This window comes from Mus pahari, chromosome 4, assembly GCF_900095145.1.
Source record: "Mus pahari chromosome 4, PAHARI_EIJ_v1.1, whole genome shotgun sequence".
Classification (NCBI taxonomy): Eukaryota; Metazoa; Chordata; class Mammalia; order Rodentia; family Muridae; genus Mus; species Mus pahari.
The window spans coordinates 10,379,952-10,448,300 of record NC_034593.1 but is presented as its reverse complement, the minus strand read 5'-3'; the positions used below and the strand labels follow the sequence as shown (position 1 = coordinate 10,448,300).

Genomic DNA, 68,349 nt, shown 5'->3' with positions numbered 1-68,349 from the left:
TGTGTGTGTGTGTGTGTGTGTGTGTGTAAATGGCAATAATAATTAAAGAGATTATTAATTTTGGAGAGTGGACAGTAGTTAATGAAAGAAGAGAAGAAGAGTGATGAACAAGAGTGATGTAGATGTAAAGCTCTTATATGAAGTACACAAAAAGAAATTATTAAACAAAAAAGGAAGTAAAGAAAAGGTTAGGAGTAAGAATTAAAATATGATTCCTACCCTTTTAGAAGCTATACACCTATCCTATAATGAGGACATACTTTCTCACTAACTCAACACATGTAAAATCATAGGTTNAAAAGATCAGAAGCAGTAGTACAAAGAGTGGAGGAGGATGTGGGAGGGATTGGTCGCAAGTGTAGTCAGCTGATGAGAAAGTAAGGATGATGTTGAGTCCTGCAATTGCTGTTGTCTGGGAGAAGAACGGGACAAGGGCAGAGGAGTGTGTTCAGTATCCATTGAAGATGACCTGCCATGTGGCATCCATATCACGGGGAGCTCAGCATGCCAGGCCTGAGAAGCCACTTGGCAGTGGTTGGTTTTTATTAAGGACATTTTATTCCTGAGCCAACTAGCAAGGTAGATGGGAAAACAAAAACATATCCTACTTGTTTAGGTTCACAAAACTGTCAGCAAACACTGAAGAGAAATGTACCCTTTGCTTCAATGAAGGGCTCTATGCCCCTCATAGTTTGCATGTACTTTTCCAAAGGACTCTAAAATCCATTCTGGAAGTTAATAAAGTATGTAATCCAGACTATCATTTGATAAGTCTATTTAGAGTTCACCCTCCCCACCATGCTTCCTGTCTTCTTTTCTTCTCTGTGCAAATTAGCCATTGCAATGAGCTGGAGAACAACCTTAAAGATGAGAGAAAGGCAAGGTGTGTCTGGTAGATCAGCTTCAGGAAACATATGTGCATAAGTCAGGGTACTGTAGGTAAACAAGGAAGTGGGGCTGGTTAGCCACAAGGTTCTAAAATTGTCACGGGAAAACAAGAGAAAATGAGAGATAAGAATGAACCTTGAATAGAGATACATATAAAGAAAGCACATCTGTATATGTGTTTTTGAAAAGATAAGTTGATGAAAAAATCACTCACAAATAAAGAGAAATAACAGCAAATGAAACATCATAAAACATTATATACAACCACATTGCCACTTTTTCTACCTATTCTTTGAGTTGATGTCTTTTCCCAAAGCATTTCAGAATCAAACAGGCATCATGATATTCAATATAATCTCCATATTCTTTCCTGTACATTACTAAATTTCACACTTCATAGATAGATAGATAGATAGATAGATAGATAGATAGATAGATAGATAGATATAGATAGAGCAGAAAAAGATAGTTTGGATGGCTGATTCAGATTCAATAGAACAAATGTCATGCATTCTCTCTCATGTAAGTCCTAGCTTCCACTATTTTGTTTTGTTTGTTTAACAGAATGAAGCACCTATGGGTTATCTATGGATGTTAGGAAACAGGAATTGGGGGTGAGTAATGTCTTAAAGAAGGAGAAGTAGGTGAACATACATAATAAGAGAATAGAGATGGCACTGCTGGGGGCAGACAGGTAGGTTCAGGCAGGGAAATGGGCAAGGGAAGGCCAATTAAGCAACAAAAATTGTATGTAAAAAAGACATGGAAATTTACCATTATTTAACCCAATTAAAAACTTCAAAAGAGAGATTGAAGGGAGCTACCCTGTATGGTTCCATAATGGTGCTCCTAGAAGTCATGCATTACTAAACAAAGTTCCCAGTGCCAGGCATGGGCTACCTTTGTAAGCATTGTTGGTCAGGGAAGCCTGAGATGCCCCCCCAAAATATAGGCAAGAGTCAGTCCTTAGATACCTAACAGCCCCAGATGTTGTCAATCTGTTGCTGAAGGCAGCACATACCTTGTGCCAGATGTAGAGAAATTAAGCTAGAATGACTTGAACATGTCTTGCTTGCTAGCCTTAAAATTTTCAGAAGGTTGTCTCAGTGGCCTTAGCCAGCTATGAGGTCTCCAAACTACTTCTATCTTTTAGACAATCAAAGTCAGCCAAAGCCATTCTGGATGGATTTTATTTGTTTTTTAGTGAAGAGGAGGGCTAGAATGTGTCACAAGAAGTGTTGGGGAAAGGTCCCAACACACAGGGAGAGCAGTCTACTTTTCATGTGGGAAAAATGAAGAGAAAAGTTGCAGGAGCCATCTTTTGGCTATGCGTGAGATTTATGTCTAAATCGAAAGAAAGAAAACACTGGTAATTTTTGAAATGGTGACAGAGAAAGTATTCAAAATAGAAGCCAATCCAGGGAAGCAGACATAATCGTGTGGAAGGACTGAAATGAACAAGCTGAGTCTCTTTGGGGGAAATGCTCGCTCCAGGCTCACCTCTGGTCCCAATAAATGGAAGACTCTAGTTCTGCCAAGTGGCCTTCATTCTCTCACTGAAGCAGAAAGTGAGGTTGTTTGATAAGAGGTGTTGCCTCCCCCAGCCTTGAAGCAGACTGATTCAGACCTCTCTTCAAAACAATAGCCTTTCAAAGCAGTCGCCACGGCCTGCTGAGAAGACTTTTAGATGTTCTAGAGACAACGTTCTCAAGGTCCACCTACAGGCTCTCACCTGTAGACAGGCCCCAAGAACTGGGTGGTGGGGGATGGACTTTCCCCTCTTTATAAACTCTGAACTTTATTAAACTTGTGGGCTTTGATCAGAACACTTTGTCTTAGCCTTCCTCTATTCTCTTTCAGCTCCAACTCGCCTTTCAGGAGGACCCCGGTTCGGGTGGGGCCGCAGGCGGTCCCACTCAAAGAGGGAAGGGTAAGGTCATGGTTGGGATTTCAGAGGTAAATATTTAAAGGTAATTGTAGATGTGAACAAGACAGCCTATCAACCACAGATAAATAGTGCTTACTTACAGAATCAGGGACCTTGAATCAATAAATGCATTGTAGTCTTGATGGTACTCTGTTTCCAAGGAAAGGGGAATTTAGACTTGTGAAAAACCACATACAAATCAATAAAATAATTTGATTTCCATGTGTTTAGTACTTAGACATGTTTTTGGTTTTGCTGATGTATGTTTGTAACTGAGATGAGAAGGCAGGAAAAGAAAAACTGAGTTTTGCTAATAGAAGACAGTGGAAACATGGGTATTATATGCTTGGTAGGTGTATGTAGTTTTTCATGATGAAAACCTTCAAATAATTGTACATGAAGGCTAGATTACCAGTGGCAAAACTGAAAAACAAGTCTACTGTGCCCCAAATCATCAAGTTTTTCTGTCATACACTCATAATAACAACAAAAGTACTAAGAGAAAGTTGGGAAAAGAAGAAAAAAAAAAGTATGAAAAAGAACTTTAATAACCCCACCACTGTGAATTTCCATTCTCATTTTTAAATGGACTTTCATTTGAAAGGTAAGGTGATACTCAAAAACCACTAATATCTTCTGCCACAGCTTTAAAATCTCGTTCTAAAGGGGTTCGTGTTTTTATGTGCAATACATGAAAAAGTTTATGTCACCATGCCCCCTTCACTGCTAAAAAAAGGCCTTTATTAATGGATACTGAGTGGCTAACTTTCTACATCAAAATTTGTGTCTTTATAATTATGATAGCTGACATTTATGGAGTACCTGTCTTTAAGTACAAATATGTATTATAGAAAGGATCTTTAAGTACAAATATGTATTATAAGTCAGGACTGGAACTCAAGCAGGTCAGGAAGCAGGAGCTGATGCAGAGGCCATGGAGGGATGTTCTTTACTGGCTTGCTTCCCCTGGCTTGCTCAGCTTGCTCTCTTATAGAACCTAGGACTCCCAGCCTAGGGATGGCACCAACCAAAAGTGGCCCTTCCCCCTTGATTGATTGAGAAAATGCCTTGCAGCTGGATCTCATGGAGGCATTTCCTCAAAGAAGGCTCCTTTCTCTATGATAACTCCAGTTTGTGTCAATTTGACACACAAAACCAGACAGTACAAACCCCATGAATAAAGTATATAAATAGATAAGTAAATAAAGTCATTCCTAATAATGGTGTTTTGCCCAAAATACAACAGAAGTTCCACAGGAAAAGTGATAGGCTGTGGTGGGAGATTGGTTTTGAACTTGTGAGTTCTGGGCTTTAGTTTGTTTGGTTTGGGTTTTCTGTTTCGTTTTGGTTTTAAGATAGGGTTTCACTCTGTAACCCTGCTAATGTACAGCTCATTTTAATCCAGCTGGCCCCATACTTGCCTTCCCAGTGCTGGCGTTAGAGAGGTTTGCAGTGACAGACCTCGTGCAGTCTGCAAGCAGAGTGGTTTATGACAGTGTTAACTCCTCTTTTTGCCATTTTTCCAGCTGAGACAAGCAGTGACAGGGATGGACAGCCCAGAGAAGAGCACAAAAGTACAAAACTGTGGTGTAGGCGACTACTGAAAAATCAGGAAATGGAGAAGAGCAACAACTCTGAACAGGAAGCCAGAGTACAAAGCCTTGAGGGTAAGAATTGAGTTTCCTTGACACGGAGGGAAGCAGGTGATGTTATTTATTTGACGGCTGAATGCAGCTCCAGTATAGAAATTTCACTACAAAATAGAGGCAGAGAGACATGTTGAAATGATTTGCTTCTGTTCCTGAAAACAAAAGGGTTTGCATAAGGCTTGAATGAAGAGTGTTAAGGAAAAATAATAGTCTGATGTGATTTCTAAATTTTTTCACTAAGCCTAGTATTGAAAGTAGTGCCCTTTGATGGCACAGGGAGAGTTAAGGGAGATTACAGGGATGACCTCAATGATCTATCTGGTTATATAAAAGTTTAAATGCCTTTTAGACATCCAGAAGGTAAATGGAGAGTTGCATAAGAGAATAGCAATCAGGAGGAACGATAAGAGTTTGGAGCCCTGAACTGGGTTGCCTCTCATGCTACTTGGTGGTCAAGAGCTTGTCCGGTATGCATAAAGCCCTAGATTTCACACATATTAGGAACTTTTTATTTTAATTATTTTTATGTAAAATTCATTTATTGTTATGTAGTATATTCTGATCACAGTTTTGCTTCTCTCAACTCCTCCCAGATCCTCCCACTTCCTCACCCACCAAATCCCCACCCTTTCTTTATCATCCTCATTAGAATACAAGGCACCTAAAAAAATTTAAAAAATTTAAAAAAAAATTAAAATTAACAAACCAGAAAAGAATGAAACAAACTAACAGAAGAAAAAGAGCCATAGAGAAAGCACAGAAGATATATGTTCACATGCATAGAAATCCCATAAAACCACAACACCAGAAACCACAATATACATGCAAAGACCTATGGGGGTGCGGGGAGAGAAAGAGAAAGACAGAGGGGGAGGGAAGGAGAAGGAAGACAGGGAGAGATGAAAAGTTACTCAGACAAAGCATTGTGAAACAATCAACTTTCAAAAAACACAATTTAGTGTATTTTGTGTTGAGCTTCTACCGCTGAGCATGAGACCTGTCCTTATTTGTGGATGTTACCTTTTAAGTCTCCAATAAGCACGCTCTACAATCCATATATCCACAGGTATTATATATAATATAAGTGGCTAAAGGAGGGAAATACCTTCCTAGGAAAGGGAAATAAGTATGTATGGGGGATAGAATAGAAGATGAGAATCACATGGGAAGAGAAAGGGAGAAAGATGGTAAGAGAGGGAGTAGAGGGAGGGACAGTTAAAACTAAAGCCATTGGTGAGTTCTTATGGAAACCTAATGCAGTAAAAGCTTCTTCAGATATATACAAAAAAATAAAATAAAATAAATAAAATCATCAAATAATGGGTGACCAAAATAAAAACAAAATATATCTCATCACCAAATAAAACCTCCAGTTCCAAATATGAGTTTGCATCTATCTAATGGAGTTGCTGGCCAAAGGAGCACAATGGAACCTCTCCCCCCAAACAGCCCCAGCTATTGCCAAGGCTGTTGGTTGCTCTCTACAAACTGATGTTAAAGATACCACCTACGCTCTGAACAAAAAGAAGTCAAGTTGGCGCCTACCTAGAGCTTTCACTCCTACTGGCTACTGTCCATAGTCCTAGAAAGAATGTTTTAAAGGTGCTTGATAAAAGTCTTGATCACCTAGCTAAGAAATGTGACTGGAGAAGAAACAAAGGTCCATGAAGAACTCCATCAATAAGAGCCTCAACAAAGAAAGAAGTATATTGGTTAGTTTTAACTGACAACTTGAAACAGTCTAGAATCTCATGGGAAGAGAGTCTTGTTGGAGTCAGATTGGTTCATGGGTATGTCTGGTAAATTGTCTTGTTATTGATGTAGGGTGACCTAGTCTGTTTTGGGTGGTACCTAGTGCCTAGGAAAATGGCCCTGAGCAGTATAAGTGAGGAGAAAGATAGCTGAGAGTAATCAAGCGAGGATGCATTTACTTTGTCTTTCCTCTTGACTGTAGACACAAGGTGACAAACTGTTGGTGTCTTGAATTGATTTCTCCAAAATGGTGGGCTATAACTCGGAACTGTAAGTCAAGTAAATCTTTCTCTTGCTTACATTGTTTTTTTGGTTGGGTATTTAATCACAGCAAAACAAAACAAAAATCTCAAAACAAACAAAGCAAAACTAGAACTGGGGCTAGCCATGGAGGCTAATGTGAAGCTGACAGCCAATTACTCTTTAGTCCCCAAAGGACATGGTAACTTTTCAGCAAAAAGGGAAGGTTGGTCCCTATATCAGATGCATGCCATGACAAGAAGAGGATAGAGAAAGAAGAACTGGCTTCTTTTATGTGTCTGCGATTAGGGTCTTTGCAGCTCTAATGGTAACTAGCACCATTTAACTGATCCTATGCTGCAGAATGCTGACTCAATTGAGTACAGGAGGATGGGAATGAGGAAATGGAGACAAATCTGTACAGCACTACTATGGTTTGTCTGTAAGACATGGATTTATGAGTTCACCTGGACATCCTGGGCTAAGAGCTCAGGGTAATGGGTCAGACCTTCAACCTTCAAGTAGAAGTTAGGCTACTAAACAACTGAACTATATTTTGATTGGTATCTAGAGTGTTTTCTAAGTGTTTAGTTAGCCTCACACTATTAATCTTTGTAAAGCACTAATACTGCAGTTTACACAGTTTTGAGTATTGGGAAAGTGTCAGAATCAATTGTTGGAGAAGCAACTTGGGAGCTGGAATGGGTCCAGAGATGACTGTAGAAGTATAATACAGGATTGGGATGAAAGCCTCAGCTCTCATAAGAAACAGAACTACATGATGTATAATCAGGGACATTTCTGGAAAAAAAAATTCGCTTTTCCTAACCATATACCTTATTATAAAGGAACCCAAGGTAAAAGTGATTCCAGTAAACTTCATCTGAAAACTCATGTCTGACACACACCTTGGAAGTGCTTTCTGCATGGCTTCTGTTTAAGGTCAGTATATATACCATTTATGAAATAAATGTCATACCAAGTAGAATTTTTTTGGAATAGTAAGTTATGTTGTCATTGAAGTTTGAGATAGTGGTTCTTAAATGTAACGCTGAAAGTAGACTTGAAAAGCAAATGTGAATTTATTAATACCAAGAACAGAAAGAACAAAGGGGAGGGAAGGAGAGAGCATGAAAATGATTGCTCAATGTGTGCCAGCACAGAGCGAAGTGCTTTAAAATGCATGGTCTTTCAGTTCTCAGAAAAGGTCCTTCAAAGCTATTTTTTTTAACAGCATGGCAAAAGTCAGGCTCAGACAAGTCATTTCCTTAAAATAGTACATGATATACATGTTTAGTATAAGTGTGGCCTAACCAAATTCTAACTACAGCAATAAATTATACCCTGATCACAAAACTAGCAAAGTGTTTTCATTAGATTCTGGCATACTCCTTCCTGTTGACTTTGGTGGTGGTGGTAAGCTTGTTTGCTATGATAAGACATCAATTTTGTAGATATTCTTAGAGTTCTGCTAAACTGTGTCCACGTAGGCCTAGGTGAGAGTGCTTGTCACAAGCCACTCACGGGAGCATGGCATATGATGAAAAAAACAGGTCCACTCCTGACTCAGTCTGAAACTCATACAAACCATCAGGAACACGAGAATAGAAAGCAAATATCACATCTGTACTCTATTCGTGGACTAGAATACCTGGTTTTATAGCTAGAAGACTGACCATCTCAGTTCAGAGCACATGAAAGGCCTGTCCATGGTCAGAGAACACTATCTTGTATGAGTAGACACTTTTCATGGAATACTGACAATTCAGGCCATCTTAATTCACAAAGAAAAATGTGAGGAGTAAGAGTCAGACAATTCTAAGGACGAGCTTCTTCTCCCTGCATTCCTGTGTGGTTCTGCCCTTGTACTATAGGCACAGCAAGGTGATTTGTTCTCTCTCTATTAGTCTCTGTGTAGCCCCAGCCTAGCACATACAAGAAGTCTGCCTAGCATGCCCATGGTCACTTGTTTATGGAAAGTTCTGTGGAGTATAACTCTTTATTTCAAGATGCTTCTTGTTTAAAATCTAAGCTAAGATTTGCATGGTGCACTATGTGCCCCTTAGGTGTTCAAAGAATGAGAGGAATCAGCTTTTGTAAACTGTAAATTGTGAAATACAAGATCAACTGGAAAAATCTGATGCAGGGGCCATGACTAAACCATGATAAGATTTAGTTTCGTCAACTCTTTGCATGTGCTTCCAGTACAAGCTTGAAATTTTTATTCATTGTTCTTACAAAGCAAAGGTAAACTATGTAAACCATTTATTCAGTATTTTTATGAAATAAGCCTAATGTTTGAAGTCCAGATGTGCCAACATATTGGAGTTTTAATGAAGTTCAAAAGAGTGGTTTTCATAGACTGAGTTGGTACAAGTTGACTTTCATGTTTAAACAGGAAATGTTTTTGTCAACTAACATAAACTGTCATAAACTGGCATCAAGATCATTTGCTCATATCATAAAAATAGCTTTTTCCTCATTAGGAATCAACCTATCTTCTAGCCATACAATCTAGGAAAACTGACAGGTTGGTGAGGCTTAAGATATAGGCAAGAGTTATATGCTTTATACAAAATGAAAATGTGTAGCAAAATACATTTAAAGACATCGGGGATACGAATATAGCTAAATAACTTTGTTATTTCTTGCTGAACACCTACACAAAAATTCTGTTGAAAAATTCTGTCTACTATAAAAGACTTGAGTTTATACAATTGTAAGTGTACATCATGCATTTCCACTTTAAACGTTATATTGGATTTTTATTACCATGACTAAAAGTTATCTTACATAATCCACAACATCTGTTCTCAAGAAGTAACACTTGTTACTTCAAAATTAGTGGAGAATATAATTTATAACTTCACTTTTATGTAAAATACCTCTTACAAGAAGAGTTACTTTGAACAATGTTAGGAATTGACCTGTATCCTATCTTTTTTTTTTTTTTTTTTTCAAGACAGGGTTTCTCTGTATAGCCCTGGATGTCCTGGAACTCACTTTGTAGACCAGGCTGGCCTCGAACTCAGAAAATCCACCATCCTTTGTCTCCCAAGTGCTGGGATTAAAGGCGTATGCCACCAGTGCCCGGCACTGTATTCTATCATTAAAAGGTAAAGATGTGTTGGAGCTGGAGTCCTAACTGCCAGTTTTTCCCAGTTTCCCCTTATTTACTGAAAGCTTCTATAATGCAAAGGACATAGTTGATAAGACAAATCTTCACTAACCCCACATTCAATAGAGGGCTAATATCCAAAATATATTAAAAAATACCTCAAGAAGCTAATCACCAAAAGCCAAACAACCCAATCAAAAAATGGGGTAGAGAACTAAACAGAGAACTCACAACAGAGGAATCTCAAATGGCTGAGAAGCACCTAAAGAAATGTTCAAAGTCTTTAGCGATCAGAGAAATGCAAATCAAAACGACTGAGATTCCACCTTACACCAATCAGAATGGCTAAGATCAAAACCTAAGGTGACAACAAGTGTTGGAGAGGATGTAGAGAAAGAGGAACACTCCTCCATTGCTGGTGGGATTGCAAACTGGTGCAACCACTCTGGTAATCAATCTGGAGGTTCCTCAGAAAATTGGAAATAGAACTACCTGAAGACCCAGCTATACTACTCTTGGGAATATACCCAAAAGATGTCCCGACATGCCACAGGGGCAAGTGTTCCACTATGTTCATAACAGCGTCATTTGTGATAGCCAGAAGCTGGAAACAACCCAGAGTTCCACAACACAAGAATGGATATAGAAAATGTGGTTCATTTACACAATGGAATACTACTCAGCTATTAAGAACTAAGACATTCTGAGTTTTGCAGGCAAATTGATGGAACTAGAAAATATCATCCTGAGTGAGGTAACTCAGACCCAAAAGGACATGCATGGTATGTACTCATTCCTATGTGGATACTTATAACAACAACAACAACAACAAAAATCAAAACACACATACACACACGAAAAAGTACAGAATACCCAAGATACAATCCACAGAACTCAAAAAGCTCAACAACCTGAAGTGCCCAAGTGAGAACACCTCAATCCCACTTGGGAGAGAGAAGAAAGCAACCATAAGTGGGGAGGGAGGAGGGACCTGGGAGGAAAAGTGGACACCATTGGGGCAAATGGGGGGGGGGGACCTGATCAGTTATTGGGTGAGGGAAAAGAACTGAAGGAAGCCCTGAGGGCCAGCAGAAAGAATGTAAACAGGCAACTGCAGCCTCCTGAGGTCAAATGAACTGGGTCCCTGAGTGGGAGGCCAGAGCTGTAAGAGAGAGAATGGAGAGAAAAGAAAGGAGACCAAATCAGATTTCTGATCAAGGCCCAATGTTTACTGAAATTCTGTCCTTATAAAAGGGAAAGCCCATCTCCTGCAGACCCACTCTTGATGCCTGCCGCCAGCCTGTAAGCAATTAGGCTGACAGCACTAGGTTGGCAGGTGTCAATTACTGGGTTGCCTGCTGTCTCAGGAATCTCTCAGCCTCTCAGCAGGTAGCAGTCAGTGTCTTAGAGAACAATAGAACCATCTAGGTGGGAAGGCTCCACCCCAGGTGGTCTCACTCTCAGTGGCAACAAGGTCTGAGCCAGCCTGCTCAAGGCTGGGGGAGGCTACAGGCAACCACAGAAAATAGGATGTTGGGGGAACCCCAGAATGTACCAGAGACCTGGGAAGTGAGGTACTCCCAGGACCTTAGATGAAATGCCTGACGGTAGGGAGAGGGATGGGGTTGCCAGACCAGTCACATCTCTGACCCATAATTGTTCCTGTCTGAAAGAATTACAGGGATAGAAATGGAGAGAAGCCTGTGGAAAAGAAGGTCCAGTGACAGGCCCAAAGTGGGATCCAGCTCAAGGGGAGGTCCCAAGGCCTGACACTATTACTGAGGCTATGGAGCACTCACAAAAACTGTTCTATCATGACTGCCCTCTGGAAGACTCAACAAGTAGCTGAAAAAGTCAGATGCAGATATTTGCACCCAACCAATGGACAGATGCAGATGACCCCTGTTGTTGAATTAGGGAAGGTTGAAAGAAGCTGAGGAGAAGGGCGACCCTGTAGGAGGACCAGCAGTCTCAATTAATCTGGATCCGTGAGATCTCCCTGAGATCTCTCAAGCATCAAACAGGCAGCATACACCAGCTGATATGAGGCCCCCAACACACATACAGCAGAGGACTTCTGTGTTCATTCAGAGATGATGCACCTAACCCTCAATCAAGAGACTGGAGGCCCCAGGGAGTTTAGAGGTGAGGTGGGGTGGGAGGTGGGGGATCCACGTGGAGATGAAGAGGGGTGGGGAGGAGGTGTGGGATGTGGAGCAGACAGAGGGTGGATGGGAAGGGAAGGGAGTGGAATATGGAGTGTAAAAAATAAGTTAAAAATAAAATAAAATAATAAAAAGAAATAGTGTCAATTTGTTCAGATGTGCTTATTCCAGGGTAGGTATGTTCTGAATCCAATGTGAACAGTATTAAAATAAGTTTGCATAAGATTTCACAGAGCTAACAGTGCTGTGGAGGTTAGGAAACAGACCTCCTTGATTATCTTCAGAGGATTCCTCAATACATCCATCCCTCCAGTTACTAGGGAGTTGTGAGATTAAGCTGTATAATTAATTTGCACAGGTTATAGTTTGTTGTTACTGAAGTCCTACCCAACTAGTACAGATGGCCAAGCACTGCTGGTGAGTCCCCTCCCCAACTGCTAAATCCATAAGGATGTAAACTGATATATTGTGGAGCAGAGTTGTATATTCTCATATGTATATGTTAAAATCGATTAAATTTGAAAATATTCCTGGCTGTGGAAAAAGACCTGGGAATACTGACTTCATTAAGATTCCAGTTTTCCAACACAAACAATGTAAGGTGGCACATGATTAAAACCAGAACATATCATGACGGGGTAAGTATCATGAGGAGAAAGAGGGTCTGGGTCTAAGCTACATACAGCATGAGGATCCAATGGGCCCAGTGCTACGGGAGATCCCTAGAAACCATTGACTCTGGGTACATGTATTTGTGTGTGCCTGTGCCTGTTCCTGTGCCTGTGCCTGTGCCGGTGCCGGTGCCTGTGCCGGTGCCTGTGCCGGTGCCAGTGCCTGTGCCGGTGCCTGTGTGTATGTTCTGAAAGAACCTGGCCTGTAGCATTTTGGAGCACATACAGTTCTAAGTCAGGATAGTAGAGAAAGAGAGATGGCACTGTTTTTTGTCAAGAACAATCCACATGCACTGAGTGAAAGATGTATGTATGAAGCCCATGTAGCTATCAGGATTTGCTGAAAGCTACAAGTCGGCAGAGTCGTCCATGACTTCTCAGTCTCTGTCCCTGACTAATAGCAAAGGAAGTGGACCCCAATCAGGACTCTATATCAAGCCATCACTTATGGATTTTGTGTACATTGAGTTCCCTGATCCCCTACTGTTTCAGCAAGTAATCACATTGAATCATGAGCAAGAAGTGTCTTTAAAACAAATGTAGACATATCTCAGATCTGAACAATTATTCATGAAGAATCCTGAAATTCTATTAGATAGAATGAAAACAACAAAAATGTAAACACTAATGTAAATGTTTTTCTGATTTGTACACAAAGCTGGATATAACAATATTACTAGGGTACATTTTAAGTCCATGTAAGTCATAAATATTAAATAATAAAAAGATAACTTAGCAGTTAAAAGCTTTTTATTATTATTATTTTCTTTATTTACATTTCAAATGTTATTCCCTTTCCTGCCCCTGCCCCAAAACCCCATACCCCATACTCCTTCCTCCTATGAGGGTGCTCTCCCACCTGCCCGCCCACTCCTGCCTCCTCAAATTCCCCTACACTGGGGCATAGAGTCTTCACAGGACCAAGGGCCTCCATTCCCATTGATGTCTGACAAGGTCATCCTCTGCTACATATGCGCTGGAGTCATGGTTCCCTCTATGTGTACTCTTTGGTTGATGATTTAGTCCCTGGGACCTCTGGGGGGGGGGGTCTGGTTAGTTGATATTGTTGTTCTTCCTATAAGGTTGCAAACTCCTTCAGCTCCTTCAGTCCTCTAACTCCTCCATTGGGGGTTCCCATGCTCAGTCTGGTTGACTGTGAGCATCCACCTCTGTATATGTCAGGCTCTGGCAGAGCCTCTCAGGAGACAGCTATATCAGTCTCCTGTCAGCATGCTCTTCTTGGCATCCACAATAGTGTCTGCATTTGGCAACTGTATATGGGATGGATCCCCAGGTAGGACAGTCTCTGGATAGCCTTTCCTTCAGTCTCTGAATTTGTTCCCATGAGTATTGGGAACAAGATTTGTTTCCCAGAACCCACATGGCAGGTCACAATCATTTGTAAGTCCAGTTTAAGGGCATCCATTGCCCACCTTCATGTGGTGCACATAAACACATGTAAGCATACACATGATCATAAAAATTAAAATTTAAATATATGTTAAATGTAAGATAAATTATTATAAAGGCAATGACATTTAAAACAACACATTGTAAACATCAGGCTTTTTTGACTATTTTGTAATTACTCATCAAAATCAACTAAAAAGTAAGCAAAGAAAGACAAATCTGAGTAAAAATGTTTGAGGCCATACTGACAACCACACTTTGTGGACCCTGATAACTGACAGCTCCGTGTCCACACTAAGTGAGATAGAGTCTTCTGTCTTAACAATTTTTGTCAGGGACTGCCAGATAGTTAATGAGTCGTGTACCTCTTGGAGTTTGGACATTTTCAAAGTTGTCAGTGTGGACTCTCCCCAAGCTATTCCCAGAGACATTCGGCATCCCACAGGCTCACCACATGTCAAGGTTCGTTTGACAGTAAAATCAACTGTATATTTCCTTATTTGGTTATTCATTTCCAAAAGCCTGGGAAAAAAAAAACTACTTCCTACATCATGAGTCAATGAATTTACTTCAAAGATGAATGCATTTATTGAGCATTTTCTGTGAAGAAGGTATGGTTTAAGAGTTTTACTGAGTTACTGGATGAAGCATCTCAGAATTTTACTAAGCTCCTGTTAATAAGCATAGCAGAGTATTATTAATAGTGTCAGGGGTTGTCTCTCTCCCATGTGATGGGTCTCAAGTTGGGCCAGTTGTTGGTTGGCCATTCTCTCCATCTTGGTTCCATCTTTGTATCCCTGAACTACTTGTAGGCAAGACAAATTTTGGGCAGAAGGTTTTGTAGGATTGTAGTCCGCCTCCCTCCACTGCAGCTGACAGAAACAGATGCAGGGACCCACAGCCAAACCATAGGCATATCTCGGGGAGTCCTGTGGAAGAGTGGGGTGAAGGATTGAGGGAATCAGAGGGGTCAAGGACACCACAAGAAGACCTACAGAGTAAACTTACCTGGGCCCAGGGAGGCTCACAGAGACTGAATCACCAATCATTCATTGGATGGACTGAGGCCCCCTACACTTATGTAGAGGATGTGCAGCTTGTTCTTCATGTGGGTCCCCTAACAATCAGAGTGGGGGCCCGTCTCTGACTTTGTTGCCTGCCTTCGGTGCCTTTTCCCACAGCTGGCCTGCCTTGCCTCACCTCAGTGGGAGAAGATGTGCATCAGTCCTGGATGTTTCAGGGTGAGTTGGCACCCATGGAGGGCCTCTCATTCTCTGGGGATAAAGAGATGGGAAAACAAGGGAAGGGGTATGAGAATGGGACTGAGAGGGAAAGAGGGAAGGGGGCTTCGACTAGACTGTAATGCGAATCAGAATTAAATAGTTTTACTCAGTTTGCCTTTTTACATCCTCAGATCAACTTTTGTGAGAATCCCTTTATTATGCTCCCTTAAAGGATAGGCAAATTGAAGTTTTAGAACAGCTAATATTTTTCTTAATCACATAGTTAAGTAATCACAGAGCCCAGGGTCTTAGCATTGCAGCCTGGGTGAACCAATCCTCTATAACCTACTTGCTACACAGAGGTCAGACAGATAAAGCTCATGTGATCCTCATTTAACAATGTACAGATAACATTATAAAGACTGGAAAAGCTATGTATTTAGAAATGCACACACACACACACATACACACCAATTAGTGAAAACAGAGACCACAATTTTGAAAGAGAGTAAAGGGGGGCGTACATGGAAGGATTTGGAGAGAGGTAAGGGAACAGAGAAATAATATAATTTCAAAAATAAATATTCTAAAAAAAAATCAATAATGCTTGAGGGGTCTAGTTGAATCTTTTTCTTTTGGGCTTAGTCTGGCCTTTTTCATATTCTTAAATCTCCTTTTTCAAGATGTCCAGAGGTGGCTAAAGCCAGCTGCTTAGAAAAGAAATGGGTATGGGTAGTTGAATCTTTTTCTTTGGGGCTTAGTCTATTCTAGCCCTTCTTATATTCCTTTTTTATATATATAACTAATCGGCCATATTTATATGCCAATAAATTCTCAATTCACAAGATGCACACACAATAATTTCAGAGCCAGTTGATAATGATACAAGTTGCCCACCTAGGTTAGATAAGTTATCCCAATTATTCTATCCTTTATGATATTTATACCTACCTGTGGCTATTTAAAGCCACGGGGAATCTAAATCATCTTCCTCTTGCGCCATCTTCCTTCCCCTCCTGTCTCTTCCATCTCTGTCTCTGGCACTTTTCACACTGCCTCCCTTTTATTTCTCCAACCACAGGGTTCTTGTATTAATATTTAAAGTGATTGGACAGGGAAAATTCTGCTACACCATGTGGATGATGAAAATCCCTTTTCATATTCTTAAATCTCCTTTGTCAAGATGTCTAGACAAGCTTGGTATTTTATTTTGGTGGCAAAAGCCAGCTGCTTAGAAAAGAAATAGGTATGGGTATGATGTTTTGACAGAACTAGACAGGGAGCACTGAGTCTGTCAGAGGTACTGTGGACAGAATATAAACACTGATTCATGTGGCATGAAAGCTTCATCTGTAAAGCTGAATAATTCTTACTTCATTGTATGTAGTATATGACAAATTATAGATGTGTAGGAAAAGAATTTTAAATGATTAATAACAAGAAAAATAAGTATTGTAACTCTCTAGCTACCATCATGATGAATAGTCTTAATTTGCAAGCAGAAGAACTTCCACAGCTTGCTTGGATGACATACTCTATATATACATGTGCAAATGTATGCAGGTGATCCTGCATGATTTAAGTGTGCAGGAGCATGCAAGTTTGGATACACATAGGTGCATACATAGATGAGATGTAGCTGGAGAGGTGGAAATAAAACAATGACTATGTGTTACAAATAGATAAAAAGGAGACCAAGCCAAGGTACTAAGTATTACAGTAATGGTAGCTTCAGAGTTCTTGAGGAGAAAGGAGGTTGTGGGTGAGTGAAGTTTGGACATGTGTGGGGTAAATGTACACTACTTTCTGATACCTCCAGCCCATATTCCCATCTAAAATACACAGACCTTTTGTTTGTAGGATACTAGGAAGGTATGGACACAGCAGTAAACCTTTCTACATTGTCCCAGTTGTCACCAATTGGTCCATATACTATATAAAATTTTACATGTCAATGAACACACATTTTACCAAGACTATGTGTGTGTGTGTGTGTGTGTGTGTGTGTGTGTGTGTGTTTGGAATTCTCTATGCATCCAGCGTCCAGGTCTCTGGCCCAAATACATTTCTGAGGGTTGACTTTGGGTCATGAAGCATACAGACTTCAAAGATTTTAGGAACTGGTGATGTGGGAGATGAAGAGAGATCCAGTGACTGTTTGGAAACAAACACTGGGCAGTTCTTTTCTTAGCAGGCAGTGTTTTCTGTCAAACAGGCCAGAACCATGTGCTAAGAACTGGGATCCATATCTTCTCCAGGGAGCAACCTTCCTATCAAAGACAGACATGGATGGGAAACGCTCAACATCTCTGACCTTGCCTAGAGTGTGCAAGGCTATGTGAACTGTGCAAAACATTTTTCATATGTAACCTTCCACCTCTGTCAGGAAGAATGCCCTTTCATTCCTAATCCTTCCTACAGTCTTCTCTAATGTCTGAGGTAAGTCTTTACTTACTGATGTCATTCCCTGAGGTTCTTCAGCATATCCCTTAATGGTGGGCAGGAGGGGCAATTTGCAGCCTGAAGCCAGCATGACAGGGCATAGAAAGGAAACTGTGTAGTTTTCTATTTGTGGAAATTAGATCTTTCAGTTTTAGAACCATCAGCTCACTTTTGTCTTGCTCTATAAAACAAACAGCCTACTTACTAAGAAGCAACGGAGATGTCTGGTAATTAGCCTTGTAGATAGATAGCACAATGTCTGACATGCAACTTTCTTGGCTCAGAGTTTCGGAGATTTTGAGTCTAGGGTCAGTCTATGCCTCTCCCCTGACTGTGACAAGGGAACCTGTTGTGGAGGTGCATTTGGGGGAAGAGCCTTCTCCTTTTGTGGCCCCGTCAGTCCTGACTCTCTCTCTGGATGCGCTTCGCACGACTCTTACAGCATCACACCATTGCTGAGAAAGCGCCACTGCAAACGGTGGGTACAGGGCTGCAGGGATTTGCTTCAGTTGTAAGCCTGCTGTAATGGCTGACCATCACTAATGAATCGACGTGAATCCTGTAGGCAGGCATTTGTTCACCCATTTCTGTCCCTGTGGCGCAGACAATAAGGCACCCAGAATAGAGTTCTCGATTTTATTAGAGAATATATCTAAAATACATTATCCATTGTGTTGTGGTATGTTATCTGAAGGGAAATATACTCTGCGTCACAACTATATTGATTTTTACATCTTCATTTACACCTCTAGAAATCAAAAGTCACTAAGTTACAACATAGTTCATATTTAAGAATAACTTTGCTACAAATATATAAGCTTTTTAAAATTTTTTCTTTAAAATAAGATCTTGGAAGGGTGACTATTCATTTCATTTATAATCATAAAACTATGACTGTTTTACCTGATTTGCCTAAATTACCTCAGTTTGTCTCATGATGTGGATTGCAATTAATCATTCTACCTTCATATGGTTTTAAAAATAGCATTTTAACAAACAGGCCTGAGTATTCATTATCCTATGGCTGTGAAGAGAAGCAAGAGGCCATGTCTGTTCTTTGTGTTGCATTGCCATGGCAGAGAAAAGGTGCCCTAAGTCGACCACCGGCCTGCCACTGTGCTGCCACCACATGAGACACCTGAGTCTTGCTTTTCACATTTTATTAATAAGCACAACGGGTGAGAAGTAAAAGGCCTACAATACCAGACGCAAAGTCGGGATCCAAATCACCAAGGTCGAACTGTGCTTAGCTACAGAGAGGCAGCCACACTTGTGCTGTTTGGACCCCTGCTTCAGGGCCATTTTATTTAAAGGACGCTTTGATCTTTCTGTTCTTCAGCGGCTGAGCTGGACGCCAGTTGTCCACCATCAGTTCTTCAGGATCCCCCTCCGCATTGAAGTTCAGTCTACGGAAATGAGACATCTAAAAGACACAACGTAATTAAAGAAATTAGTTTCACAATATTACATCCTTAAAGCGGCATGTTTTAGATTTAAATTCAACCTCCAAATCTGGGTGGTGGTGTACACCTTTGATCCCAGCACTCGGGAGGTAGACAAAAAAGGAAAAGAAAAAAAAAAAAAAACAAAAAAACAGCTAAATGCAGCCTCCACAGGAAAAATCTATTTACATATGAGCTTGCTTTTCTTGCTTTCCTTTTAAATTGAACAAAAATCTGTAAATTCCTATGGCATGTAAAGCAATGTAAAGTTTTAAATACATATTAAAGTTTTATTTTCTGTCCCAGAGAAGATAAAGTGCATCACAATAGGTAACTCCAGTCAGTTTTGGTCTTTCATGCTAACACTTTCTCTTGCTGGAGTCTGACAGGTCTGACTTAGAAATGAACAAGGAGCACAACGCTCATCCGCATGATGGGAAGATTTGTTGAGCATCCCTGATCTTCAAAACAAGGCTTCTGTGTTCCCAGGGAATTAGTGGAGGCTGCCTCAGAGGTGGGCGTGCCTGGATGTGATGCTCAAGAGTTTTTTCAACCACCTACGTTGAACAGAGCCAAGAAGCATAGCAAAACAAAGGGCATCTCAGAGGAGGAACACGAGCTGTGGCTCTGAGCTGTACACAAGACCTTCAGATCCTGTGGACTACGACATGCAAATATACAACTACGACATGCAAATATGCAACTACTATGGGATCTCGACAAAACGTGCAATTCATATGTGTAGCTTCACAGCATTTTCTAGAGTAAAGGGCAAATTCATTGTCCATAGCTATCTGTATTTGGTACTAGAGTATGTGCAGGCAATAAATCTACCTATCAAAGCTGCTATTGATAGAAGACTTCGAAACATCTAAGTTCTTCTTAGTGGAGAAATGAATGGAATGCTGACGTTTGGCACCATGTCTCAAGCACCACGTCTACAACAAGAAGTGGCGTTTTCATTTTTTCCTCATGCTACTTCACAGTGCTTGCCCAACTGTTAAAACTCCGGGTTAATTTTCAAGCCACATACCAGGCAAACATACCATTTTGTGGCCCACTTCGATTACACTGCATGTGAGTTTCTAGTTGTTTATTGATTTCCTCAGAGGTCACATGTGAATTATTTTTATCATTAACACATTAATAATCTAACAGAGAGTAGAGAAAGGATGTTCCCAGCCACTTCATGGAACGCACTTCCATTTTCCTGTGCTTACAGTTTTATCAACAAATTCCAGACAGTGAAATAAAGTTTGGCAATGTGACCTTTCTTGCATATCACAGGTCTAAACGTTCATGATTCCAAAAATTTCCAGGTTTAAATCACATAGGTACTCAAATAATTGTCATTTCAAAACCGGCTGCAGCTTTCTTTTACATTACAGGGATCTGCCTTTTGGAACTCCTGAGTAATGTCCACTTCCCACATTTCGGCTTTATGCTAAGGAAGCCAGGAGGACTGTCAGGGTTCAGACTTGGCGCCTCACAATCACAAGATTATGCTAAACTCTTAGTGAGCGAGAGGCTGGGAATTATCGCTGACATCTGTATAACTTTCAATATGAAATCTTATTTTTTCAAAGACTCTCTTTCCTCCTAGCTGTTAAAAAAGAATAAGCTAATGAGCAGATATCGTTCTCCTATAACCCTCACAATCAACAGCACTTTCCCAGATTAAACAACCTATCTAAGTACTAAGGTGCTGGCTACTACCAGCAAATCTTTACTGCCAAACACTCTGTGGCAACAGCCACAGGGTGAGACCACAGGAGGATTAAATCCCAGGCCCGACTGGGAAGAGCAGCTTTTCTGCCTCCACTGATTAGAGAATTCTCCCTAGAAAACCAACCTGCTCACTGCTGACAGTAATGGGTTCTTTGAGCACGATCCAGGTCACACATTCCAGCAGAGGCGGAGTGGTCAGAGAGCCAGGGTATGTCCAGTAGTCCAAGTTTCCAGGAAGAAGGGAGCAAGGATCGAAGTTAGCAAAGGCCGCACGCTTCCCCTGCAGGGCAAATACACAGAAGACAGTCAGCACAAGAGTCTAGCGGGAAAGACTATCATCCACAGGTCCAGTCAGCTCTTACTGCAAGGCTTTTGTGCAGAGCTTTCAGGTTTATTGACCAACAAAATGAAGAGCACTAGCACTAGACATTTTGCTTGGAAACAGATTGGCAAGTGAGAGCATTCAAAAGTTACTATGTTTCATCTTGTCATCAAAACAATACCTTAGGTTATTTTCAGGGCCCTTAACTGATTACATCTGGCATTTAAAGCTATATTGTTACCCCTAAAATGGTAAATATAATTAGGTTGCAATAATAGAAATGTAGGATCTTTGATAGTAAGGTGGTAATTTTGCAGTGATAGTTCATAGATCCATTAGAATGAAAACACAGCGTTCAGCTCTGGACACAGCACTTTTAAAGCAGTAACTGTGGGTGGAAATGTGAGATTTCATACCACTGTTTTCTTTATAAGGTCACTGAGAGATGAAGCAATATAAGATAAGAATAAATAAAGGGAACTAGACATAATTAGCAACCAGGAGAGAGAATAGAACCATATGGAAAATGCATCATCAGGGTAATCACGTGTGATTCAAGGACGGAGCATAGCTGCAACGATTTACATTTAATAAGCTGGGTGGTAGGTCAGTTTGAAGATGGGCTTGGTGCAGCCAGCCTGCCAGGTTACCAGTCATGGCAAGCGGATGCCCAAAAGCCGCAGCACATCATTGCTGCATAGAGGGTTTAAGCACAGAATGGAGGAACTCAGGTCATTGAATATGAATTTCCACGAAGCAGGCCTTTGTCCATCCCACACATCTCTGGATCCCTTGATTAACGTGGTGATCATAACATAGCAAGATTCTCACAAGCGCCTTCTGTATGAATCAATGGGTGGTCTGTTCAGAGGATTTTTCTGACTCTTTGATGGTCTCTGGCTCTTGCATATGTATGCTTCTAATAGCAAATCATTACAAATCACACTATTTACCAGAACAAGAAGCTACTTTTGCAGAAAGAAAAAAAAAATCATTATATAGAAGCAATTATTTACCTAAAGTAAACTGTTCGTGTAAACACCATGACATCAACAAGACTATTCATTTTGATCAAGGGAAGTGTTTAAAATCAAGAGTATTAAAAAGGCTTACCTTTGTTTTAATGGAATGCAGTGCTTCAAGGATTTTCTGAAGGCCTTGTGAGGCAGGTCCAATCTGCAGAAATGCAGAGGTTATAAGGCCTTATGAGTCAATTGGCACCACAACAGTTTTTGATTTGAGCAACTCTATCGAAAATTGTTCAGAGAACAACAATAAAAACAGCAACAAGTAAAATCTGCCCCTTAGACATCTGTGGCTTGTAAACACTGACAACACATGTTTTGGCAGCAGTCACTGAATCTTTAACCCGCCTCAGCTTCTGTCTCTGTAACTCACTCCCCTGAATTAGCTTGCTCTGTGTCCTATCTCCTCCAACCGCTAAGCTGAAAGAACAAGATCTTACCTCAGTGGCTGCTTTTGAGGAGCGCACACTCTTGCCTACCCTCCTACACACGCTTCCTGCTTCTCCCCGCATCCCCTGTCCCCGCACCCTCTAGTCTTCCTAGTAGTCTCTTGACTCCTGTTCCTTTCCGAACATCAGTAACCATGTCCTCAGTGCTTTAAAGCCTCTCACTAGCGCTTCTCAGGATTATATCCTGGGCACATTTCTCTGATTGATGCCTCTGAGTGACGCAAGGAGCCCCTGCAGCGTCCATTTCAGCTTGAGACTCTATTAAATACCCATCCAATGTTCTAGACTCCCCTTTCCGACTTGCTAGGGGCGGCTCAACTCTTGAGATCCTACAGTTCCTGAAATTTGCTGACATTGAACCACCTAGAACCACCCCATCAGAACTTGATCTCAATTTAGCTGTCCACCCAAAACAGAGCAGTAACCTTCACTTAAGGTTCAATTTAAACAAATTATATCCTATTGGCCATCTTCAGTTACATTTTGTCTGTTCTTCATATTACTATCTAACTAGTTTCTAAGTGACACACCCCACAATGTCCCTCAGATAGCCATAACGAAGACATGGAGTGATGGAGGGAGAATTAAACCTGAAAACGCTTTAGCACCAGAAGCATTTCCTCAGATTTTTGTAAAAAGTTCTTCCTGTTATAAATATTCTGTCTAGCCAATCACCTTAAACATAGAAAGAAACAAGGGACTGGGCCATTAACTAACCTTCAAAAAAATACCCAAAACAGCCAATCCATCCGGTTGCTGCACAGCTTTTCCAAAATCCCCATATTTGGTGTTCCAGTGAACCAAGTGAAGCTAAAATCATGGGAGACAAACCACAGTAAATGATTCACACACTAGAAGCCAACAGGTCTTACCTAATAACTACTCTTCCCTTTATAGAGAAAGGTTATCACAGAAAAAAATGTGGATAATTTTAAGCAAAACTTGATTTTATTCTAATTATACTAGTTATAGCAGCTTATCATTTCAAGAGCAATGCTAAGACAAGGACATGTAGAATTTTTTGGAAAAAGCAGATTTTATTTATGAATTTATAATAAAACAAACTCAATACTATTCTTACAGCCTTAGCTGGATGATAACAAAACACCTAAGAAACCAATGGAGGATCTTTTGCAAAGAGTTTATCCATTCAGTATGGGCTGTACTTATAAAAAGCTTTGGAAATTAATGCTAAATAGGATTTTCCCCGTAAACAAGAAATGATCTTACCTCTGCAGCATATTTTTTTTTGTTCACAGTGTGCTCAGAGCCCTGGCCATCAGATGAGCCCCAGTGAAAGTGAAACTGAATCAATCTGTAGGAGCCACTGAGGGGTCCTTCCTTCAGCACTGGAATTATAATGCATGCATGTAATGTCTCTGTATTCATACCACACACACACGCACACACACACACACACACACACACACACACACACACACACACGAACGCATACACACATGCACAGAAATGAAAACCAGACAGATTTAATAGAATGCTGATCTAAGCTATTTCAACTGTTTTATTTTCCAATGTGCTAACTGATGGATGACAGATGCCTTGTCGATCATTGCTGGACTTATTAGTAGCACGTCTCCTATAGGTAAAGATTCAGACAGAGGAGATTTACAATGACACTACTTTACAATTTAGTGAAAGGACTAGAGAACTGATCGGTCCAGGAACCCAAGGGCCTGTTTTCTATGTGGCCCAAAGATTGTCCTGACTTCCTACCAGTCAAATACCAGAATTTGGGAGAAAAATTCAAAATCTTGTAAAATTTAACTATTTTATGTTTACACTAACTGGCATTACCTTCTGAAAACTTGTATCAAACCTCTGGGGCTTCCCAACCTGTAAAATGTGTGCATTCAGTTATTTTACTAATAATCACCTGTATCATCTCTCATCTGTATGTACAGTTCAACACGCTTTGTCTTCTCCCACAAGCTAAAATTCTAAGTACAGGAACTATCCTAGATTCTCTATCCTGAAATTAGGTAGTCTTTAATCAATAAATCATCGCAGAAGCCACATGCTTCAATCCCTGCATTCATAGGTACTTGACCAGTGTATCTTGGAAGAGGATTATAATAGAAGGAACAACTAAAACTTTTACCTTACTTGTATGCATCTATGATATTTAAACAATATAATCAAATATTTTCAGAAGTAACAAAGTTCTATTAATTTATTTTCCTAGGACTGGCATTAAAGCAGCTGTTACTTCAGGTACATTTTTTGCCCTTAGACAATAATTCTATAAAATAACGAGCTTAACTCCATGGTGGCTTTGTAAAACATAGAACCGTGTCCGTACAGTAAATATCATTTGCTTCATTTCACTTAAATATGTTTAGCCGGTAGCAAGCCTATTCATCTATTCAAAGTAAAGGGTGAATCTGGCTGAGAGATGCAGCATAGCCTTTCCACGCCAACTACGCAATCACTGGCTACAGACGCTTCTAACAGACCAAGAGAAAACAGGAAGAATGAATCATAAATGGTGTTATATCACACATAGGTGAAGAAATAAGAACTTGTATATACTATGCTAAGATCAAATCCCTTAAAGCACAGAAGCTACTGTGTTTATCTATCTGACGAGTCAGCAAGGAAAAAAATTAAGCCCAGCCTCCTCTACTAGTTTATTTGGATTTTTATTTGTTTGTTTTCTCAGAAATAAAAGAACACTTTTCTTAATAGTACCTGCGTAACAATGATATCATCTTTATAAAACAACTTAGTACTAGGGAAAAAATTCTGTACATTACTTTCTCAAACCTCACAACCAATTGACTGATCATATACAGGAAATGTCATTTATAGTCAATAGCTCAGCCAAGGGCCAAATCCAGTTCAGTGACCCTACCCTACACATCAGGCATCACCGATGTAAGAGCATTGGCTTTCCCAGAAAAGAATCAAGCTACCACCCCACATTGTAAAGTGACTAAACGTTCCCACTAGTTCTTTTTCTTTCCTTTCAGACCTTGAAATCCCATCATCTTTCAATTTTGGGGGGTAGGGGGATATTGTAACTACAAATATGTTTGAATCCACATACACCTTTACTTTGAAAGGCTTTATGATCACCAAAAGAAACAATTCAATGTAGACATGCCCAGTGTTAATCTTTAACACTGGACAGCTATTTTAGTTCACATTAATATAAAACTGTTGCTATGCAGATCAAAAGTCCATTGTAATTAGAAAAAAGTTATTAAATCTTTAGAACTGAATTGCTACAGACAGCAGCAATTCAGGTCAGGTTTCAGAAAAATTGTGAGTATGGAGTTGATTTCATGCTTGGAAAACATTGTTATAATCATACAGTTGTTTTATCGTGGATAGATGGAACATGTATTACTTTGTCTAAGAAATAAAAATAACACTTTGATTAAATATAGCTTATACTATATTACAAGATACATTTATTCATTCTGATCACTATATACCATTTTAAAACTGTCTTGGTTTATAATGAAATCAGTTTTTTTCATGTGAAAATATTTTTCTTTGTAGTAGAAATCACTGGCTGCAGGCTTCTCTGTGAAAGCCAGGCCTTGGAAGTGGGGCAGGCATTCGGCAGAGTACACACTCACTGTGTGCCATAGAAACACATTCCACCAGGTGGCAGATACAGGAAAAGGACTTTCAAATTTTAATTTAAATTTCATATCAAAACTTGTCCCAGTTTTAACCTTTATAATCTGTCATCAGTTAAACACAATATAAATGCCGTAACACTATATACTGTCTTCTTATATTGGACTTAAAAAAAATATTTAGCAGTATTTTCATTATGATAGGAGATTTTATACTACTAAAATAAATTAAGATCCCATATAAAATCATTGAAAATTTACCATTTTCACTATTTTTCTTCTTAGTCACTATTGATAATTAAGATCTATTTGAACAACAAGCTAAAGACCACTGGGGTAAGTAATCTCCCTTAATCCCAAATTACAAATTAACATCCTCCCAATGTGTTGCTCATAAACAAATGTTTTAGCAATATCCTTTCAGACAAATGAATACTTTCCTCAGATAAGATTTAAATGTTAATAGCTGAACTATTTTCTCCACAAATAGTCTGGAATTCTAAAATTCACGGTTGCAATCTTTACTATTGATTAGATCATGCATACTTTTGCACTGGCAGCAGCGAATAACCCTAGGACTATAGTCATGCAAACAAATCTGAGAGGGGTTGCTCCTGTTCCATTTCTTCTAACCAGTTAAAAATCAAAGTGTACAACAGTTTTAGGGTAACCTAGTTAGGGATTACATTAAAAACAAAATTTAAACTGACCCTTGTTAGGAGTAAGTTTCACTACTCAAGAGTGTTTAAGAAACTCTGGTCATTGTCCTAGGTATTAATAATTATTCTGGCATTACTAACTATGTGCATGGAAACCCTTCATTGGTTGCTTATGATCACTTGTGGCCGGTAAATTTAGAGCTCCAAAATTAAGTCCCTAGAAAGTTCAACAGATCCCAGGTACAAAGCCCCATTATGTTATCCAGACAATGGTTGGCTTCAAAGGCAGACAGGGGAGTCACTCATCCTCTTTCCTTCTTCTTGAAGCAGCATCAACAAATAAATACTGTTTCTGTTTTTAAAAGGAGCGCTAACTGAGATGAACAAGATGTGGGTGCCGACCCAAGAATTCTGACTTTGCTCTCATTATTCATCCCTAACTTTGCAATAAAGCAGAGAGTTTTAAACTTATCAGCAAGAGTTAATAAGTTAAGAATGCTTAACGCTTTGCCTCCTTTTGTACCAGAAAAAGCCGGTAAGAAAACATTTCAAGCAGAGAAGGTTATTTCTTAACAATACTTTTTTTTAAAAAGAACATTATTAGCAATTTTTCATTAATTTAAGATTATTGACTTTAAAGGAATGTTGACAACTTTAGTGCGAGCTTCAGTCTAAGACATTAATTCCATGCTCTAAAAGAATTTTCTCCAAGTAAATAAATACAACACCAAACCCAGCTAGCTCAGTTTCTGACACCAGGTACTTAAGTCTGGGTATAAGATAACATTCAGAACACATTGCAAGGCCTGACTTCAAGATAAATTCTAGAAGGCTAAGATCCCAGTGCTGGGGAGTGGGGAGTGGGGGAGGGTAGAGGGGATGTAAATGACTGATGCATTTAAATACAGAAAATAAAAAAAATTTGAGACTCTAAAAATGCTAAAGCACATGAACAAAAATAACTCAATAAAGCATTGCTAAAATGTTAACTTTTGAAATAATATCAAGTAACAAAAATAAATTACTTTTAGACTTTAAATGTAAAGAAAAATTACATCGGCTTTTAAAAACATAGAACATACAACTAAAGATTGATAATATTTATCATCTGAAGATTCTTTCTTGTATTCTCCTTTTAAACAGCGGCTAGTTAGAAAGTAGTGCCACAAAAACAAGCCTCAGTTCAGCAAGAGATTTTCTTTCTTTCCTTCCTTCTTCCTGCCTGGCTTCCTTGTTTCTTTCTCTTCTCCCTCCCTCCCTCCCTCCTTCTTCATGTTGTGGGCTGACTATAGTATCACTTCCATTTGTTAAACTTTTGAGAATCTAAGAATGTTTTAAAAAGAAAATCTATGTAGCCTATTTCCATGTGACACATTATTTAACACTTTCTGTGAGTTTTCCTTTTATATCAATATTTTAATGCATTCTAGATTTTTGTTTAACCAAAGTAACTGAAAGAGATAGAGATACTAGCCAAATTACAAAGGAGTCTTTCATGGGCAAAGGAGAACTCTAATCTTTGCTGGCCCTTGTTTTTCCTAGACTGTGTTGCTATCTAGGGCACACAGACACACATCCTGTGCTCTCTTTAATCCCCTGGGGTTTCCTAAAGCCCTTTGCTGGAGTCTCTTCCAAAACACCCAAACCCTTTATTTCTCCTGAAGTATCATGTCAGTTACTAAGCCTCCTCCACGTTTCCACAGTTCCTACGACCACATCATTTTTACAAGCACCACAGTGGCAGCCTTACCTTCTCACAGATGATGATAGACACCCAACTGAGGACATTGCCTGTGAGTCTCTAGCTAAACAGACTTTCCAGGGTTTCCCACCAGGGAAAGGAGTTTAAGTCAAAAGAAGTATTGGCAACCTCACATCCGGCTCCCCACCCCCCTCCTGCTCGGAAATTCAAGGGCTTAGCTGCAGGCTCCTGCTATGAAACCATCTCCTTTACTCTAGTCTCCAAAAGCTCTGGAACCCTGCCTTGTGCCAGCTGAGCCGGCTTCCTCTCTTCAAAACCCCCTCGCCCATGTTCTCTGTCTCCTGTGCTAGGGACTCAGATTCTCCTTCAGAGAATTCTTACCCCAATCCATTTCTATGATCTTTTGGATCTCAAATCAAGAGTCCAGAATTCCTTGAACAGTTTCTTTTTGTTTGTATCAAAGTTACAGTCAGAGCCTATATTTGTATATTCTTCTCTTTTAGATATTTTCAATACATGGTGGATTCTGATGACACTGGAAAAGGAGTCAGGGTCACCTGCCCCCATGACCCTGAGTTTATGAAGTGTGAGCTGATCTTAGTGACGAAGGCAGACAGGAGTGAGAAAGACAGTTAAGCAGACAGGGAGTGGGCCATGGCTAGGTAGCAAAGGATAACCCACTTCTTAGGCACCCTCATCACTTGAGACAAAAACCTGGCAGCTTAAAACAAAGGATCTGTAAGATCTCAGCCTCCCACTAGCAGGCCCCTGCTGACAGACAGGCTCAACAAGTTCTGAAGCCTACTCTGGCCACACACAGTTCTGGACCAATCAGCCATCCTAGCTTCCCTCCAAACTGACCAACCCTGAATGACTTGTCAGGTTCGGAAACCCCTGCACTGGAGAAGAGATTTTCTCTTTTCTTTTCGAGTACCCTCTCTACAGAAGGTCTTTTTCCTAAAACCCACCTTTCTTCAACTGTTAATTCTGACTGAGGTATTTGAGATTTCTCTGCTGCTATTGAAATATAATGGCCAACCTGATTGTCATACTTTAATGACACATTATATAGCATGCTATTATTCCGCATGGTCATTAGCTGACAGCAATAGTAGCTGTTTCCTCTGTCTTTGTCCTTTTCCTCTAAAATATCCTTTACTCCAAACCACCAGCAAACAACGTGTTTACAGCCCCATTTCATTCAGTGACCTTCAAAGGAAAATATTCAGGAAAATAGGACACTGGCAATTAAATCAACCAGCAGGCCGTAAAGGCAGCCACTGTGTCTAAATGGGACTGGGTCTCCTTTTTCTACATAAAGAAGAAAGCATTCACCAGCATCCCGTCTGCAGGCCCTATTACAAATAAATTATGGTAATAGGATTTTGTTTTTTCAGCAACTGCCTAAGCATATTCAAACAACTCTGAAAAATCTTCACTGTGGGATAAATTTTTGAACAAGATACTTATATATACCCACCCTATGTCGACACTGACAAATACAAACAATGTTTACCGAGAACTTCAACCTTTTAAATATTCAGATTATGATCACTTTGTGCACTACTGACTTGGAGCAGTACACATTAAGACATACCTCCTGAGGATATCTTTCATCTAGGAGCATGGTTTCTGTATTGCTAAAGACCTGACTTGCTTTCTGTGACATCCCACAGGCACCTTGCCTGATGCCCTACATATCTGATAGTCCCTGAGGATACCTCACAGTAATTAGCCTACTTCTAGGACCTTTGAAAGAAATCAGAGTGACATCTTAGCTTTTGGACACAAATGGTGATGGCAAGGACCGTGTCCCTGTATTTTCCATTAAGACTGAAAATAACTATTGACTAAAAAGGCCAATGTTTTCCTAAACACTGACCTGCATAGTCCTGAGAGTCATCAAACTCAACGTTAAAGGAGTGGCCATTGTTGACAATGCTCTTGGACGCAGCTTTATCATAAGATATGAGCAGAGGCTGTAGGGCAGGGTCATGCTGGGCAGTCGCTGTGTCAATGTCCACAGGGGACTGCCGGTCTCCATTGGCAATGGGGAAGTCCTTGTGCCAGTTCTCTGGTCCTAGAGATGAGAAGACAGCTGTGAGGTCATTGCTGTGGGAAAGGAGACACCAGCCACTGGAAGCCAGTGGTGTTTCTAGACACAGTCTGCTCAGTTCCAAATTCGGAGGTGATACTAACTTAACATTTATGAAAACAAAATGTGCCTCTGTCCTTTTATTTGTAACATGGGGTGATGAAATATTATCATGTCTACCTCATAAGGCCAGCACGAAAATTAGTCAATATACATCTATTTCTTAATATTGTCAGACAAGCATTAGCAATTTTGAGATCTTTTTACTCAAAATCAGTGACTAAAACTGGACAGAACTACGGAAAACAAAGTGGTCTGACTGGGGATATAAATCCTCTTGTGACTGAGTTTGGAACATAGATTCTAAGGCATTATAACATAGATTCTAAGGCATTATAACAGGTCCGAGAACCTTGTGCTGCCACACTAGGTGACAGTAAAGACCATATAGACCAAAACTCAGGCTCAGACCCCTCCTTTAGAATTCTCTTTGCTGGGGAGCCTACACAACCCAACCACAAGTCAGGTGCACCTTCTTTTCCCCTCAGATGGGTTCATATGCCAAGGCCTATGATCTGGAAGACGTCTAGGTATCTACGATTGACCCTCTAACTCTAGAAGTTGAAAGATGCATGGAAAACTCTGGAGCCAGAGCAATTAGACCCAAACGGGCTCCAGAAGATGCCACAACAAAGTGCACTGAGAATCTTAGCCACAGTGCAGCAGATACTGATGTGAAGGGGACAAGTGTTTCCCCTTAACCTTTCTGAGAAACACAACTAAAATGTTAGTAACAACCCTTGTCCGATTCTGTCTAGGTTGGCCTTGGGTGACCGGCTGTGGTCCCCATAGGTCTTGTCGTCTGGTCTTGCGTTGGGTTATCCCTCCCAACCCCTGTGCGCGGCCAAGCAAGTTTGAGATCAGATCCTAGACAGCGCTCTGAGTCGGGCGCCAGGGACATACCAGAGCGGAGACCCGGCATCCAAGCTGCGCTCCGGGATCTGCGGCGCGAGGCAGGTGCCTGAGCCGAGACTCGGAGCGCGCGGCCCGGAGCGCGCGGCCTCCGCACTCACCGTTGCGCTTGCTGTATCCCCAGTGGTGAGACATGGTCACGCCGGTGATCGGGGCAGAGCAGAAGTTGTCGTCCGTCTAGCGGTCCTGCAGTGTGTGTCGCGGGTCGCACCGTCCGGCTTTTATAGGCTCCCGCCAACTTAGTGCTCTGGGCGGCCCAGGGGAGGGACCGAGTGGACCTGAGCAAGGGGAGGAGACCGTGGAGGTGGCGGACGGAGGTGACAGGCAGAGGTGACAGGCGGAGGCCTCGGTGTTCGAGGGCCCCCGCACCTTGCTTGGGGCGGGGCGCCCTCCGGCTCCTCTCCGCTTCTGCGTCCGACCCGCTCTGCAGCAGCTGCGCGCTCTCCAGCTCGCCCCGGCGCGGCGCAGCCTCGCGGGCCGGCGCCCCTACTCCCCAGCCCCATTGTGAGCACAGACCTGGCCGCCCGCCCGCACAGCGCTGCTCCGCTTCCCAGAGCTGGCCGATCAGCCGGCCACCCGGCCGCGGCCCGCACGCACGCGGCTGCGGAGTTTGACCTTGGGCGGGGAGCGTCCTAGAGGCGCCGGGAGCGGGGAGCCCGGAGCCCGGAGCGGGAAGCGGGAGGGCCCCCTGCTGCCCGGCTGCGGGAAGACGACCGGGCTTTGCCGCCAGGGCGCCCTCCAGCTTCCCGCTTGCTCCACAAATTAACCTTAGGCACCGAACTGTTGATGTAACATAACCAACACTTCTCAAAAATCGCTTTGCTTTTTGGAATTGGATTTTTAAAATGTCTTCCAAGGAGATGAGAACTTCCCCTTCCTGGCAAAGGAATTTGTACTTGACAAGCCGACCCCCCCCCCCCAAAAAAAACCCTTAAAAAATAAAAAAGGAAGGTAGCTCTATGGCTTTCCAGGGACCGTGGGTGTCCCGGGGACACACCTATCAATGTTCTTTTTGTGTATTTTTATTTAAACATTTCTCTTCACCTAACACTTTTTTTTCTTATTTTGACTTTGTGAACAATTATTTTGTACTGAATCTATTGTGGACCTGAGGCCGTAGTATTTAGAATTCAAATTGAGAAGGGTACAGTTTTTGTGTTTCTATGGAGGCACCTAGACATCACATTACCTATATATTAAAATCTATGTGTAAGTATAATGAAAAATATCTGACTACATTTTAAGTGTTCTCGGAATCATCATGTGCCTTTATTTCAGCCAGTGCCACACAAAGATGATGCACATGTAGATTTCCTTGTTCTTATACTAAGACCCAGTAAATTATGGTCTTCTGTAGACAAGACTCTTCAGGTTGATGTCAAAGGGAATTTTTGATGAAGAATGGTTTCTAGGACCATTACAAAGTACAGTTCACAAATGGTCCCTTGCATCTGTGACACTAGAGATGCATAATTTGCTGAAAGTTTCCCATTTCCTGTTCCATGACCACTGTGTGTGGAATAAGAACAGATTTTGATGAAGTACTTCTCAAGGCTTCCGACCCCACCAATTCAATCCTCATCCTGTCTGGTAACTCCTGTTAGGGAGTCTCCTTGCCCACCTTTGGACAGTCAAGAGGACATCAGGTATTATATTTCATATTCACTTTCTTTTCAAATTACAGAGGCTGTGGGCATTTTCTTTCTGCCAGGTCTTCATGATGGAGATGACTTCATAGTATCACGTGGATCAGTCACTGTCCAGCTCTGCTGTACTGGGGACATTCCTCCCAGGCAGTCATTCACTGGCTGCCAGAGGGTAACACTGGGCTTGTAAGAATAAAACCAGTACTTATGTATTCATGTCTTTTAGAGGGAAGAAATGTACTTCCTTCTAACCCAGGAGATGGGGGAAATTTACATATATGTGTATGTATATTCATATGTACATATACACACATATATTCATATATATGTGTATGTATAACATAATCAGGAAAAAATCATATAAAATTACTAAGACATGTTCCTATCATGATAACAAAAAGTCTTTGAGATAAATCATACAAAGCATTTGATTTATACTAAATTCAGCTAGTTAATATATTTTTACAAAGAAATATATGATTTATTCAATAATTAATGAAATAAGTAGATAGTTTCATAGTCATTAGAGTATTACGTTTTTAGGGAGACTGACAGCCATTCACTCCTTAGGACTCCTAGAGTCCTGTATGTAGACATGTCCCTAGCCTTCTGTCTATGATGGATGCAGTATCCTAAGCTGGTACAACTATTTAATCATCAGTTTGTAAACCACCACCCTAATTTGCTGTTGCTTGCTCATGTGGGAAGTGAGAATAATTACACCCAGTTAGGGCTGTTGTAAGAATTAAGTTAGTGAGTGCACATTAATCACCTGCCACCGGAAGCTATCAGAAAATTATGGCTTTAGAGTTTGTCCTAAACAGAGCTGTATAAAACATCTGGCCAAAGGGAGAGAGAGCCTCCAGCTGACTGGGTATTTAGGACATGAAATATATATATATACATATATATATATATATATATATATATATATATATATATGTATATATATATGCTTTCACCATGTACCCTAAGGTGGCTCTGAATTAAATTTTAGCATGTCACCCATAATAATGGTATTCATATCATAAGGTCGTGGTGAAAACTAGATGACATAACATGTTTGACATTATGCCAACAATTACGGTATATTAAATGTGAGTTACCATTTTACTATTGTATTTATTGAGCCCCTACTTAGTGTTACATATTTTCCATATTTTAGGGGGCTACATAAGGTAAACCCATTCACTTCCCGAGATCTCGAGTGCTACTTTGTGCTGCTACCATGTCAAGTTGATGCTGATCTTCTTGGGGTCCAGGATGAATGGATGTGGGGGCTGTAGGGAACAGTGAGCAAGCAGAAGCGAGGTGAATTCCAACCATGCCAATGAGTGCGAAGCTCAAGAGCCAGGAATGAGGAGGAGTGGCACAGGATAAGAGACCACTCTCAGACCGAGTGTCCTAGAAGCCCCGCTGAAGGAAGCCCTTAAAGAACCAGTAAGGAATGGCCAGGAACAGAACAGTTCATGTACAGGAAGTCAATATAAAAGCTTGTGCAGAGTTCCTAGCTTTACCACTGGGGTGAAGAAAAAGAAGACAAGCAGTGACATCAGCCAGGCAGAACTCGCAACCAGAACAGTACAGACCACTGTACCAAGGAGACAAGGAGAGGTTTTCTGTTTAAGTGTACAAGGAAGCCAGGGGACAGATGCGAAGGACAGAATGACACAGACTAGAACTAAGACAATTAGGAGCTTTAGGCAATCTAATCAACTCTTCATTTTACAGACAAGAATCAGACGGAGGGTCTGGGTGACCCTTGCTACGTATGCCTTTGTGTCTGTCTTTCTAAGAATTACTTCCAGAAAAAGATCCAAGTTGCTCTGATAGGGAAACTCTGTTCCCTTTCTGCCTGGGAACCTTCCAGCATTCCTCTAAAGGAATGAGAGCCGGGTTTTGTAGATTAGTACTGTGTTTCTAGGTCTTACCTTCTGCATAAGCCTGCATGATTTGTTCTCGTCTTCAAGCCTCCATGTTCATGTGTGGAATACATATAGCATACCTAGGGCTGCTGAGTGGTAAATTTCATTTATGTGGCTTAACTGTGGCTTCCTGTGTTATTAGCTCCTCTGTCGGTGTCCTTGTTATCTTAGGGAGACGTTCCCATTTGTGGAATTAGACTTAAGCTTTCAGTGTGAGCTGAGTCCTCCATTATAGCCCTGAGCAACATAGGCGGTCTCTTGAAACTTCCCCTGCTCCATTGTAAACTGATGAGGGAGACTTCTAGCTCCAGCATGTCATTATAAGAAAAAGGGTCTGGAAGATCTCAAAGGCCTGGCGTGGTTTCATGCCTGAATAAATAATATAATGATTATTATAATACTTTTCACTAAAAAAATAATAGTTTGTCTTTTCCCTGCCACTAACCTGAGTGGAAAAGGAGCATTTAATTAGTGTGTTTGAGTTTTTACATTCTAAACTTACTAAAAGTATTAATTTACCCACCCAATTCTAAAATATTAACTTAGTAAAAGTGTGTATCTAACAATGCAGTTGTAAATGCTTCACATCAGTCTGTACTGAAGCAGGGGCACTGGGGGACAGAAATAAGTTTCTTGAGTACAGGTCACTCAGCTGGCAAGCGGAAGAGTCAGGAGTGGACCAAACTGGCAACTCGGGTTTGAACCCTCAGCCACCTGTCCTTTGGCCCGCCGAGAGCCAGTGCATTCCTCCTTGCTAAGGACCCTGCTCCATAATGCTGGAAAAACAATGTGTGAAAATTTTATGTGCAGTCCTACTCTGGAAAGCCAAGTTGGGTCAACATGCCGAACACCTTTAAAGCATCCTGCCAAAAGTCTCTCTAAGTAAAATATGTGTCTAAGATAACATTAACATTACATCTACAAACAGTTGAGTTCAACTGCCCTTAGCAAGCTGTTTTATAGATTAAAAAAAAAAATGTGGTATGTACATTTCTAAATTTAAAGACATTTAAAAATGTCTTTGCTTTTTCATGATACCTGGTAATATTTAACTTCTATAAAACTAAATACATCCAAACTAGTCAATGAACTCAAGTATGTCAACAAGTGTCCATGTTACACAGAAGTAGAATGAAATATTAAATGAGAAAATTAGATGTGTCTGTAAATTATTCCTTTTTAATATTTGGTGACTCGGGGAAGCTGCCATTTACCATACACAATTCTCTAGGTATAATAAAGGCCGACCTCCTTTTCCAACACTCATTCTCAAACAGTTTGCCTTGTAAGGAACATTGATCGTCACTGGATACATTTCTGGTTTTCCCAGTTTGGGAGACAGGGGTGGTGTGTGGCTGGCATCCAATGAGCACATTCCAAAGTTGCGCTGCATATGGACCAATGTACAGGAAAGACACGGGGAATATTAACCCCCAATGCCACCTGTCTAGGAAAACTTGGCTTACCCATTTACTCATTAGCTTCAGTTACCCGTGGTCAGCCAGAACAGGAAGTAGTAAATGGGAAATTCCTGAAATAGACAATTAATGAGATTTTTATCATCTACTATTCTCATAAATTCCAACAATGTTCGGCTTCATCCCACCCAGGACACGAACCATCCTTTGTCCAGTATAGCCATAAGCTGTAAACACTACCTGCCAATAGCTATTTAGCAGACATCTTAGTCACCAGATTGACTGCCCAGGTATCATAGGATTTTGTTCAAGCAACACCTGTTTCATTCACAAAAGTAGTAAGCCTGGCGTGAAACATGGGAGGACAGGATAACTCTGGAACTATATGCCAGAGCTGCAGAATATGAAAGAATGTTCGTGTGTGTGTGTGTGTGTGTGTGTGTGTGTGTGTGTTTTCTATTTACATTTTGAATTGGCAGTAGAAGTCTTGGGCTGTATCCCCTCAAATAAGGGAAGTCCCACTATGTCACTCTGTAAAATCCTGACATAAAAGACTGTCTCTACTATAAAGGGCGGATAGAACCCAGATGCAGAATGCTGCCTAGCAAATTCACAGTCTTGGGTTCATTGTCTCTATGTGTCTCTGTCTCTGTATCTGTCTCTCTGTCTCTCTGTCTCTCTGTCTCTCTCTCTCTCTCTCTCTCTCTCTCTCTCTCTCTCTCTCTCTCTCTCTCTCTCTCTCTCACACACACACACACACACACACACACACACGCACACACACACACCCTATAAGGTAATTCTTTTCTCAAAAGTCTGGGAAACAATTATGGTAATTACCTTTGTATTTAAAAACATCTGAGACCTAGAACTGTGCTATGTTCCTAATAGTCCCTCACTTATTTTTGGTTCAGTGGATTGGGTAGAAAAGAATAAAACCAACCCTACCACTGCACCTTGGGAAAACTGTCAGTTTATGCTGCTTGAGTGTGCACCCAGTGCTACCCACATCCTAACAGCTTGTTAGGTGAGCATTAGCTTCATCAAATGATTAAACTTCTCTTTTACCAATAAATCACCACTCTGGGGAATTTCTGACTTCCTCTTACCAGCACAAGCAAGCTAACACTTTCCATGCAGGGGTAAAGGCATCAGAACTAAATGCTTCCTCTTGCTTAAGGGCAGGAGGCCAGAGTTAGCCGTCTACTCCCAGGGGAGCAGACAGCACACACACACACACACACACACACACACACACACACACACACATACACACACACAGCCAGCACCTTCACAGTCCTGTGAAGTGTGAGTGGGCTACAGAGAATGGACATAGCTACATTTTATAGCTGGTTTTCTCGTCTTATGCTTACTCAAGTTCTTTCAGAAGCAGAAAGGAAATGTATTCAGATAAAGATTGTTTGAGAAGTTTTGAACTACTCAAAATCAGGATTCTGGAAGAAAGAAAGCATATAAGCTAAGAACATTGGTCTGACTTTGAATGTTGGTAGCATTTTCTTTCTTTTTTTTTTTTTTTTAAAGATTTATTTATTTATTATATGTAAGTACACTGTAGCTGTCTTCAGACACTCCAGAAGAGGGTGTCAGATCTTGTTATGGATGGTTGTGAGCCACCATGTGGTTGCTGGGATTTAAACTCTGGACCTCGGAAGAGCAGTTGGGTGCTCTTACCCACTGAGCCATCTTACCAGCCCGATAGCATTTTCTTTAAGCACCTTTGCTTCATAAAATAATTTAATGCATTTTGACCACTTAACACAAAATTTCAAAATTATACTCTGTAATTATCAACAGTATTTCTGTGCCTTGTCTCTCCTTTCTCACCCATCTTAGTACAGTGTCTGAAAGATAAAAACACATTTGAATGAATGTTATTTCAGTGGACAGACAAAATGTCACTTGGCTCTTATATGTCACAAAATGTGTTTTTTCTTTCTTCTGTCTCTCCTCTTCCTTACTTTCCTTCCTCTTCATCCTTCAGTTCCTCTTTTCTCTTCCTTTTGTTCCTTCCTTCTTTCCTCCACAGCAACAGGTGTCCTTTAAACCTTTCTTTCTCCTTTGACTGTCTGACCATACTGAAAGGGTTAGGACAATTCACAATGCATCCACCAAGTGCTGGTGCTGAAGAGTCCAAGTCATGTGCCTCCTATCATGCACCATGGCAAGGGTCTGCTTTTCTAATATCCATGATGCAAGACTCTTCTTATTTCATTTTCTGGTGCCCCCTTTGTAAGGCTGTGCATGGAATAATGGATTAGCAGAGCAGGAAAGTGTGGGGCAGAACCGGCTGGGGAGACAGACGGGAGACCACTGCTGCTCTTGCAAGCAGAAAATTGCACCCAGCTGTCCACAGTTCAGAGGTGTCCCTAGTGTGTCACTCCAGGGCAGGAAGAAAATGGAACTTGTGTTTATGACTAATTTTTTCATCCTCTAAAGTTATTTACTTTTATTTTATAGCAGTAGTATCTGTTATATAAAATTATATAACAGATATACAAGTTACACGTATGCCTATGTAACTTTAAAAAAAAAAAAGTCCTGTTTGGGGACTCACTGGAATCATCCCAAATATGCTTGGAGTCCATGGTGGGCTCCCAGGCCTGCTGACACACAACCAGGCTTTTCAGGTCACCTGCCCCAAGCCCTGTTATCTAAGTGTCCTTTCCAATGGGTGCTGATATCTCTAGTAAACACTCCCCTGTGTTGCTGGCTATGCCCCTGCCTGATAAGCTCTCCTTTTGGTAGCAGCAGCCCAAATTAGCCTTTCTCTCATGGGATGCTCAGAGGCTGTCCTTCTCTTCCTGTTCTTTTCTCTTTCCTGCATCCAAGTAGTTTATTGATCTCGTTTAATCTCTTGTACTCTTGACACATAAGCACATTAGAAAAGAGTAGACTCATTCTGAGAAGAGACAATAAAGTCATGTGTGTATGTACTTGTAACATGTGTCTCCTATCCAATGCTTGCTCATGGAAAGGCATTGCTTCTAGCCACATCTTTTCTCTGAGCTCTTGTTTGTTCCCTGACTCCTCTGGAACTCTCCCTCCCTCCTGGGGCCCAATCTATGTTCTCTATCAATTAGGCTGCTAAGGACAAGAGGTTCAGCATACCTCACAATCTTGACAACAGGCCGTCTGAAGAAAACAAAGTAAAAGGGAGAGAGTAGGCTTTCTTTAGTGAAATGTCGTTGAAATGTTCTTTTCAAAGAAAAGAATTTACAGAAGGCAGCTAGAAACTTACAAATCAACCTATGAGCTAAGATGGATTACCTAACCTTCCCACACCAAAATAATCCTGCTTTCTCTTAATTAAATTTCTAAGGTCAAATTTCAGTTTTTATTTTTCCAAAATATACTCACCTATATTAAAAAAAAAATAAGGACTAAGATGGCCTTGTGTTGCATACCCAGGGTCTTACGCATCAAACAGGTTGAGTGGGAAAACCACAAGTTCAAGACAAATCTTGGTAATTTGATGCAAATGTGTCTCGAACTACAATAATAATAACAGAGAGGAGACAGGATGTAGCTTGTCGTAGAGTACGAGGCTGAAGACCAGTATCATACACACATAAGAAGGTATTGAGGAGTAATTATAAGTACATGAACATATTTGATAGTGTTTATCTGTGCTCCCTGTAGAGGGTCCATGTCCCCGAACTCCCTGTCTTAGTGGAGTGTACCAGGGAGGGTGCCTCCTGAATCTTCAAAAGCATTCTTTCCTCTGTTTTCTAACCACGAGGCAAAGATTAGACCAAGGAAGAAGATTCTTTATTATGTATATGGAATTGCTTTCACCGTCCTCACACCGAACTGGAAACAACCGGGGAACTAAAGTTACTACTGAAGAAATTAAGAGAAACTTCTAGAAAGAAAAGGAGCCTGAGAAGACAGAAGCATGGGTTGATGGTACAGATGTGGGCTACTGGAGCCTAATCCGTGGGCGCAATGCCAGCCCCTCTTCAGTGTGCCCACAGGAGGGCAGGTGTTAAAGCAGATAAATACCCTAGAACAGAATTCCATTTTATATCTCCTAAAACACATCGCTTCTTTACTGAGTTCAGTTTTCAATTTACAAGCAACGGACATTTGGATATATGTAAAACTTCTTTTTCCCATTCCTTTTCTTCATTAACGAAATAGGATTCTCCAATATTCTAAAACCTCTTTGACGCATCTCTGACCTTCAGACAGTGAGGAAGTAACTTTCACAGAAGCATTGACAAAGACCAGCACATGATATTTTACAAGTCTCACTTTGCCTCAAGTTCAAGTTCATACTGCTGTGAAACCTTGCAGTCCCCACTGTTCATCACACTCATCTCAACGCACACCAACCTTCATTTCACATAGAGACTTCAAGTACTCATGCTATTCCCATTAGTGTGTACAGAAAGAACTGTAGGCCCTTTACACTCACTGAACTGTGTGGAGCGTTTCTCTCTATTCTCTGGCCCTACTCTAACTTGGCCCTGCTGGGCTCGTACAATCACATCATCCTTGCCAGTTCCTCTAGGGCTCCATCCAGGTCTGTCCCTAGTGACCTGAGGTCCTGCTCTAAACTGCTCACAGAAAGGCAGAAGTGTGATTTCTATAAGCCTCGTACTTTCCAGCACTTCCATGTGTGTTATGCTTCCATGGGAATCGAGAGGCCTTCAGGGAGTGACCTCCCTTTAACGAATGTGTTTGGAACCGTCCAAATTTCAAAAGAGCACATGGATGGGATAGCGACTCACAGGCAAGTCAGAACAGAGAAAGTGTTTACTTTATGGGAAAACATATTTTCCCTGAGGTTTCAGGCTCCTCTGCCTGGGACTGATTCAAATACAAGGGAGAACCCGGTTCCCTGTTTACTGCAGAGCGACTTCTCAACTGGCTAAAATTAGCTTTTAGATCACTGGGCTGTGCTGCCGCAGTGCACCCTGTCCCCTGGGACTGTGCTGTTAGACTCACTCTGGCTGATCACCTGTGATTATCTACCTGACCGGGCTGTCACAGGTTGTACCTGCTAGGCATTCTCTCATCTGCAGAAGATAGATCATTAGCACTGGCAAACCCCTTGCTCCTGGATGTTCCGCTTAGACCTCCTGACTCCTCCGAAGCATAAATGCTTTCCTCCGGTGTGATTTGTACATACATCTGGCACCCACAGTCTAGGACATGCCTAGGCATGCTCAAAATTGATTTCACCACAGGCGTCTTTCTGCCTTCAGTATTAAAATGGATTATCCCCCCTCATGAAGCACCTTGGGGACCCTGTTTCATGACATTTGAAAAGCCAGTGTCAAAGAGAAACGAACATTATAACTCTTTGGCCTCTGCTCTCTGCCTGATTTTCTGGATATCAGTCTCGCCAATCACACATCTCCTACAGTAAGAACAGAGCTTCCAAAGCAGAAACTTCCTCAGGAAAAATTATTTAACCTTCCTCTAAACTACCTCTTAAGGCAAATGTGTTGGTTCAGTGTGACCACACTTTCCTCTGCTGCTTATTTGGCTTTTAAATATCATCACTGGGCCAACAGAGGGTAAAGTCTCCCGCTGCCAAGATTAAAGACCTAAGTTAGCGTCCTCAATATCCAGGTAGTAGAAGGAAAGAATCGACTCCTAAAAGTGCACGCACACACACACCACTGAACTACCTACCTAAGTGTACACACACACACCACTGAACTACCTACCTAAGTGTACACACACACACCACTGAACTACCTACCTAAGTGCACACACACACACCACTGAACTGTGTGATTTTTCCCATCCTTCTACATACAGAATAGAACTTTATATGCTCAGTGCTTATCAATCTCGCGGTCTAGTGAATGCTTCCCAGACAGCCTCACCTCCCCTTTTGTCAGCTAAGATTCTTAAGAATAAGTAAAAATCCTTCATCTTTTTGGTCTGTCATTATTAATAGATAATATTAAACCTGTAAGCAAAGGAAACATGGTGTCAGTTCAAAGAACTTTGAAAAACTTAGCAACTTAGACATTGACATGATTGCGACACAGGATGGCTTTAAGGACCTTTAATTTGCAACAGAGACTGTATCGCCATCTAGTGCCCAAAATGAAAATAACATGTAAACATGGTTAGGTCTTGCAATTTAAGTCTCACTCCCAAGGATTCATTTATTAAAATTCATTAAGTTTTCATACATTAAATATGAACTAAAATCTAGCATACAGGGTTGTTTATTCTTACTAATTTTATATTTTTATGCTAAATTATATACTATACATGCCCAGACTTCATTCTTATATTGAAGAATATCTAGTACTTGCTCGGCAGCACATATAGTAAAATTGAAGAATATCTGGAACTAATTTTCAGTAAATGCAGCTAATGTGTTATTGGACTATGAAGCTAATTTTTTTAGGTCAATTTTGCTTGTGTTGGTTGTTATTCTTGTATCTTAAGTACCTATTTATGACTGGTTCATCTCCATGAGATTTGTTTAATGACATAAATGGCCCCAGTTAGATGCTGAGAATTGTAGCTGTCTACACATACACTCTCTACGTAGAATAGTTCTCACTCATCTACAAAATGAGTCACTTATTTGAATTTTGAATGGCTTTACATTGGAATCCCCAATTCTACAATTTACAATTGTAGGAACGAGAAGGTATTTGCACCCCTCAGCCTCCCACCTGCTACCAGCCTCCATGCAGGCTTCCAGGCATGCCGTTATCTGAACATTAGGAAACACTTCGTTTACGTTGGCTTCTCCCCACTTTGAAATGCTAAGATACCTGCAGTGATGCCCAGAAGAATAAGGTTGGAGGGTTCCAGACCCATTTTAGATAGCAGCTCATAGCAAACTGCTCTGCAAGCTACAGAAGCCTGAGGTGCAATTGTTTGGAGGCCTGTACCCAATCTGAAAAATGATGGCCCCTTGAATGCAGAAGCATGTGTCTGTTTTCAATACTCCAAAAGACGTTTATTATGGCAGCAAACTTTAAGGGGCAGGGTGAGATGGGTGATTGTCGTGTGCACTGTTAACCACTGACAGTTCCGGCAGGCAGGGCACGGTGAAGTTTCTGCCTAAAGTCAATGAAATGATTTTCCAAGAAGATGTAAAATAAACTCAGATGAATAAAAGCAGTATTAATATTCAAAGTGCTGTGAGGTTCCAGAGGCTAAGCCTTCTTTGGACGCCTCTCTGTTCATGACATCATCTGTTCACCTAAACCTTGGAAAGTGGTTCAGTTCTTCTGGACACAGTTTTAAGTGCAATGCCCGTGGTGTAAATAGAGCCTATGCCCTCGTGGAGCACACCCACGAGGTCCAGGGAGAGAGCGTCCTCCAGCCTTGTCCAGCCAGGCACTAGAATAGTAGCCATTTCCAATCAGTGTGAGACCACGTGCTGCCCAGACATAGCTTAAATAATGGATACAGTCTTTATAGAGCCCTGAACATTACAAGCTAAATGCCCTGAGACAAGCAGCTTGTGTATTACCACTAATGATCAGAGCTCCACACCTCCTAATTTCAAGGGATTTAATTAACACATCCTCTTCACACTGACCAACCTGGTTTTGCCTCACCCAAGTGGTAATCTATTAAATAACTCCGGCCTCACAGGACTTTATCACATGGTCTGACTTCCAGTGTCTCAGGGCTCTCCTGACCCAGGACTGTTCTCACCGCCTACTGCCGGCCTTTTGTACAGTCACGCAAGAGCTGAAAGGTAACCACCTTTTGGCTGTACAACTGGACTTTGTGTTTAGAAATATTAAATGTATTAAAAGTCGATATGTGCCTTTCTGCACTGTCGGGACATGTCATCTTGTGGTACATTTTTTAAAAAGATGATATAAAAGGTTCTGTTATGCCTAAAAAGAGCACTAGCTTGTAGCACTGGCCTGGATTCCAGAGTCCTCTTCAACTTTGACTTAATGCTTTGGGAGCATTCACATGATGAGGTGGACCAACACCCACTGCCCAGGCTGGCAGCTTGTTCTGACTCCCTTACCAAATTGCCTTGCCCTCGGAAAGATAAATACTGAGTATCTCCTTTCATAAATAAAAATTAGAATTAAAATGATATGTGTTAGACATATAGGGAGTTGTGAAACTAGAAAAGGGATCATGGAGGGGAGAAAGAGAGATCTTAAAGGAGAAGGACAATGGAATTCCTGTGATATTAAAACAGAGGAGGGGACTCAGTGGGAAGCTGTCACCAGGAGAGGGCAGTGATTGAGGGCTGAGTTATAACTAAGCGTAATTACTAACACGAATGACACTGCCACAGTGAAGCTTGTCACTTCATATGCTACCTTAAAACAAGTGACTTACTCTGAATTTTCAGTTTAAGAAGAAGATACACATTCTTTTCATTTGCATTCTGTCTTTATTGTTTCTGTGATCAACGCAAGCTCTTGGCTTCAGTGTTGACATTCCCTCCTTCCTGTCCCAGGAACCAGTCATTCCAGCCTCCAACTCAAAAGACACCAGTCACAGTTGGTTTTTTTTGTTTTGTTTTGTTTTGTTTTTTGTCTTGTTTTGTTTTTAATAGGCATGCAAAGATTAAAGTAGTGAAATAAAAAATAAATGGCCCTACTTTGGGCAAAGAAAATCATCTTTATGAAGAAGAAATTTAAATGCTGGATCAAACATTTTAAAACACCTGGCCTTATGGGTGTGTGTTTTATAGGTAATTAAAACCAGGCAAACTTGGTAGTAGGCAACTTTCTAACAAGTGATGGAGTATCGCTGGTAGTATTTGAGGTAAAACGCATTATGAATGCAGTTTTTGAGATCTACAATGATGTGAATTTGTGCTTTCACTTAAGTGTGGTTAGGTCGGCAAACTCCTCTATACCCACATACATAGCATGGGCCCATCACTTCTGTAGTGTCCATAACTCAGCCTGAAAACAGGAGCGCTGAGATTCTGAGAAGTGTGATATGCTCAGTGAGCCACTGTTCTCTAGCATTATCTTTTCATCTATTTCTTCTTCACAGAATTCATACTAGAAATAATAATTTTTTAAAAGAAAAGGTGGCTATTAAGAATGTTAGGTGTGAAATTCATGTTACTGGGTTAGATCATGTCAAAAGGCACTGCGGTTTCATGTGCCTCCTTCTCTTCGTCTAGGTGTTATAGGATAGCTCGGAGCAGAGAGCACCAGGAGGAGGCAAGCGGGCTCTTCACGGGCAGAATTTCTTGCCCGAAGAGGGCAAGCCCAGAGCCTTACTTGAAGGAGGCCCTCACCACCCTGCCCTTGACCGGCTGAGGAGGGCGCCAATTCCCCACCAGAGGCACCGGGGGCTCATTCTCTGCGCTGGCGAACAGGCTTCGCAGCTTGGCCATCTGCAAGAGGAAGCCGACTGTTAGAAACCACAGGCTTTCTAACTGGGCCAGACAAACCACAAACCAGGCTCCAGGGATAGGTCCTGAGTTTGCAAGCCCCAGTTCATAACACAGACGTTTTCTTACATCCAGAATTCCCTGCTCTCAGAATTATACCTTTCACACCAGAGTTCAGCATGAAGTATATATACATAGGGGGGGGGGATGGGGATGTATCATATGCCTGAAAGTAAGAAAAACTTCAATAGGCTCCCATGGTGTAATCAAGTCAAGTGTTTATGGAACTACATTTTAAAGGACTAGAAAGAAATGAAAATCGGGCTATACGTTAAACTGTGTACTATTTTTTTCTTAAGGGATCAGAAAATGAGAAATTCTCATAAAAATATTATGTCTTGGTAGTCGAGATGGTTCACTGTGTACAGGTGCTATGGCCATGCCTGACAACCTGAGTTCGATGCCCAGAGCCCACAAGGTGGAGTGCTACAAGCTGTCCTCTGAACACTGGAGGCAGACTGTCAATGTTAAAATATATTATGCTCCAGCACTAAATCTTCTTTCAGTTTTCCCCCTTTAAAAATTGTCATTCTACTTTTAAAATCTTTATACCAATTAACAAGACTATTAAAGCTGCATCTTGTTTTGTTTTTTTTTTTTTTTTTTTTTTTTTTTAAATGTTGGTTTGTTCTTGGGTCCACCCTGGAAGAAGCACACAAGCTGCTTTCTTAAGCCAAAGAGTCAGGCTGGTAAACGGATTTTACTGTGAGACATCTTGTTCCGGGTTGTGAGCCCTGTGGGGTTCACTTTAACCATGTTCTCCATGTCCACACCCATTTAGCTTTTCTTGAAGTCGTGCCTTGTAAGTATTGCCAGCATATTCTTTAGATAAATGGAAGTAAGGGGGGGGTGGTGAAAGAGAAGCTAGGAACTCGTGGAAGTAGACAGGCTGGGCCTGCGATGAGAACTTTGTACTTGGTTGCCCTTGTGAAGAAATAAGTTTTGTTTTTTGAGCCTCAAGTTCTTTTTTGGAAAAAAATCTAGAGAAATGCAACATCCCTCAAAAGATGTCTTGCTAAGTCATTTCTGCACCTCTCTCCTCAGGCCTGAGTTTGCTACCCCGTCTCCTAGCCAGTCTTCACTCATACTAATGAAGGAAGTTCATGGGTTCATGGCGCTTATGGGATTGTGTTATCCGACTACCCTTGGGAAGCATCCTTGAACTGAACTTAACAAGCTGAGTGTTTTTCTACAGGCCAAACTGTGAGACATCTTGAGGATCACGCCACCAGTCTGGCTCTCAACATCTATTTGCCGTCTGCAGTCCCCAGTTCACACGCAGGGCTCTGCAGTTGGGCTCACCTGGTCTGAGCTCACAGTCATGGGCTCCTTGAGCAGCAGCCACACAATGCACTCCTCGCAGGGCGGCGTGGTGAAGGAACCGTGGTAGGTCCAATAGTCCCGGCAAGCAGGGAACAGGCACGATGGGTCGAAGTGTGTAAAAGGAGCCTCCTTGCCCTGGAAGACACCAAGCAGGCTCTCTAAGCTGGCGCGTGCACCAAGCGCCCCCTAGAGGCCTCATCTAGTCATTCACGAGAACTGATTTCAAAAGACAAAGGGAAAGCAGACATTTGAATAGGTTCAGGCCCTTCACTAGTAAACCACAGGTGAAAAGGAATCTGCTCGGTGTTCAAACTTTATCTGTAATAGTCAGTGTAATATGTTATGCCTTGTTTACACGGTGGGTGGGGCTGAGAGTCTGCCCTTTCTCCCAGAGGAGACTCAGACTGGAGTAGAATTACTTCTTGGAAGTTTGATGTTTGTGTACATGCCATGCTTAGAATACTTACTTCTAGTATTACACCTAAAAGCAGCTCCTTAGAACATCAAAGACAACTAAAATGTGTCTATTAGTTACAAGAGTTTACTGTTAATATTTAAAATATGTGGGGCTACCAGGAAAGGACAATACGAGGATCGAGAGAGTGACTGTGCCTGGCCTGAAGAGCCTCAGCGATCCTGTGCCCACTGTGGTAGGAGAGGGGCAAGCAGGCCCTGGGACCTATCACTTTCTTCCTAGGGAAAGTCCTTATCTGACAGGCTGACTAACAATTGAAATAACAGCTGTGACAGTGCGCTAAGGTCTCAGCCCCAAACAAATTTGCTTTTGTTTGCAACGTAGGGTATCCATCAGACAGTGACAGACTCTACCTGAAATTCAAAATGACAATTAATATTGTCTTAGATTTGCAGAGGGAAAATGATTCGCCCTTACCTTAGTCTTAATTTTGTCCAGGGCATCAAGAAGAATCTGAAACTCGCCTTTCTCCCGTCCTATCTGTAAAAAAAAATGACATGAAATGAGATATTTTCCCCTCTGCCATAATTGAAGATCATCTTAAAACTGATTTGACCCATCCACATGTAATCAGCATTTATGTCTTCCATATTCTCAGGTTAAGCCAAATATAAGTTTATTCACCCTGAAAGATTGTAGAGTATATAGTTTCTGATCTAAATTTGGATTTCAGTTCTCTGAAGTGCAAAACCACAAAATTACATGTTGTTCCTTGACCCTCTGCAAAGTCATCCCATTCTTTAAAAGAGTAAAAGCTGAGCACACTTTGTATCCACAGCCACACCCACTGTCTTTTTTTCTCACAGTCAGTGAATTCAGAACCTAGAACAAACTAGGTCACTTGGAAAGAAAAAAGCCGGATTTTCACTGCAGGCTCAAAATTCAGATTGGGTTACGATGAAGTTCACGTGTTAATGACACTAAGTCCACTTTAAACCAGGGTTGGCTGAACAACACACACATTGCTTCTGCCACCCTAGTCTGAGATCCTGTGGGTGGCGGCCTCCCTAAGCCAAGGAGAGGTCTAGCCAGGCGCCTGGCATCACACGTTCCCAGTACTGGTTTTCTGGTTTCCACTGTGATGGAAATAGAGTAGTGGAGAAGGAAAATGAGCACATGTCAACCTTTGCTTTTGCTTTGGGAAGCTTTGAGTCTTTACCCTCACACATGCCTCAAACCTAAGGAGAGAATGGAACATATGGTCTCCTAAACATTAGAAAGGGAATACATTCTGAACGAGAGAAAATTGGTATCAGTTGTCTACTTCACCTTCAGAAAAATGCCAACCACAGCAATTCCATCAGGCTGCTTCAGCGCCTCTCCGAAGGTGTTGTACTTTGGATTCCAGTGAACCAGGTGAAGCTGCAACCACCAAACACATGTTGTGAGATAAATCCTGCGATATGGAAATGGGCACTATTATCCACAAGAGACACAAAGGTGTGCAGTCTCAGGGTTGTTATTGAGCATCTTCATGGAAGTTGATGAAATTCTAAATATTAATAAGCAATACTTTGGTGACATTTCAGTAGTTCAGATTAAGAAAAATGTACGGAAGCTCCTGTCTCTGCGTAGACAGAGCTCCAGTGTCTGGCTTATCTTAATTTGGGATGTGAGCATAGCTTTAACAATCAAGTTGTCCACATAGAGTTACTTACAATAGCAAGAAATAGTTCATAGCTGCTAAAATGTTATATTCAAGTTCAAAAACATGTGATAATTCCAGACACAAACATTGTACTCAAAGGCTTTTCTACATTTGGAAAAAATTAGCCTGGACTTTCTCTAGTGGTGGAGGAAAACTCTAGCAGAAAGACATCCCTAATAATCTATCGCTCTTTACCCTAGCTCTCTAGATTGGCTGTAGAGAAATGGCTACACCCTCCTAAATGTGCCCGATCTCTTCTAACGTGGAAGCCAACATGGCCAGGCCTGGTCAGGACTTGGAGTTTCTTTGAGTTTACTTAGCCACCAGCTAAGTGGCCAAGGACGCCCCGAGGGATCAGATACAGTGTGTTGCCACATCCACATTTCTGTCCCACCCCAGTGCCAATCACCATCTGCCTTGGAAAAGACCAAAGCAGAAAAAAATGAAATTTTGTTCACTTCTCGTCAATGCTAAATAGACCTGGCTTCCTAATGAAAACGGAGGAGACCTGTCTTATTCCACTTGCAAATTATTGCCTTAAATGAGATGCATATGTGTATAAGCATACTTCCTTAAGCAAGTCGAAGGTAAGACTTGTCTGTAATTACTGGAAGCTGTTTTTGAAGCACTACATATACTCATAAGAGTGGTATCTGGAACTAGTTTGTACAAAGAATACCAAGTCCAGCAACTCGGCCTCTGTTATATAACCCTCAAGTGCATCAGCTGCCAATTTGTAACATTGTACGTAAGGAGCTAATGCACACAGGTGCTCCACAGGAATTGGCTTCCTCATTGTTCTGGTTCTATTCAAGCCTATGGTCCATTTCTCAGTGTAATCTGGGGAATACTCACGGAGGATGCTAACCCACTTCCCCACTTCTCTCTGACCTAGGATGTTTGATGGCTTCACTATATGTTAAAGCTAAAATATCTTCAGTGAGAGGCTTGAAGCAGAAAGGGTTGTGTGCTTGTTTCTAACCTTCCCGTGTTGACTGTTAGAGACCTAGAGTGAATGGAGCAGTTCCTCCTACCTCAGCAGCATATTTCACTCCGTCCACGGTGTGCTCAGAGCCGTGGTCATCAGAGGAGCCCCAGTGAAGATGGAATTGGCGAAGTCGGTAGGGTCCAGAGAGAGGACCACCCCTCAGCACTGCGAGGAAAACAACGTGGTGAGTGGTGAGTTCAGTGTGCCTCTGCAGAGCCCTGTCTGAAACAAGCACTCATGAAACAAGTCTTAAAACATGACTCTGTGGGTAAAAGATGTCACCATCTGGGAATACGGAGCCATTCCCACAGTGCTTGTAACTTGAAGTCAGAATATATCAAAGTAAGGATTTTCTTTTCCTTCTTATTTTTGCTTGCATGCCTTGTCATTTTAACACTCTAGAAAACAAATTAAAGCAGCAGAGGTACTATGAAGGCCCTGAGGACAGGTTAACAGGGCAGTACTGTTGGGAAGAGCCTCTCATTTGACAGGACTTAGGTACCATTCTGAAGTCACACCCTCATAGTTGTGTGATCTCAGGCAAGACGCTCAACTTCTCTGAACTGGTCTTTGAATCTCTGAGAAGGTGATAATAATCCCACACTTTGTGAGCCACTGTGAGGATTAACTGAGATTTAAGCTCATCTCACAGTGCTCCTGTCGGGGACCATGGAGCAGGCAGGAGTTCCTTTTTCAAGTCCCACTTTTAGTTGTGTTTTTCCTTAGATGACAAGTGAGAACCCTGATGCACATCTGCTTTAGACTGTGTCTACTCAAGTCAGATGGGACAAAAGTTCAGGAATTTTCCCAGGAAGCTAGTCAAGGTGGACGGCTCTATATGATCATTCTTGGGCATTAGTTTGGGCTTGTAGAGCACTTAGCTTAATTTCCCATGTAATTTGGTCTCAATTCCTTCTGCCTAGAGAGTAATTTAAAGGTTCAGATATCTTCCCAAGGATGATGAAAATAGTACAGAAATTCTAAAATCAAGATATAGCAAGGTAGGTCCAATGCAAATCGCATTGTAATGGCAGCTGTTTTAGAAAGTTTTGTCTTCTCTCAGTGACACAGGAAACCCCGCATTGCAGACTTAAGCAGTAATTTTAGGCTTGAACCAGCTTGATCATATGGAAGGGAAATAGTTTGATTTTTTTTTTTTTTGTAGTTCCCTGTTCAATCACTCGGAATAGCTATGATTTGGATGTGAGTCTCATTCATTTACTTAATTACTATTAATTTATTAGTAATTATTAGTTTAGCTCATTGTTAATTATTTATTATCAATCTATTAGTTTTCGAATTATTAAATCTCTAACATTCAACTATTTTTCTTTTTAAAATGCTATTTCATGTGTTTTGGCTTGGTGAGTGAGTGATACTTTTATTTCATTTCTTTTTTTTTTTTGTTATAGTTTGATTTTTTGTTTTTTGGTTTTTTTGTTCTAAATGACACTTCAGCTTTTAAGTCAAAGAAAAACTGGGAAAGAGTAACGTGTAACAATAGCTCAGGAAGTAGTAAGCTTTTGCACGCTTCCTACCCTGGAAGGGAGGAGTTGTCTGTCACTCTATCATTATTTCTTATGACATCACCAGAATGGCCATTCTTGTTCATCAACAAAGGATATTTTTAGTTTAATGAAGAATGTGGTTCTAGGAAATTGCATTCTTAATTACTAAAGACTAATTCTCACTTAGATTTATTTGCAATGAAGTAATGCTTTTTTTTTTTTTTTTTTTTGACAGAGTTTTACTCTATAGCCCAAGCTGGCTTGGAACACATTAGGAACACAAAGGTCACCGCATATTTGTGGCAGTCCTCTTGCCCCTGCCTTTCTGAAATTTTGAATTATTTCAAATTAGTATTCAAATATTCAAAGTATTTCAAATTAGTCTTATTTTATTTTACAGATCAGTTACTAATGTAGGTTAAAAAATAAAACCTCCCATGAATGTTTCAATTCCACACTAACATTGACCCAAGAAAAAGTGGTCACATACATCAGAAACAGTCACCACAAAGATACTTCCTGAAGCCAGGCCATGTTAACTCACACAGGTGCGTCCTACCAGCCACCAGGAAAGAGAGGACCCATTTTATTTCTTTCATCATGGTGAAACCTGTTCTCCATATCACCAGGAACCATAAAAACATTGTCTCTCAGTGGTCAGAAAGTCCATGGGGACTCCCTGCCCTTCCCTCGGGATGCATACTTTGTCTCTAGAGTGTTTTGCTAATTTTTAGCTTGGGCATGTGGCCATTTTGCAGCAACGAGAGGATGTGACATTCCTTTTCATTGTGTGAATATAGTTCTCCACAACTAGAGCCAAGTCTAAAGTCATCTCCATTTCAGGGATAAACTTCTCCCTCTTCCCATAATTCTGCTACTGTGTCACAAATTGCATCTTGCCATTAGATACTGAAACACCCCCCCCCCCCGTGACCCTGCCGAAGTGCTATACTTACTAGACCTGTCATAGGTATCATCAAACACAACTCTGCAGGTCTTCCCATTGTTCAGGATGGTCTTAGCAGAGCCAGGATCATAAGATGCTGACCAGGGCTGCAGAGAGGGGTCATGTTTGATGTCTTTAGTATGCAGTTCAATGGGTGACTGGTTGTCCCCTTTGGCAATTGGATAAAGTTCATGCCAGTGATCAGGACCTAGGAAGTAAATGAAAGGGAATTTATTCATTTAATAGTACAGCATAGTGAACTATGCCAGCAAAGTATACAGAAGTCAAAGAGTGACGACAGAAAGGTCTCTGGTTCAGATTGAGCAACACAGCACTTTGATTTCAAGCCTCTTTAGAACCCTGCTTACCTATGCTCAAAGAGCTTTCCAATCTCTGCATTCCCTCCCCTGGTTTGAGAATCACGTAGCCAGAAAAGCTTATCTTTGAAGTGAATCACAGATTGATCATATATTTTTGGAGTACTTTGCAGCTTGGGAGGGATATTTTCTTCTTTTTCCCCAATGCTGACTTGATCAAAGTAAATATTGTTACCGGACCCCAAGCTCAAAGAGGCCAAGTGCTCACTGCTCAGTTTCACAGAATAAATTCAGCTGGACCTGACTTCAGGCTGAGTGACTTCTCAGACACATCATCGGACCTTAAGCTAGTTATAGTGAGTATGTCTCTGAGCTTCAGTTTCCTCCGTGGTAAGGAAAACAGTGAGTCGTGTTAAAAAGACCAGCAGCATGGCACACCAGAAAGCTCTCAGTATACGCTAGTTCTTAACGATTCCTCCCTGCACATCTGTGCAATGCAGGCAGGCACACCCTGTAGTGTCCTGGTCCTACTCACCATTGTGGCTGGCGTAGCCCCACTCCTTAGCCATGGTCTCCTTTCGTGTTTCTCAGCGCTGGACAGCTCCTGCTCTTTCTTGCTCCTGCTGTCCGGCAAGGTCTCCAAGAGTCCCCTCTTTTATATAGGTCTCCTGCAGTGTGCATGGCCTTATTAGGTCAGCGGGTGAGGCAGGGGGCTAAACAGGATTGGGGTGGTACTCGGAAGGCCGGGCGGGAGAAGCCAATGAATTACAAGAGCTGGACAGCTGTCCCGGTGAGAGGGTGGCAGGAGGGGGCAGGGAGGAGGCACGGAGGGGGACAGAGCCCCTCCCCCTTCTTGGCTCTCGCAAGAGCCCTGGCTGCTTCCTCTGTTCACTTTGCAGGCTACCAAGCAGCTGAGCTTTCTAAGATCTCCCGCTTTGGTAGTGCTGGTTCCCTCCAGTTTTCATGCACTTGGGGATCTAGAGGAGCAGCCAGCCCGGGCTGCAGTCATAGGTGTTACTTAGCAACTAAAAGTTGCACCCATGGCTCTTGCAGCCTCTCTCGGAAGACTTTTACCTCAGAATGGAGGACCTGCTGCAATCTCTGGACGCTGGGGTTCCTTTCCCGGCAGGAATCCGGTTAGGATGAAAAGAGCTCGGATCCTCTGACTAGTGCGTGATTCTCCTACGGAAAACCTGTAAAAATCTGGGAATAGAGATGAGGAGGAGTCTGGGACTGCCCGCTTTACAGTCCCGATATCCTTAAAGGGATGAGTCTGTGAGGTAGACCGCCTAGGCTTCACACCAGTCTAGCTTAGTTTATCTAGTACGACTCCCCGGAGCACAGCACGGGATCCCTGGCCAGGGAGGGACTCTGCACCCCAGCCTCAATCAGCAGCAGTCTGGGACAGAGCCACAGAGCTTTGCTCCGTCCATCTCAGGACACCAAGGATACCCGAAGCGTTGAAAGGGTACAGTCAAAAATGAGTACACTACATAAAAACTTCACTCTCTAAGACATAATTAGAGACAAGGAAAAAAAGGAAAAAGTCTATGAAATCGTTTTGGGGCCGGCTGGGCGGGGCGGGTGAGGGGGGAGCTCGTGTCTTTTCTCTCAGTTTTAATGTGTTTTGTAATACAATAAACCACATAAACAGATACTAAAGCTGGCATATCCCACTTGTGCATGACAAAGGTATAATTAGAAATATCTGGTTATGGCTCACATGAAAGAAGCCGGTATAATGGATGTTTGCAATTCTATGTATCTATTATGAAAAAAGAAAATCTTGTTTGGGCAAAAATATCTTGAGACCAGAAAGATACACCATATTTTGGAAATGTTTTGAACAATATCTCTGCAAGCATTTTCTTATAACTTTTACTTTTATAAAAGTTATAAAATGAAAATGACTTTTTCATTTTGCTTTTCCTTGTGGGTAACAAAACCTGAGAAGGAAATCTCTCATCATAGCAAAGACAGCTCATCAGCTCGGTATGTGGAATGGCTGACCACACTCAGAACCTGGACGCCAGGGGAGTCAGTCTCTAGGGTATTTTTGTGACTAGGGATCACTTGATCCACACAATAGCACTGTGGAATCAGGAACTCTCAGTTTGGAAGATCCAAGCAAACACAGAGAAACAAGTACTCTTAGCTTTAAGGGTATATGCATGCCGGGGGTTCTTGTTCACCTTGATGGCTGTTGCTGGGTGTGAGATTAATAGAGGTGCTTTGAAGTTACAGCCACATGACAGTTGGTGAGTAAACTGTAGTCTCATTCCATTCTCTCAACTGTGACACAAACTCTGACCTGGATAATCAGGAGACTTAAATCTTATAGTTACCAAGGTTTATTTGAAACTGAGTATTGAGGTAAAAAAAAAAGACAATGAATTATAAATGCAATCTAGTAATTCATAACTCTACCACTGTTTATGCCCAGAGTATCTTTTTAAATGCTTTATTTGCACCTTAACAATGTACATAGTGGGGCATATTTATAAAAAGACACTAGGTAGAATTTGTAACTAATTTGGATATAAGTTTGCAAACAGTACTTTGGACAAAATTAGGAAGGAAGGAAGGAAGGAAGGAAGGAAGGAAGGAAGGAAGGAAGGAAGGAAGAAAGAAAGAATGGAAAAAGGAAGAAAGAAAAAGAAAGAAAGGAAGAAAGAAAGGAAGGAAGAAAGGAAGGAGGGAAGGAAGGAAGAAAGAAAGAATGGAAAAAGGAAGAAAGAAAAAGGAAGGAAGGAAGAAAGAAAGGAAGAAGTAATTATACCTCATTTGAACTCATCTGCAAATAAATTTTTTCAAAAAAACCTGATCAGCAAATTATCATATTCATGGTACTGAGTTACTGCAGCTTACTTAACTATATATTTCAAAATTGCCTATCCTCAAAGGAAAAGATACTTCCAAATTGGGAATAAGACTTTTAGGCTTTAGGAGTTGGCTTGAATAGGACCAGTTAAGAGAATACATGTGGGAGAAAACTAGGAGAAAAGTAAAAGAGCTGTTCATAATTATCTCCTCCCATTCTCCCAGCAGAATCATGGGAAAGCTGATGCAGTGGGCAATTTTCTGGATTTGACTCCCCAAATGAGTGTATGCAGAGAAAGAGATAAGGGGGAAGAAAGGAGAAAAGTGGGTGAAGAAGAGCCCTTGGCAAAGTCAGCTCGATCATATTGTTAACCTGAATGTAAAATATTAAAAGTGATAACATTTAGATTTGTATTACCTTATTAAAAAAGAAAAACATGAATTAGGATTTGAAGTAGTTTTACAAATCGACTCAAATATTTTGTTTTGGAGCGTAAGTTTTTACTAACGTTTATTTTTATAGAATTTTTACAGAGTAAGTTCTAGGAGAGAAATGCAAAGAGAGGCAACAAAACTTACAATTTTCATAAAGCCATCTGACTGTGGTGGTCAGCCTCACTTTGGCTCTTGCCCTCCCTCTTCAGTGTCAGCTGAAGCTTGGCTAAGGATATGCTATAGAAAATGGCAGGCTTGGTTCCCAAGTCTGCTGCCAGTGACAGCTGAGTATTCTGGACCCATCTCCTCCTTGGCCACTGTTCTTGGCAAGGCTGGAGGAGAGCTGCCTGAGTGCCTACCCTAGCTGGGATATGTCAGGATGATCACTTTACTTGAAAGTGGGAGCGTGAGTCCCAGCACAAAATCCTCCCAGATCCACCAAGTAAGAGCTGGTCATCAAGGTCCATAAATTCAAATTGGTTTCTTCCAAACCAAAATGGTTACTTTCATAGTATAAATATAGTATATTAAATATACAGATACAATATATTATATACTATATTATATATAGCATATATAATAGATATAGTACATTAAATTAAAGAACAGTAAATGGCGGGAAATGATTGAATTTCATAATTTCTTAGGATCAAACATGAGTCATCAAGGCTTGTTTCTAGTAACTTAATGATGATGCTTGTTTACAGAACTTAACAGGTAGAGTCTTGTTTTGTGTGTTTTTTGTTTGTTCGATTGTGACTTTTCTGAAGGATTTAGGTAGCTGCTTGCCTACATTTTTGTTTGGTCTTAGGTACTTCCTATGGGAAACGGAGGAAATAGTGCCTATTACAAGGTTCTGTTGATACTTACATGACAATATATAAGGCAGTTAACAGTGATGTGTTCTTACAAAACCATCTATGTTTTTGTAGAGTCAATAATAAGTTTTGTAGAGCACAGTATGGCACTTGGGGGGGGGGGCGTGATTCAGTGGGCCCATGCCGAGGCATTCTTCCCCCTACCAGACTGGTCTAGTATAGAATAGTTTATTTAGGGGTATGGGAAGGGGAGTTGAGAATGGAGTAGAGGCAGCAGAGAAAGAGGACAGAGAAGAACACACACACACACACACTCACACACACACACACACACAGAGGGGGGGGGGACAGACAGACAGAGAGAGAGAGAGAGACAGAGACAGAGACAGACAGACAGACAGACAGACCAGACCAGTGTGAATACATGAAGAGAGAGGTAGGTAGGGGAAAAGGGTGTCAGAGGGAGAAGAGAGTCAGAGAGTCAGAGAGAGGAGAGGCCAAACAGTTTTTGTTTGTTTATGTATTTGTTTGTTTGTTTGTTTGTTTTTATAGCAAGCTGGACCTACCTGGATGTTTCTAGGTAACTGTTGGGCAGAGTGTAAAAGAAATTCCAAGAAACATAGCTTTGGATAGTAGAGTGAGTACTCAGCAAAATTAGTGTCTCTCCTTGATCAGTACATTTAGCATCTCTCTGCAAAGTCATCTTGTTGGCCATAAACAGTGCCTCCCTGGCATGATACAAAATGTGGGTGCTAACCCATAGACATCGTTACATTAAACACATGTCTTGAGTATATGAAATAAAAGTTGATACTCACAGCATTCACCCTTTCCTACAAACTGTCTTGCACTGCTTGGAGTAATCATGCTTCGGCCCTTTACTCCACAGAATCATAGCAAACCTTTCATCCACAGAGAGCCATTATACACAAAATGCCTTAATCTAACAGCTAAATGAAACTCTCGGCAATCCAATAATACCTAAAACTCATCTGAGGAGCTTTAAAAATATTAATGCTACTTGATGATCAGGATTTTTGTTTCCAGTGAAATTCATACCCTTAATGGAGTTTCAGGTATTTTCAAAGCAAGGTATGCATGTATCTACTGTCATGTAAAGTACTTTGCTTCCTGGGAAGTAAAATACATCAACCTCATTTCTATAGGAGCTAGAAGAACATTATCTTGATTCCCCTGATGGTACTCTTTGTATACTTCACAATACAAAGTATTGTGACCCTCGAATGATTAGATGCCTTCTCAGAGTAGCACTCATTCTTCTCTGGGTTCCTAACAATAAACAGTGTAATGCAATTACACTTAAAAATTAAAATGTTAAACTAATTTTTACTCTCATGTTATGAATTTAATTGAATATCTATTTAAAGAATTTAAGTATTAAACTGTTGGCTTTTAAATCGTAAATGCCATTCTGCAAGACATACCTGGGTGGGCCCCAAATCTAGAGCTGACATTCTAGAGGCTTAAGAAAAGACTTCTGTGAAGACTTGGCTCTGGACAGGCCCTTGGGAGGACAGAATCTGGGTAGAGGAGGACATGTGGCAATGATGAACAGTGTACACAAAACAGTTGTTTATGTGAGTGCCAGACTCACCACCAACAGCCACCCCCCAGAGAACTAGTCGGTCCTATGAAACCTGACCAATTCTCAAGAGGCAGCCTTAGCCCATGCATAAGCACAGAGCCCCAGGATGAAGTCACCTTCTCCTATTCCACACTTCCTAAAGGTTGCGCCACCCAACCCTACCTCATCGAGGATCAAGCTCCCAGCTCAGAAAGATCTGGGAGGCAAACAGCCTCAAAACACAACAGTATGTTGCAGACACTGGGATACTGGAGATTGAGTTTCTTCACCTTCCATGTAACAAATGGCACAAAATCATCTTCACTGACCATACTAAAGTGCTATTATTCATTTTTTTCTAAAATTTAATATTCAACAATAACAGGAATTTTCAATTGGGACAATGCATCTTATTACTATTTTATCCTGTTTACCCAAACACATAATGAAATTAAAGTCTATTCTTAAATGTTTTAAATGCTGAGTACTAATGTGGGATACTTTAATATCGTAAGAGTAAAAATAGTTTCTATAGAAATGTTATGCAGTATATCTCCATTTTTCTTCTTCATTTTAAGATAAATTTTTATTTTATGTTCCACAAGAAAAGAAAGTAATTTTAATCAAACTACAACCAAATGCTTTAAAAATGCTACCAATTATGTATTACTATTCCCTATACCTGTAAGACAAAGTTATGGTTAATTATATTTCATTGACTTAAGAAAGTTATTTAGACATTTTAAAACTTTATATTGATTCTTAATGAATTTCACATTACGCACCTCAATCACACTCATCTTCTCACTCCTTCATATCTGCCCTCCACTCTTGCAACCTCACCAAATAAAAACAAACAAATTAGAAAATAAAACAAAAATATTGCACTGTGGAAACTGCAGTGTGTCACAGTGTGTCCCACAATATCCCCTTTTGTCCACACATCTTCTCTTGCAAATGCTCATGGCAATGAGCCACTGGTCTGGTTTGAGGTCTCTGGCTTCTGTCACATCATCATACTGGATCCTCACCAGGACTCCTCTTAGTTACCCTGCTGTTTTCCTGTGTCAGTGAGACCCTGCAGTTTTGTATCTGTAGAACCAGCCCCTTCACTCACCCTAGCAGTTCATAGATAGGGTAGATGTTGGGGTAGGCCAACTCAGAGCTATAGGTCTGGGTCTGGGTGGTAGCTGAGGTGATCAGCCCTTCAGCTCTCCTGCCTGAGAGGCCACCAGGGCTAGCTCTACTTTGCTGTAGGCAAGTTAGGGTCTACTCAGCCCAGGTGCCGTAGCCAGTGAGAAGTGGCCAGATCTCATGACCCACTGGCCAGCCCTCCTGCCTGCTGCAAGTAGTGAGGGTGAACAGTAAGGAAGCAAAGGGCATCTCTCTCTCTCTCTCTCTCTCTCTCTCTCTCTCTCTCTCTCTCTCTCTCTCTCTCGGCCACAGCAGATGAGGGGCAGGGGCAGGGGCAGGCTAGTTCTCTAGCCAAAGGTAAGGGGTGGGGACAGCTCAGCACAATGCTTAGATATCAACAAGACCTTAGACAGTAGCCTAGATCAGGAAAATCTCCATAGCCTTTGATCATAACTCAGGCCATCAACATCAACACAGATCCCTGTAGGACCACAGACCCAGACTTGGCCCTTGGTGGCAGCCTAGGCCAGACATCACCATGGCCTTGCGTGGTTGCTCAGGCTCCTCGTGTCTACCTCATAGTCACCGAGTCTCCGTTTTCACCTTTCCCCACAGTGTATAAATTCCTCAGCTTCATTTTCTCTCCCATGTCTCCACCACAGAGGTACCCACAGAAGGCAGTTGGGTGATTTCTTCCAGTTCTATCTGGCTAGAGTGGGCATTTGCGTGTTTTCCTTCCAGCCACTCTGAGCCATGGGCTATTTGGACATTTTAAATTTTACATAGATACAAAAAGAAGCATATTTTTTGGAAAAATCATGTAATTTATTATTATAAATGACTGTTTGTTATTTTGTTTTATTCTATTTAGTTTCCTCCAAACCTATAATGTTTTTGAAAAATTAATTTCTGTTATATAATATTAAAAATGGCTATAAATTATAGGCAATTGAAATCTTAATTACAGATTAGCATATGATTTGATATTTAAATAACTAAACAAATATGAAGTCTTTAAGTGAATTTCCTCAAGCCAGACACTTATTTGTTAAAAAGTACCACTGTAAAGGAAATGCAACTGTGGCACGTAATGAGGTTAAGCTATGTAGTCACCAAGATACCTGTAGCATACACTTAAGTGTACAGAACACATAACAGGGACCAAGAGAATCTGCTATGAGAGCAACTAGCATCACTACCATTAAGTACTCAGTTTATCTAAGCTGTTCAGTTCACAACTGTACAATGAATGGTACAGTATCATTTTCTTGTGACCTTGAAAAGCACTAGGCAGCATGAATATTTACTAACACGAATTCCTGCATGACTAAAAGTATCCAAATAGGTCTCTATGAATGGCAATATCTAAAACATGTGTTTTGTTACATCTAGAATAAGTATTTTCTTGGAGACAATACAATGTGGGACTAAAATTTGTGATCTTTATGATAATAGTTCCATATCTGAATTAGCTGTACTAGAATGTGTTTTATTAGTTTATTTATTTTTTTATATTTTCATAGATCAGAAGTATTGTGAATTATGAGGACTTTAAGGAATTTAAAGTTGACACTAATTTTTTTCTTATACCAATTTATTTTAACCTTGAAATATAATAGAAGTTGACAGAAACAAAAGCTGGTTTTTATAATCTCATAATGCTAACTTATCAGAATGCCCTATTGATAAAGGAGCAGAACTGAATGAGAAGTACTTGTGTGGCATGCAAAAGTGAGTTGCAGTTCTTAGGACAGACAGGCAGGCCTAATGAGGCTCAGAAAAACAAACACACTCTGTCACATTCCATAGGCTAGAGCACCTAATTACTGTTAGGTAATATTTTTAAATGTCAACAAACGCGACAGTTGGAAAGCATGTCCACACTTGAGGGCCAAGAAAGTATCAATCAGACAAACTGAACCTGTAGGATACAGTGGGTGGGCTTGAAGTGGAAGGGGAGACCCTGCTGCAGAGAACAGTGTCCTGTGCTGGCTTGAAGCAGCTCTGTCCTGCTCTTTCCCTCCATTAGTCCCTCATTAAATGCTGAGGTTCTGTTGATATTAACCTTAAGAACAGTTTATCCCCCTGGACTCTATAAGAGCTTCAGTCCTCAAGAGTGGTAATTCTGATCAAATCAAAGGTTTTGAGTTTCACATAGTAGTCATTTGTTATTGACCTTAAAGACGTCCTTCTTTTCAGAAAGTACCAGGTACAAAAATCAAACAATTCACAAAGAAAGTTCTTCTCTGATGAGATGGGTGAACCTGGCTAGCTCTTCGGGCAGAAGTTCACATAAGAATTCCTTGCTCACAGCCAGGCTGATGCACAAGGTGTTTCCAAGATAAACAGGGCTAGACTCCCTGTTTGGCAGCCATTGTATTCAGACTCACAGCGCTTTCCTAGCCTATGCTGTCTTTCACACAAGGATCAGAAGTGAGGCTGAGAGGCACAGCTGGTCAAATCTTTCATCTTTGACTTAAGTCAAAGAATTGCCACCTTGATATCTGACTGAGAATGAGTGATGGTCATTGTTGACTAGGACTCAGGACTCTGCAAACAGTAACACTGCCTGCGCACACAGTGATGAGAGAAAGAAACAGCCACCTGGCCATTTTCCCCAGACACAAATAAAAATTGGCATAATCTCAAAACCGAATTAAAAAAAAAAAAGTATGTCTGATTCAAGTACAATCTTCATGTTTTTCCACTGTTGAAATTGTAGTACTTAAGCCTTTTGGAGTTCTCAAGGTCTTTTATAGAAGGAAAGTAAAGAGTATCTCTCTTTAATTATCCTAAAGGATAAACATAAATAACCTTTGATAGAGGAGTGGGAAAAAAAATGGTTGGAATGGCGAGATGGCTCAGCAGTTAGGAGCACTGACTGCTCTTCCAGAGGTCCTGAGTTCAAGTCCCAGCAACCACACGGTGGCTCATAACCATCTGTAATGGGATCTGACTCCCTCTTCTGTGTTACTTTTGTCTTCAAGATAAAATTTAACTTTAGGGATATTTATAACAATGTTTGATGATATTAAAAACAATGACTTCGTGGAATTTGCAGTGCGTCTGAAATCTTTAAAGAAAGAAATGGTTGTACCTATGAATATGTGTGAGCAAAAGCATATGCAGAGGGGGAGGGGAAGAGAGAGACAGAGACAGAGACACAGGGAGAGACAGAGAGAGACAGAGAGAGAAAGAGAGAGAGAAATTATGTAGCCTTTACCAAAAAAGAAAATGTTACCATTTGCAGACACACTGAGCGGAATCAGATTGTAACTGTGTTAAACCAAATAAGTAAGACATAAAAACAGGGAGACTGTATATACCACTTATATTAGGAAGCCCCAATATCTAAACCAACAGAAGTAGAGAACTGCTGAATGGGAGAAATATGGGATGCTGCTGGTCAAAGGGTACAAAAGAAGTAACCGTGTAGAAATGTTACATTGTGGTTATCAGCAGCCTGCAAAGTCTGGCCTGTAGGCAAGTCTGTGGGATTAATGATTGACCCAGGAGGCCCCAACTCAGTGGGGGCAATGCCACTCTTGGGTAGGTAGTTCAGGGTTATAAAAGTATGTAACATGATAAATTATATCCTTGTAATACACACAATTTTCATATGTCAACAAGATATATATTATCAATAGAGAATTTAAGAAACAAGATAAAATCTATTAAAAAATAAATTCAAAAATTGGTTTTAAAATGTCTCTTAAAAGTGGATTAGCCTGAGTGGTCTTTCCAGACTAAGGATACACTTCATTCCCTTTGACTTCTGAGTAGTATGTGTTACTTTTGTCTTCAAGACAAAATTTAACTTTAGGGATACTTATAACAATGTTTGATGATATTAAAAACAATGACTTCGTGAAATTCGCAGGCAAATGGATGGAACTTGAAGTGAGGAGACTCATTCACAAAAGAACACACAAGGTATGCATTCACTGATAAGTGGATATTAGCCATCCCAACAGTCACCAAACTGGACAGTATTGTGGATGCCAGGAAGTGCTTGCTGATGGAAGCCTGATATGGCTCTCTCCTGAGAGGCTCGGCCAGAGCTGGACAAATACAGGGCCAGATACAGAGATACCACTGCCCAGCTCAAATATTAAGGAGAAACAAGACCTTTTTTTTTTTTTTTTCAAATTCTATGGTTTGTGCTTTTTTTTTTAAAGGTTTATTTATTTATATCTGGCTCAAATATTAAGGAGAAATATAGGCATTTTTTAAAGGTTTATTTATTTATGTGTAAGTGCACTGCTGTTGTCATCAGACACACCAGAGGAGGGCACCAAATACTATTACAGATGATTGTGAGCCACCACATGTTTGGTGGGAATTGAACTCAGGACCTCTGGAAGAAGAGTCACTAATCTCCACTAACTAGCTTCCAAATGGGCAGAGGGATTGGTGCTTTTTTTTTTTTTTTTTTTTTTTAATGTATTTATTTCTTTTTATGTGCATGAGTACACCATTGCTCTCTTTAGACACACCAGGAGAGGGCATCAGAGCCCATTACAGATGGTTTTGAGCCACAATGTGGTTGTAGGGAATTGAACGCAGGACCTCTAGAAGAGCAGTCAGTGCTCTCTCCAGCCCAGAGTGTGGGGTACATGATGGAGGAGTTGGAGAAGGGACCGAAGGAGCTGAGGGGTTTTGCAGCCCCATGGAGGGAGCAACAGTGTCAACCAGCCATACCCCCTGGAGCTCCCAGGGACTGGACCACCAACCAAAGAGTACACATGGAGGACCCCATGGTTCCAGCCACATATGTGGCAGAGGATGGCCTTGTTGGACATCAGTAGGAGGAGAGGCCCTTGGGCTTGAGGGTGTTCGATGCCCCAGTGTAGGGGAATGCAAGGGGTGGGAAGACTGGAATGAATGGGTGGGGGAGGGGAGCACACTCATAGAGGCAGAAAAGGGGATGGGATAGGGGGTTACCGAAGGCGAGACCTGGAAAGAGGTAAACATTTGAAATGGAAATAAAGAAAATATCCAATAAAAAAGTTTGATGAGCTTAAAAGAACCTTTATAAACAACCATGAATTATGTAAGTGTTCATCATGAGAGTGTGGATAAGAACAGTGTATGCTCAAGAACGGTCACTGAATATACATATGATGAACATCATATGTTAAGATGAAAAGGGGTCTCATAACACACAAAAATATAAACATCTGTAGTAGTTTGAGTAAGAGTTCATATAGGTTCATATATTTGAATGCTTGGTCATTAGGGAGTTGGGATATTTAACAGGTATTAGGGGGGTATATAGCCTTGTTGGAGAAATTGTATCACTGGGGGTGCATTTTGGGAGGTTTCAAAATCTCAAAGCTGACCAGTGTCTCTTTTTTCCTTATGCCTGTATGTACAGAAGGAGAATTCTCTCTTTTTTTTAATCTTTAAATTATTTTTATTATTTTATTAGATATTTTCTTCATTTACATTTCAAATGCTATCCCGAAAGTTCCCTATACCCTCCCCCTGCCCTGCTCCCCTGCCCACTCACTCCCACTTCTTGGCCCTGGCGTTTCCCTGTATGGGGCATATAAAGTTTGCAAGACCAAGGGGCCTCTCTTCCCAATGATGGCCAACTAGGCCATCTTCTGCTACATATGCAGCTAGAGACAGGAGCTCTGGGGGTACTGGTTAGTTCATATTGTTGTTCCACCTATAGGGTTGCAGACCCCTTCAGTCAGAAGGAGACTTCTTAAGCTATCAGTTCAGCACCATGTCTGCTTCCGTGTAGGAAGGCTTCCAGTCGTGATCACAGTGAATTGAAACTGTAAGCCAGCCACAATTAAATGCTTTCCTTTGTAGGAGTTGCCTTGGTTCTGGTGCCTCTTCACAGCAATAAAACACTGGCTAACTGAAATGTATGAGAAGATAATACATGTAACGCACTTGGAATTTTAATAGACATCCAATAATTACTAGTTAATAAAAAAAGAACCATAAAGTAGATACAATTATGTTCCAGTTAACCAGCTCCTAGTTAAATGAAGGCTTCATAGAGAAGAATCCTGCTTTTGTTCAGAACCACATAGAGTGTATGTTGTTTACTGTCATTCCATCTGCCCGCTCCATTCGACATACAAACAACCAGGAATGGGAGGAACACAGGGAGGGAAAGGCGGAGCAAGAGCCTGAGCACCTCAGGCACAGATGAGTCCCAGGGGAGCTGGAATTGTCTCTCAAACTAGAGAAAAGAAATCACTCTGTCCAGGACTTTGATGAAAGACTGAAATATGTTGAAAATCTCTGGGTACTATGTAGAACTAGAGTAGGGTCTCTAAAATCACTCGTATTTAGGTGAAGCAACTCAGATATTAACTGCATGTATAAAGTCAGTCTTGGTGTCTAAATCTGACTGACCTCCAGAGAGTCTCTTCTCCATTGATGACACCATACAAGCCTAGTAGAGCAGACTATTATACTCCACTCAGTGTGACCATAACGTCTCTCCGTTGCAGGATCTTTGGGCTCTCTGAGTTCATGAGAATGATTTCCCCCAAATGCTCTCTGTGCTCAGAATCTTCCTCAATACTTAACTTCAGCTTAAATGAAACCAGCTCAATGTGGGCTTTCCCTGGCCCATCTATGCTATATGGTTTATTTTTATAGTTCTTATTTTAATTGTTAAGTTTTATAGTATGCAGTGTGATAATACAGCATGTGAATATAGTATAAAAATAAAATTGCTATGTTTCAAGTTATTATCAATTTCAAAGTCTTAAATTTTAACCAACACATACTTGTGCATATTTGTGAGTAGAACACGGTATTTCAATACATTCATACAACATGCACCAATACAATTATGCTAATTATTACTTTTATTCCCTTCATCATTGTGCTGTGATTAAGGTGTTTGAGGCTGTCATTTCTAGGCATTCATGAATATGTACTAGGTTGTTGTGAACTACAGCCAGTACACTGTTTCATCACAGTACAACTTCCTCTGGAACTGAGGTCGTGGTCAACATCCTGATGCCACCATTTCCCCCATATCTCCTAGCTTCTACACCTCATCTTAGCCAAAAGGCTGAGAAGCGATCCTAGCTTCTAATAATTACTGTTGTACACTCTTACAGGATTGTTAGGGAAAAAAATCACATATGTAGATTATGCAAAATTTATTTTCCAACTGTTTTGGAACACATGAGAGAATTTCATTCCCTTTGTGGTTAAATAATATTTCATTTTCACATACCACATACTCATCATGTATTAATTTCCTGATTGACTCTTAGATTTATTGTGTTGACAGCTATTCAGATGAATAAAGCAGCACATATGAGAGAGATATAGTTGGCTCTGTTTTGAAGGTACTATTTCCTCTGTATATGGACCCAGAGGTAGAATAGTTGGATCATGTGTACACCTACATCTTATTTTTTTTTGTTTGAAGTTCACATTCACTTTAATTAATTAATTAATTTATTTATTTATATTTTATTATTTATTCCTGTCATTTACATCTCAAATGATATCCCCCTTCCCGGTTACACCCCCACAACTCCCCATCCCATCTGCCCTCTCCACACTCCCCATTGCCTTTTTGTGGGTGCTCTACCACCCACCCACTCACTCCAGCATCCCCCTATGCTGGGGCATCAAACCTCCACAGGATCAAGGGCCTCCCATCCTATTGATGTCAAATAGGGACATCCTCTGCTACATATGTATCTGATCACTGGATCCCTCCCTATATACTCCTTAGAGCCCCATATGTATGTTTTTTTCCTCCATTTCTTTTTTTTATTATTTTATTAGATATTTTATTTACATTTCAAATGCTATCCCGAAAGTTCCCTATACCCTCCCACCGCCCTTCTCTCCTACCCACCCACTCCCACTTCTTGGCTCTGGCGTTCCTCTGTACTGGGGCATATAAAGTTTGCAAGACCAAGGGGCCTCTCTTCCCAATGGTGGCCAAATAGGCCATCTTCTGCTATATATGCAGCTAGAGACACGAGCTCTGGGGGTACTGGTTAGTTCCTATTGTTGTTCCATCTATAGGGTTGCAGACCCCTTCAGCTCCTTGGGTACTTTCTCTAGCTCCTCCATTGGGGACCCTGTGTTCCATCCAATAGATGACTGTGAACATCCACTTCTGTGTTTGGCAGGCACTGGCATAGCCTCATACGAGACAGCTATATCAAGGTCCTTTCAGCAAAATCTTGCTGACATATGCAATAGTGTCTGGGTTTGGTGGCTCATTATTGAGATGGATCCCCAGGTTGGGTACTCTGCTTGGTTCAACCTTTCGGCTTAGCTCCAAACTTTGTAACTCCTTTCATGGGTATTTTGTTCCCTATTCTAAGGAGTAATGAAGTATCCACACGTTGGTCTTCCTTCTTGATTTTCTTGTGTTTTGCAAATTGTATCCTGGGTATTCTAAGTTTCTGGGCTAATATCCACTTATCAGCGAGTACATATCAAGTGACTTCTTTTGTGATTGGGTTACCTCACTAAG

General features: G+C 41.1%; 2 protein-coding genes across 3 annotated transcripts; both read right to left on the bottom strand.

Annotated features, from left to right (window-relative positions):
• Window positions 1-18,107: 18,107 nt before the first annotated feature.
• Window positions 18,108-32,106, bottom strand: Ca2 (carbonic anhydrase 2). 2 transcript variants are annotated; one of them, XM_029537933.1, is made up of 8 exons: window positions 32,004-32,106; window positions 31,589-31,765; window positions 30,303-30,500; window positions 23,682-23,800; window positions 23,169-23,261; window positions 22,091-22,153; window positions 20,780-20,935; window positions 18,108-18,908 (listed from the first exon to the last, which is right to left on the bottom strand). In XM_029537933.1, exons 2-8 carry the CDS (start codon window positions 31,620-31,622, stop codon window positions 18,789-18,791), a joined length of 783 nt encoding a protein of 260 aa, XP_029393793.1. In that variant the 5' UTR covers window positions 31,623-31,765; window positions 32,004-32,106; the 3' UTR covers window positions 18,108-18,788. The 2 variants fall into 2 exon arrangements, with proteins under 2 accessions (XP_029393793.1, XP_021051693.1); XM_021196034.2 differs by having other exon boundaries at window positions 31,589-32,087.
• Window positions 32,107-44,830: 12,724 nt separating this feature from the next.
• Ca3 (carbonic anhydrase 3) lies at window positions 44,831-53,734 on the bottom strand. Its single transcript, XM_021196395.2, has 7 exons — window positions 53,611-53,734; window positions 52,769-52,966; window positions 50,351-50,469; window positions 48,938-49,030; window positions 48,086-48,148; window positions 47,173-47,328; window positions 44,831-45,813 (listed from the first exon to the last, which is right to left on the bottom strand). Exons 1-7 carry the CDS (start codon window positions 53,642-53,644, stop codon window positions 45,694-45,696), a joined length of 783 nt encoding a protein of 260 aa, XP_021052054.1. The 5' UTR covers window positions 53,645-53,734; the 3' UTR covers window positions 44,831-45,693.
• Window positions 53,735-68,349: the final 14,615 nt, after the last annotated feature.

Bases quoted from the DNA above. Each gene is read 5' to 3' on its own strand.
- Ca3 (XM_021196395.2), bottom strand. From the start codon at position 53,644: ATGGCTAAGGAGTGGGGCTACGCCAGCCACAATG. The intron at 49,031-50,350 runs GTAGGAGGAACT...TGGTGGTTGCAG, and splicing joins GAGTGAAATATGCTGCTGAG to CTTCACCTGGTTCACTGGAA. The intron at 47,329-48,085 runs GTAAGGGCGAAT...GGTGTCTTCCAG, and splicing joins TGGACAAAATTAAGACTAAG to GGCAAGGAGGCTCCTTTTAC.
- Ca2 (XM_029537933.1), bottom strand. From the start codon at position 31,622: ATGTCTCACCACTGGGGATACAGCAAGCGCAACG. The intron at 22,154-23,168 runs GTTAGTTAATGG...GCATTTCTGCAG, and splicing joins TTTTGGGTATTTTTTTGAAG to ATTGGACCTGCCTCACAAGG. The intron at 20,936-22,090 runs GTAAGCCTTTTT...TTTGCCCTGCAG, and splicing joins TGCATTCCATTAAAACAAAG to GGGAAGCGTGCGGCCTTTGC.